At 38.3% G+C, this 72,089-nt stretch overlaps 3 protein-coding genes and 1 long non-coding RNA gene across 8 annotated transcripts; 3 read left to right on the top strand and 1 right to left on the bottom strand.

Moving 5' to 3' along the window:
* The first annotated feature begins 1,419 nt into the window (after nucleotides 1-1,419).
* LOC126972508 (uncharacterized protein C16orf52 homolog A) lies at nucleotides 1,420-2,718 on the top strand. The gene is made up of 3 exons (XM_050819328.1): nucleotides 1,420-1,686; nucleotides 1,770-1,982; nucleotides 2,331-2,718. The coding sequence occupies exons 1-3, from the start codon at nucleotides 1,584-1,586 to the stop codon at nucleotides 2,516-2,518; spliced, it is 504 nt and encodes a 167-aa protein (XP_050675285.1). The 5' UTR covers nucleotides 1,420-1,583; the 3' UTR covers nucleotides 2,519-2,718.
* Nucleotides 2,719-6,298: 3,580 nt separating this feature from the next.
* On the bottom strand, nucleotides 6,299-11,931 carry LOC126972439 (leukocyte receptor cluster member 8). The gene is made up of 5 exons (XM_050819208.1): nucleotides 10,589-11,931; nucleotides 9,997-10,507; nucleotides 9,025-9,229; nucleotides 8,440-8,647; nucleotides 6,299-6,905 (listed from the first exon to the last, which is right to left on the bottom strand). Exons 1-5 carry the CDS (start codon nucleotides 11,656-11,658, stop codon nucleotides 6,743-6,745), a joined length of 2,157 nt encoding a protein of 718 aa, XP_050675165.1. The 5' UTR covers nucleotides 11,659-11,931; the 3' UTR covers nucleotides 6,299-6,742.
* A 490-nt stretch (nucleotides 11,932-12,421) lies between these two features.
* LOC126972514 (uncharacterized) lies at nucleotides 12,422-16,516 on the top strand. Of its 2 annotated transcripts, none has more exons than XR_007731144.1 (3): nucleotides 12,422-12,845; nucleotides 14,482-14,667; nucleotides 15,566-16,516. It is a non-coding gene; the product is annotated as an uncharacterized LOC126972514 (long non-coding RNA). The 2 variants fall into 2 exon arrangements; XR_007731145.1 differs by lacking the exon at nucleotides 12,422-12,845 and adding an exon at nucleotides 13,082-14,297.
* Nucleotides 16,517-20,316: 3,800 nt separating this feature from the next.
* On the top strand, nucleotides 20,317-27,211 carry LOC126972421 (glycerol-3-phosphate phosphatase). Of its 4 annotated transcripts, none has more exons than XM_050819142.1 (6): nucleotides 20,317-20,453; nucleotides 20,796-20,928; nucleotides 21,377-21,537; nucleotides 22,940-23,077; nucleotides 25,391-25,734; nucleotides 26,411-27,211. In XM_050819142.1, the coding sequence occupies exons 2-6, from the start codon at nucleotides 20,832-20,834 to the stop codon at nucleotides 26,577-26,579; spliced, it is 909 nt and encodes a 302-aa protein (XP_050675099.1). In that variant the 5' UTR covers nucleotides 20,317-20,453; nucleotides 20,796-20,831; the 3' UTR covers nucleotides 26,580-27,211. The 4 variants fall into 4 exon arrangements, with proteins under 4 accessions (XP_050675099.1, XP_050675097.1, XP_050675098.1 ...); XM_050819140.1 differs by having other exon boundaries at nucleotides 20,331-20,666; XM_050819141.1 differs by having other exon boundaries at nucleotides 20,331-20,662.
* Nucleotides 27,212-72,089: the final 44,878 nt, after the last annotated feature.

A 72,089-nucleotide genomic window follows, 5' to 3' on the forward strand; every position in this document is an offset into this window, starting at 1 on the left:
AGTGTACATACCATTTTCCTGTATTAACTATTTGGCTCTGACTGATGATTATTTGATAGACGAAGGTGATTGGAGTATTTCTAGGTATATATATTCTGGTAGGACCTAGCCATCGAATAACATAACCAGAGATAGTTTTATACTTTACACGTCTAACCTTGATTATTGATGAAGCTGACATATTTTCAATTACGTCCTCAACCGACCAGTCAGAGCCTCAGTCTCTTCGTACTAATAATATTAATATATAGTTCAAAAATTTTCAAGCAAATCGTTTCCAGGTGGTTAAAGACTAACGGATATCAGCCAAAATATGGAATAATATCCCCCTCCAATAAGGAACCTCAAATAAAAACAAACTTTTCGTAGTAAACTTAAAGTGTTCCTTAATACTCATCAAAAAGTACAGGAAACTCTTTTGCATGACATGTCTATAATTGTCATGAGTTCTTTTTAGAGAGACTCTTATTAATATCAGAAGAATTATCACTCATTCAATCACGCGATTAGTACATACTCACATGTTATATTATTATTATTATTATTTTTTTTGCTATCTTAGTGATCTTAATTATATTACAAACTTGTTGAATTAGATCAGGTCACGAAATTTAATTTAATTTTTGTTTTGTAAAAAAGTAATAAAAAATATTTTTATATTGTGATATAATTATTTTAAATGGTAACCCTTCATATATATAATATAGTATAACAATCCGCTAGACCACCTGCGGTTCTTCGGAAGACCAGCGTTCATCACATCACCTTTGGGTATGATCAGTAGGTATTATGCTGAGGTTAACTCCAATTCTGCATGTTAATATAAGTTAATAAATAAGTCTACTTGTATACTACGTTTAAGTTGCAGAATAAATGCTTTTTCTTTCTTTCTATAAAGCTAAAGAAATACTGTTTCTACTTATCTTTGTCATAGGACTAAATTTTTTAATTATTTTGAAGAAATTTAACTTAACTGGGTGTGTTTAACGCATTATGATTTTGTTGAATTACTTTGGGGATCTGGACTGTTATAGAGTTTTGAGGAAATTGTTATTTTATTGTATTTTCAAGATATTTGGTAGGAGTTCGATAGTCGTGTCAACTGTTAGTAGTTTCATTGCCACCACAGGAACGTTCCGTCAGAGGCAAAATAGCTGTGAATGCATTGTATTAAAAATCCTCTTGTTGCATATCTTTTAACGCAAATCGTTTCCGTTACCTTTTGAGTAAATTAAAACACTTTGATGTAGAACATTCAAGAAAACTTCCAATATGAAAGAAAACTTGAAGCTGGCGGATGCACGGAATGCGCGAACCAAAATCTTCAGAAAGGAGTGGAAACAAAAAAAGATATTGTGTCAATGTCGTTGTCAGTCTAATAGAATCATTTTTAATTTGACATTTGTCAAAAGTTAAATGTCAAAGCAAATTGCAATAGGTATTGTTTACAAATTTTTACTCTTGTCTCTTTCTAAAAACAAATCTAAACAATAGTAAAGTAAAAGCAAATTCATTTCTTCATATACGCGAATATGGATTGATAAGAAGGTAAAAAAACTGAAATTGTAAAACCATTTGCAAACATGGACAAACTTACTGTTATATCCGGAACACTTTTCATGGCCGCAGATGTATTTGCCATCATAAGTCTCGCAATGCCAGATTGGATAGTTACCGATGTAGGAGGTAAAACCAGTTAACTTTATTCATTTTATATGATGGCTGCGTAATTAAGGTCACAATATTTTTACACTTTAACACTGTTTCAGGTGACACAAGGCTTGGTTTAATGTGGTCTTGTATCACACTTTATAATCGACCACAAGTATGCTTCACACCAGATCTTCAACCGGAATGGTTGCTGGCATTAATTTGCATTTTCATTGGCTGTATCTGTATAACAACAACAATCATATTACTGGCATCAAGTCACTTTGATAGAAATGTTATACCCTATGCTCGGTGGGTAGGATTTGCTGCAAGTAAGTCTGTGATAACATATTAAATTAGTGTTCAACTGAAATAAGACTTTCTACCAATCCTGTAATTTGAATCTTTCGATCTTTGCTAGTTTCTATATACAAACATGTTAAAACTTTTTTGAACACAAAACTCTAAATTCACAAATACAGGGTTTCAGTGCAAGTTGGGTAGATTTTCTACTTCATATTTAGTAATATTTTCCCCAAACATTAGATCCCATGATAATGGAATCTAATAGTTACTCCATATTATATAAAGTTGTTCAAAAGCAAGCTAAACTGACTGTTTTATCTGCAGTTAATTATTTTTAGTAAGTTGACTAAAAATGTTATTTTTCCATATTTCAGTGGTTGTTTTCTGTCTCGCCGCAGTTATATTTCCAATGGGATTTAATGTTGACGAGATTGGTGGACAGCCATACCAACTCCCTAACAGTCACCAAGTTGGTATATCTTACATATTGTTTGTACTGTCCTTGTGGATCACTGTGATATCTGAATTGTTTGCTGGCAAAGTATGTTTGCCACATTTTTAGGAATAGACTAGAATAGCATTTAAGTTGCAATGTTATTACTTATATTTACATAATGTATTATATTGTATAGAATCTCAAAATCATTCCATATTTTAATAAATTGTTAAACTATATTATGCATTTTGTCATCTATTCCACTTTGTTTGTTCTCGTAATGTTTTATCCATCTTTTACAATAATTAAAGTTTGTATTCCAGAAAGTGTTTCTATATTTAGTCTATGGTCAAGTATACTGATCTCTTTAATGCAAAGACAGAGATAGTTGAATGTGTTTACTTATTAAGCTTTCTTGTATTATGTTATGGCTGTTCCCAATATACTATCTACAGATATAGATAAATTACTACCTTCTACTGTCAGTAATTAGCTGTCAATAATCTGAAGCTGTCCCAATATACCCGATGAGTCATTCTTATCGCCTTATATTGGGACAGGTGAATTGCAATTACCATACAAACTTTATTTTGCTGGTAAGCTATACATTATCGCATTGACAAACAGTATGTATGGATAAGGTGAGTTACCATCAATAAGCTTATTGGGACAGAAAAGTCAACGATAGTTACGATTTTTAACTCAAGTAAGAGATAGACTGAATATTGGGAACAGCCGTAAGTGTACTTAGGACGGAATCTGAAAATTAAGAAGACTCAAATATGCTCTTTATAACACCTATGTGCAAGTATCTAAAGTATAAGTATAATGTGGGACTCGAACACACGACCTCTCGCGTTCCGTGCAAGTGCTCTCCCAACTAAGCTAACCGTTCAAGTGACGTATAGTCATATAATCTTGTTTGCTCCCAGGTTCTTGCTAATCTAAAAACAAATTGTTTAGATTAGCAAGAGCGACATCTCAAGTCAATTTCCTAATATGCAAATATTGGGGTTGAGCAGGTTATCAACTGTAAAGTGGATCCTGTAGATGAAGCCACAACCTGAGAGTTGAACAAAGTATACAAGATTTTATGACGATACGTTACTCGAACGGTTAGCTCAGTTGGAAGAGCATTGAACGGTACGCGAGGTCGTGGGTTCGTGGCCCGCAGTCCCGTGCCCATTACACTCTGTCAACTAAAGCTTCGGGAAGCTTCCTTCGAACTTAGAGCATAAATACTTTCTTTTTATTTGTTAAAATGTTGCTCATTTCCTAATATGCAAATATTTTACACATAAGGCTATTATACGACCTTCTATGATGTTTTTTGCAATGATTCTACACGCAATCTTTATTGCAAAGTTTAGGTGGGCTTAAACTACGGAGTGGTATGATAGACACACGATGGGCATGCTGCAAGCTGGCAGACCAGGCCCCATTTAACAACTTCGTCCGGATTACAAAGCTTATCTAAAATTCGTTGATTAAGTGCAGTAACCTGATCGTTGGTGCTAAAATGTATCATACAAACAGCCGCAAATCTTCTTTTGTACTGACATTGAAGACTGCATCATAAATACCTAGGTTTAACTTTGCAGTGTCCGCCAAAACCTGACAAAGACCGGTAGGTAGTTCTATAACATGATTATCATTAACCCTCTTCAACACCAAGGAGAATTTCCCTAAATTCTGAATCCGCTGAATGTGGTCTCGTGTTTTCTTTTAAATGTAATTGAATGTTTTTTTGCAATGCCTCCAAATATACTGAACGTTTTAAAGAGGCGTTAATTTCATCAGCCCGCGCAGAACCAACAATAACAACTTCTTAACCTTTACTTTTTACGAGAAATGATTTGCGAAGCGATTTTAAGCAATACAGCATTTAATCCTTATCCAATTAAGTTCGGCCAATATGGCCATTTACAGCATTTCATTTCATTTTCATAGTTTCGAAGATATTACAGATTTAAAATGCATGTTGATACATAAATCTTTCAGTAGATAGCGAAAATATTTACTCAAAATCCGAGTCCGAGCAGAGTCAAAGCATAGTAACGTTAGGTACATGTCCGTGTTTCAATAGCCAAGGCCAAAAACGAATTATGAGCTAGTACGGAGTTAGTTGAAATATGAAACGGGATTTGAGGCGTGCGCCCACCCCATATACCCCATTATACGCATTACGCACATTAACACCGGACTATTAACGCACACATACAGATAGAAGTGATTCAGGCGCAGCGCGATAGGTATTCGGAAAAAACGATTGCTATTTTTCAAATTACGCTTGACCCGGATCTTAAATTCAATTTTTACTGGCCTACTTGATTTAAACCGCTTTTGTTGAGTTTTTCTTGCTAACTGTACTTCCTAGAATGACAGCATTCGAGCCACCATATCAAAAGGCTCAGTTTCCACCAAAGCGGAGAGGAGATTAGCCGCGAAGCGGTCAGGTTATTTCCACCAAAGCGGAGAGGAGATGTGAGCTTTGCATTGCGGAGATGTGAGCTGTGAGAGCTCGAAATCAGTCAACTGATATCTACGAAAGGAAGACGTCATGACGTTTCAAAAGTTATATTTTAATTTGCTTGAGGAAGAGGTTGCAGAAATACTATTCTATAAGAATATCTTTGGAGCGTCCACCTTTTTTGAGTTAAAATACGTCGCTAAACTACAATCGAATAAATGATAAAATGACGCTTTTGAGTGTGCGAGACGCGGGGAGAAGGTGCTGGTAAAAGGTAGTAGGTACGCCCGACTACAGAAATCTCCTCTCCTCTCCGCTTGATCCATTTCCACCGAAGCTAAGCAGAAAGGAGATTTGGAAATAAAGAAATCTGAGGCCCGGTTTCCACCAAAGCGGAGAGGAGATGCGTTTTGATAACCAATCAGATTTCGTTATTTCCACATATCCTCTCCGAGGCAGAGCGGAGATGCGAGATGTCTGTAGACGGGCGTAGGTACTACCTTTTACCCGCACCTTCTCCCTGCGTCTCGCACACCCAAAAGCGAAATTTTATCATTTATTCGATTGATTGATACTGAATGTAAAAGCCATTCCTTGCATATTTTTAACTAACTTTAGTATTTTAGCGACGTATTTTCTCCAAAAAAGGAGGATCCAAATTTTTTTTTTCTATAATGTAATTCCTTACATTGACTCTTGTATACATTATATTATAGTCGGTCATAAATTAAATAATTTTTTCACTTTTAATATTTGTCGTTATTGGTATTGGTTTTTATTTAATATTTTCAGTAACACTAATCGTTAAACTCTTGAAATAATGTGGCATATTCGCCATGAGTGACATATGGTTTCTAAAATATATTGAACAATTAATTGTGTTTCTTCAACCTTCAAAAAGAGGAATTAGTTCTTTCTCAAGCAAATTAAAATATAACTTTTGTAACGACATGGCGTCTTCCTTTCATAGATATCAGTTGACTGCTTTCGAGCTCACATCTCCCCGCTACGGTGGAAATAACCTGACCGCTTCGCGGTTAATCTCCTTTCGTCTCCGCTGTGGTGGAAACCGGCCCTAACAGTGGGTCAGGACAGGACCTTTGAACAGGATGCCGGCTAGATTATGGATACCACAACGGTATCTATTTCTGCCGTAGCATTACTGTGATATTACTGGGCAAATGAGACTTAACATCTTGTCTCAAGGTAACGAGCGCAGTTGCAGTTCCGCTCAGTATTTTTGGGTTTTCAAGAATCTTGAGCGGCACTGCATTGTAATGGGCAGGGCGTATCAATTACCATCATCTGAACGTCTTGCTCGTCTCGTCCCTTATAGTTCCATATAAAAAAAAATACTCTTTTATAATACATTATTCACAGATTACTTTTTAAATATGTACATGTTTGCCGATTGTGGGGGATTAAAAATAAAGATAAAAACTTGTACGACATTTATTATCTACAATCAAATCATAAATTATTTAAGTTTGGAAGTTCATTCAGGCTAAAACATTTACACAAACATTAATATTGGCATTAACAACAATTATTATAATTAATATGAATATGATTAACGAAACAACTTGCTATATATTGTCCACTTAACCTAATTTTTCAAAAGTCTTCACACAATAAGTCCATTTCACTTAACTTCCCAATTCCATTCAGTTGTGTATGCCATACCTTGATTTACTTGAATCTTCCATCTTCATTAGTGCCAATGTGCAGTATACTGTAAACTTGCCAACTCATCCTAGCAAAATATTCTCGGGCCACCTGGTGGTAGGGAATGCTTCAGAAAGCCAAACCGTGGTTATGCTGCTTTACATAACCACACAACAACACACTACCCACGGAGGAGGCCTGACAAACAGAAAATGTTACATAGAATTGGCAAATGGAAGGCTGCCTTTGCAATCAATATGAGTTTGCTCACTACCGGTGAACGACAGTGATAAGGTACTCAGAAATTCAAGTGTTTTAGACTCCGACTCAAACGCCAACTCCCGAGTGATGAAGTCCACGGGCACATTTGGTCTGTAGCTGCACATAGAAAAATACATTAGGTACACACATCCAACCACATTTTCATTGGTAGGACATATAAAAAGCAATCAAATTTATAGATAACTTTTATAGCAGAATAAAATTGTAATAAATTCTAAGGCATAGGATACACTTTAGAATTTATTACAATTTTATTTTAATATGTTAATTTGATATACATACATATAATAACTCAAAATTAAAGTAATTTAGTGCCAATATACTGGTATACTATAAAACTTTTTGCCCTTTGGTTTTATTTAAACAAATGTTGCCATATGTGGTCCCAAAAACCCCTTAAAAAAAGAATTTATCAGTATTTAAGATAATTAATAAAAAATCAGCTATATTAAATTAATTTCTTATGGATTCTGAAACTTTATGATCCTTTCTTTTGGTCATTCATGAGAATAGCTTCAGTATACTTTCTACTACTTAGCCTGAAGCCTTCAAGCTAAGGTAAAGTGGAAAGAGGACTTACTGTGAGGGTCTCTCAAAACTTTTATTTTTTTTGTTGCATAGGTATATTGCAATAATCAGTTAAGATGTCTTCTAATATTAATAATGAAATTGATATAGTAAAATATATAAACGTAAATTTAAGATAGCCAGAAACAAAATGTGATGGAATAAAAATATAGAAGAAAATTTCCACCCACAGGATGTAATTTAATTATCTGGCAAAATATCCCTTAAAAGTCATAGAAATTGATTAGTGTTTATAAACCGCTATCAACTGAGTCCCATGCTGTCCAATAATGGAGAATATTTTAAAGTTTCTTTTTTGAGGGTGAATATTTTAAATAGCCTGGTGGAGAGATAACAGCAATTCCTTCATATTTTTTTTTTTGTTAAATATGTTGTAGGGGTACACTAAATTAATTCCACAAGATAACTAAGGGTTCGGCCATTTTGGGAAAATATGAGAGCTAAATTGTTAAGAAAATTAATTATGCATGCTAATTTGAGGGCAGCTGTTGTACGCACAATAGGAATTACAACATATTTTAATTTTGCGAGGTCTACTATCAACCTGGAAGTAGCAGAAAAACATTATCAAATTTGTAGTATAATTTGGAGTTGTTAAGAAAATTATGTATCAATCAGGCAGTCCTTACAACTGTTAACTACTAAATAAAGAATTCGCACAGGCACATAAAATCAGCAGTTATAAAAATTATTGAGTTTGGGGAATACACTCATTATTATTTCTTCTATATTAATTCCAATTTATTTCATAAAACTTATATTTATATTATTAATAGAAGCTAATATTTAAAACAGTAAACAATAAAAATCTTTTGTCATCATACAATTTGAGATAACAAAATGTGCTAATTATTATTCTTGTATACAAATTCTATTGTATTTGTTTTGACTTTAGTGTTAAAGGCTAATATTTAAAACTACAAAACATGCTATGAAAAACAAAATTTTAGTCCATGTAAATACTTACCTTGGGGAAAATAATAATAAAAAAAAAGGAAAAAAAATCTTGAACATGTTAGATAAAGACAAAAAGCAAACATACGACTTAATGATGTACTTCAAGTATAGCTTCCTTTCCCTCTCCGCAAACCAATCCATGAGGTATCCAGCCATCAGTGGTGCAGTCTTGTACAAAATGAACAACCTGTGCAAATTGCCTGTCGCCCAGGCATACCTTGTATTCAATGCATGCTTTATGCATTCATTCTCTTTCTCTTTTTTTGTAAGGAATTTAAATATTGTGCTGAGATCTGAGGGTAAACAAAAATATCAAATTAAAAATGAAATGCAGAGTAAGTTGTTCAATATTGATAATTTATAGTCTTGACAATTCTTCAACTATTCAAGAGCTGACAGATATTATCATCATCATTTCAGCCGGAAGAAATCCACTGCTGGACAAAGGCCTCCATCAAAGATCGTGATGACAATAGGTCCTGAGCTGCCCTCATCCAACCTATTCCGGCAATCTTGACCAGATCGTCAATCCATCGTGAGTTATTGTAAAACTGAAGTGGCAGTGGGCAGGGCACATAGCTCGACAGACAAAAAGTCGACCAAGTACCGGGTGTAGTGTTGGTAGGCCCCACAAGATGACAGATATATTATTAATCATTTTGTTACTGACCTAGAGTATTTCTGGTGTATATAAAATACAGTATTCTGTAGGCTGTGAACTCTGCCTCATTCTCTTTACAATCGGGTAATTCAGAATAAAGCATTTTTAGCTGAGTCTGACACTGGTTGAATTCTTCATGGTCACCTCTCTCTAAAGCTATTCGAGCATGAGTTTCATACACTTCTACAGTAAACCTGTCTCTTATTCCTTGTACCTGCGGCAATAATTCCATTTAAAACATTGGGTCTAAGTCAAGCATTATCACTAACATGATACCTAAACCAAAAGCATACCAATTTTTTTCCATACCAATGCTGTGAAGCTATTAATGTACATTAATAGCTTCACGGCATTGCATTATTGTATTTTGACTTGCAATATCATATGTATGTCATAAATCCTATGTCTCCAAAGTGATGGCCTCATTTGTGATGCCACTAAGAATTTGGGTTTTTATTTTAGTTTTATTATTTTCAGAAAACTTACAGCTAGGTTATTAACAAGCAGGTAGTATATAATTAAGTACAGAAGAAAAATTACAAATTTTCACTAATAGTTATACTAATAAGATTAAAAATTAAATTATAGAAGTGAAACCGTTATTCAATTCAGAGTAATGAATCAAACAAAACAGATATTATAAACCTTCAATGAAAAATAAGAAAGAAAACCTTCAAAGTCATAAGGACATGGAAACTTTTAGGCTTCACATATTTGAAATTTGTTAACATTTTTAGGTTTAAGTGTTTAAACAGAAAATATTATATCATTGTGGTTATATAAATTAATCAAGTTTTTCTATGATTAACCTTGGCTCACATTCTTCAGACCAAAACATACCACTTCATGGCAAAATAAGAGTGGTACTCAAAAATATTGAAAAACACTAATTGTATGTACCTATTGCTTCTCTGCTTATTCCAGATTCACCTCCTACTGTCATTGGTAAAATAGAAAACATTTTTTTTTTCTTTTACTTACTGTTAAATCCTGTCTTATTGATTTCAGTTGATCACATGCATATCTATAATCTTGCTTGTCAATCCATTTATCTTTCACATTTCTTAATGAAGTTCTCAGAACCGAAACAGGCCGAACCTCACAAGCTTCTGGTGCCCTTGTTAACCTCAAAAAAGATTTCTCAATATCAAAGCATGTGCCTACTATGTGCATGTTATGTAGGCCATAGTCACCTTCCACATCTTGTATGATTGGTCTCCGTGGGCTGAGGTCACTATGTCTACTAACTTGTATTGAACTAGCAATAGTTGGCACATGAGAACTATTAAATCTTTCAGCTCGCTTTTGCAGTTTTTCTGCATTACCTGGCACATCATCAACATTAAATTGATTATAAGCTACTTTTTTACTCTTTTTTTGATATTTCTCAGGTTTTTTATGATCTAAAGACAATCTATCCTTAACTTTTTGTCTACTTTTACTTTTTAATGACTTTTTCTCTTCGTTTTCATCCCCAGAAGCAGATGAGGTGCTGAAACAATAAATCAATCAATTTAAATAATACATTAGATTAATAGATTAGAAAATTAAATACACAGTTTAAAACACTCACCTATGCCTTTTCTTTGTAGGACTTCGAGATCTAGATTTACTTCGTGAGTGTTGCCGTCTTCTTCTTTGGCTACTTGTCCTATGTGCACTGAATGCTTTAGCAGCTAATAGTTGCTTTAATTTATTATTCTGTGGGCTTTCATCCTTTTGATATAATGATAAAGACCCCTGGACAGGTTTAACCTGTAAATTATTTCTTTCACTATGTACACTTGGTATTGGTTCCTCATCCCAATTTCTGGTCCAAATCTCATCTTTGTTAGCAGCAGCTATAATGCGCCCCTTTAAGCATATGTCAATTTGATCACGATCAAAAGTTGTTTTACATTTTTCATAACACCGTTTTATATATCTCTCTAGACTATCAGGCCAAGTACCAGCTGATGTTTGAATGGATGATTGAATTAAGAAATTTGTAGTGTCTTCATTTAATTTCAATTCAGACTGTTGTTCCTCAACATTTCTGTTTGGTTCATCTGAGGGTTCTGGAATGTCTTCTGTGGCAATTGGAGGAGGTAGTGGGACATCCAATGGCAGAGGAGGTGGTGGAGGTGGTTTTGGCAAATCATCAGGAGGAGGACATGGTGGTAGTGGAGGAGGAAGACTCGGCAGTGGAGGCAATGTTGAATAATCGTCCACATTAGAATTATCACCCTTTTTACGTTTTTTCTTGTTACTCGTAGCATTAGATAATAGGGGATTCTCGTTGGCAGGTAAAGGCGCAGATTTACGATTATTGTTGAGATTGAAGCGTATTGGCGATTGATTGACAAACGGCCTATTACTGGAATCAAGTGTAGGCATGGTACCTAACAAAGGAGGAGGTTTGGAGAATTGAGGTTGACCAAACTCATTTGTAGCTTCGTCCTTTTGGAACTGATGCATCGCATTCGGGAATCCGGAATTGTTCCCCAAATGTGGAAAATACTGTTGTTGATTGTAAAATTGAGGATACATTCCACCTTGATATCCATGATAATTGTTATAAAATCCATACAACCATGGATTGTTGTTACAGGGCAAACCGCTCATACTTTGAATTGGCGGTTCCTTAGATCTATTTTCAGACATTATAGAAAACCTAAAAACTAGAATATTATAACTGGTACATTTACCAAAAACAAAATGGCGTCGACCGTCGACACAAATACAAATCCCTGTCGCGACGTCCGCTTTCTTGAACACTCCAATAAAAATTTAAGATATATTCCAATGATTGTTTTAAAAATACTTTAATGGTAGTTATATATTAGATGATTGCTCAACACAAACTTAAATTACTATGCGCGAAAACAGCTATCGATTGGTATTGGTATGAACTGAATCATGAGAACGCCATTTTATTTTCAATAATGAGGTCACCAAAGAGATTTTTTTTTTTTGGTTCTGTTCGTCCATCTGGACAGGCAAAGGGGTCAAAAGCCCATACAGCCAAGTCTTCATTTTTATTTTTCTATTCTTCACGTTACACAGCTTGTTCAAAGTCAAGCTAAGTCCTTAAATCATCTTCATCTTCAAAAAATATGTAGTACAATTTCACATAAAAGTAGTATTTCGTGTTCTTCATGTTTCATTTTCTTCATATACATATAGGTTCGCATGAAAGGCCGAAGCCAAGTATTTTATTGATAATATTCTTGTTCCAATGAAGATCAAGCAAGAAGCAAGAAAATAAGGGGCTAACCCTTATTTTTAATAATAAACTTTTATGATATAATACTAAAATATAAATCTCATATACGTTATAAGAAATATATTATACATGAATTATAAGTAATAATGATGAATATTAGTTGAATATAATTATAAGATAATATGAAACTAATTTATGGTATAACTACAAATATAATATTTACATTTATACATTATAAACACAAGTCCAATAATAATTTATGGACGAATATGTTTTAAGTCTGTGTAAGGGATTGTGTCAAAAGCCAAGCCGTATTTTCAAATTTCGCCTACCGTTGAAACTATAAATTTGTAAAGCGGCACGAAGCAGTCATAAGTTTTCAATAACTGCTGAAGTGAGCGCGGGATGTCTTCAGCATTCTTATAAATATCCAAGAGGCAGTCTATCAATGTAAATCTTTGAAGATTATATTGGGGACAGTCAAAGAAAATGTGATCAAGAGTTTGGATGGATAAATTACAGAATTGACAAGTTGGAGAATCTAAAACACCGATCCTAAATAAATGAGCACCACTACGAGAATGTCCCAGACGTAACCGACAAATTGTGGTGTAAAATTTTCTGTGTAAGTATTTTTTCTTTTTAACAAACCCGGGAGGAGAGATTTCGTTTTTAATGTCGGATAATCATTTGCTCTTTGTTTGAACACCTTGTTGCCAATAATTCTGAAAGTCTTGCAAGAATGTACCTTTAAAATGAGACAGTGCATCTGTGTGTGGTATGGGAATGTTCAAAGCAGTATGTATCTGATTACTATTCACAATAGATTTAGCAAGATAATCAGCTTGTTCATTACCTTCCACGCCTATGTGTGAAGGAGTCCAGAATAAAACAATATCTTTTGTTAGGGATAAGCATTGATATTTGTCTCTAATATTGTAAACGATGAAATTAGTTGTAACATTACATTTAGGATATTGTAAAGCTTTTAAAACACTCATGCTATCTGTTATAACAATCCAATTATTATATGACTGTTCTCCAATATATTCTAGAGCAGCATATATGGCAGCACATTCTGCTGTGTATATACTAGCCAAGGTATTTAACCTATGACCAAACCCACTCCGCAGTTGTATGTCATAAACTGCCATAGAGACAGCAGTATTACTTTTAGATCCATCAGTATAAAGTTGGTTATAATTTTGCCACTCTGACAGCATACTATATACCTCTTCCTTATATTTTAATGATTCATTAATAATTATTTTAATAGGTGTATATTTTGAATTATAAGAATTTAAATAACATGACCAAAGAATACTAGAAAATAGATTATGATCACAAGAAAAATGTAACAAATCAGAGATGCCTTCTACTTGATAGTAGGAATTATTGTCAGTTCGGTTAACCAAACTGACAATAATTTAATAACTATATTAATATAGTCCTTTATCTTTAATAGGAGTGGATGATTATTAATAGAAGTTAATTTGAGAAAGAATTTTGTTTGTAGATATTTGATCTAAGAGCTAGTGGGGGAATATTACATTCTACTTGTAATGATATAATAGGAGTAGACCTAAAAGCGCCTGTTATGATCCTTAAGCATTTATTTTGTATTTTTTCTAATTTATTCACTAATGTAATTACTCCGCCATAACAAAAGAAGGCATACTCAAAATGGCTACGGACTAATGACTTATATAGTGTTAGCAAGATGCGTGGGTCTGCACCCCAATATGTACCAGCTAATGATTTCAGAATATTGCAGGCCTTTAATGCTCGATTTTCTAATATTTCAACATATTTGTGCCATCTAAAATTACTTAAAAACGTAACTCCTAAAAACTTTATTGAATTATCTATTGAAATTTCCTGAGTACCATACTATATTTTTGCATCTCTTATTCTTATAGAATGCTTTGAAAATATTACTACTTTGCTTTTGTCAATACTTACCTCAAGACTATTGAAAATAAAGCTCCAATTTTTTGAGTGCTACATTAAGATCTAACACAACATTTGATAAATTTAGTCCTGAACTATACACTACTAGATCATCAGCAAATTGGAGGTTAGAAACTCTATTACCCAAGACAATATTTATTTGATTTATGTAGATTATAAAGAGCAATGGACTCAAAATTCCGCCCTGCGATACGCCTCTATATGAATATCGAGGACCTATTAATTGGTTATTGACTCTAACATAAAGTTTACGACCATGCAAGAAATTGAATATCCAACTATTTTTTCAGGGGCATTTAACGATAGAAGAATGGATGATAATTGTTCTAAACCAACATTATTAAATGCTCCTACAACATCCAAAAAAACACCAGCCAATATCTTATTGTCAATCTGGGCACTATGGATGTCAAGACATAAATGCCGTAGACTCTCACAAGCAGAACGACCACATCGAAATCCAAATTGATTATTAGGTAAGAGGTTGTTACTTTCAATATAAAATATTAATCTCTGTTTTATTAATTGTTCAAAAATTTTACCAACACACGAGCTTAGTGTGATAGGATGATATGAATCAGCTGAACTAGAATCTTTCCCATGCTTTAAAATTGGAATTAGACAGTCTGTTTTCCATTCTTCTGGAATAGTGGAGTTGTTCCATAGGAGATTTAATATTTTTAGAAACTTATTTAAGTTAGAAGAGTTTAGGAGTTTAAACATTTTATAGGAGAGCCAATCCAAACCGCATGCAGAGTCCTTTCTTGATGATAGACCAGCTTTTAATTCTTCAATAGTAAAAGGGGCAATCATAAAAGAGTTGGTGCTATTTAAAGGATGATTATTGTGAATATTTGTCAAATTTGGTACTGTATCTGGAGTATATTTGTGTAAAAAGTTGGATATCCAATTATTGCTAGAGAAACAATTATTATTAGAATATAAGTTCTTAAATTTCCTCATTTTTGTCCAAATCTGTTTCATTGGCGTTAACCTATTTATGGTGGAGCAAAAATCTGTCCAGGATTTACGATGTTCAAGTCTTAATATACATTTTTTCTTTGCTTGAGCTTGCTTAAAATGAATGTAGTTTTGGATATTGCAATTTGATTTGAATAACAGATAAGCCTGTTTGCAATCTTCTGCCACTTTAGTACATTGCCCATTCAACCAGGGAAGTTGTCACTTTCTTTTAGGTAGATTAGTAATATTGTTACAGTGGTAGTTGGTTTTAGGTACTGAATTTTCTACCGCTCTAAGAATTATGGAACAGAAGTTATTGTAAGACTTCTGTAGATTACAATTATTTATTTCAAATTGTTTTAACAAGTCATTTACTAAGTTCTCATATTGGTCCCAATTTACTATTTTCAGATTACTGTGTGGAGGAATGTTGGATGGAATTGAAGAAGATTCAGTTTCCGACACTACCATGGAAAATTTGCAAGTGATAGCTGCCCAAAGAGTCCCGATGAACTTGCCATTCACAGCACAGGAATAATGAAGATGATACTATTGTTAGATCTAGTCCATTTTTGTCTCCAAGAATTAGTACCCACTGTAGTTGGTTGATCATTATTTAAGAGCATTAAGTGATTATCGTCCATTACATCCATGATGTCTCTACCTCTAGAATTGGTTCTATTACAACCCCAAATGGTATGGTGAGCATTAAAATCACCAGCAATTATTAGTGGTTTTGGAAAACTATGCAACAGTCTATTAAATTTAGATTTGTCAAAGTTAGGTACACTGTTGCTAGGACTATAAAAGCTAACAATTGAGATGTCTTTTTGTTTGTATTTAATTTTGATTGCTACATTTTGCAAGGAGTTATCAGAAAATGTTTCTAACTTTTGAAAATAAATGCCATTTCTAACAAAAATTGCTACACCATTGTGATCATTACCACAATCATTTCTTAGTATTGTATAACCTCTGATAGAAAACTGTATATTTGGTTTAAGCCAAGTTTCTGATATAAGTGCTATGTGTATGTCCTGCTCATAAAGTAGGTTTTGAAGCTCAAGTCTGTTACTCAACAGACTGAGCATTCCACTGTACTATGTTAAGTTTGTGACAGTTGAATGTGACATTTTATTTTTAATTTGTATGGTATCTTTAATAGCTGAACTAATTGCGTGTGAGCTAATGCTTTGATTCTGTGTTTTATTTAGAGTAATGACTTTTATTATTGATTCTGTGATTAGGTTCATTGCTGCTGGATTGGATAAAATTAAATTAATGATGTCTTGTGTGTTCTCTGTCTTATTGAGTGATGGAAAGTTTGTTGGATGTTTAAATAAATCTGATAATGGTGTTTTACTTTTATTTTTACTATCCAATATCTTTTTTTGTTTTATAGGGCATTGGCCTGATACTGCAAGATGGTTACCTTTACAGTGCACACATACTGCTTTGTCAATAGGTATAGTACATTCTTTATATGAATGATTTTCAGTGCAGATTGAGCAACGCTGAGCATTCTTACAGAATTTAGCCAAGTGGTCAAACCTAAGGCATCGGAAACACTGCTTAACTGGCGGCACATAAGGTCGCACTGGTAGACGCCACATCTTTAAGTGAACGTAATCTGGAAGTGAAGTAGATGACGCAAAAGTAATAATGACTGCCTGTGTAGGTTGTAATATAAAACCACTATCGGATTTGTTTTTTTTCATTATACGCCGAACAGAAATATTTTTTTTGTACTTGACAAAGATTTGAAAATTTTTTTGTTGGACATATCAATGGGTACGGAGGAAATCACTCCAGACAATGCAGTGGCACCAGCTGGGATGGACGCCTTAATATTTTGTTCCCATAAAATGTCGTGTTGTCTAGGAATGTATTAGCAAAATTGGGTGGTTCAAACACTACTCCTATCTTATATTTGTTGAGTTTCTTAAGATATTTAATGCCTTTATGAAGTCCTCGTGGTCTTCCAAAACTGTACGCGAATCGGAGTATTCGCTACTTTCAGAGGTGGAATCTAAAATAGACACACCTTTATGTCGTTCCGGCTTGGTTTTTTCCGCCTTTTCGACATCTCTCAGCACAAACCTAAATCACTAAATATATAGACTATTACTTATACTAAACAAATTAAATGATAAACATATACAAATACTTATATACTTTTCAAAAATATGAGGATTATATACAATATAATAGAAATATTTAATTTTATAGTTAAAAAGACCGCCCTAAGCAACCAAGAGTTCCCGCGCTTTTTCTCACCAAAGAGAATTTAAACACTACTTACTTCATCTTCACCGTTCACCTTAATAGCCTAAGCACATTACCGGGTTTGGTACGGCCGAACCATCGGACGCGGTTCATTATCGATTGTATGACGACCTATATAGCCTAGTGGTTTGTGGCCCTACCTGCAAAGATAGGGGTCCCGGGTCTGAATCCCGGTAGGTGCACACATTTATATGATGAATATGGATGTTTGTCTCCGAGTCATGGGTGTTTATATGTATATAAGTGTGTTTAAGTTAATGTACTTAACATTATTGTATTACATAATATATTGTTGTCTTGTACCCATAGTACAGGCTATGCCTAGTTTGGGGCAAGATAATTTGTGTAAAAGTGTGTCATTATTATGTCGCGTTATCCATCGCACAAAATTATTATTATTACCGTCTGGACCGTACTGAATACGACAGCGGGCCACTTGATGCGAGACCCACCGGACCGTCCAATTTCCAAATGTCCGGCGTACCAAATTCGACCATGTGCTTAGGCTATAAGATGTCCACCTGCCGTCATGTTGGCACTATTCATGTTGCTTGTCAACTTGTTGTTGGCTGGTCAAATTGTCGTAGTTTGAACACCAGTTCAAAAAGAAGCACCTTTTCTCCTTTTTCTATATAGTATTATCTTATCTCGGGAGCTGCGTGTCAGAGAGTGAAGAAGATGTCACTTCACCTATCGCTAAGGCGCGAGCAACCTTTACACGGCTTCGACCCATATGGCAATCACGGAAATTGACACGGAGAGTTAAGTTCAAGATATTCTGCTCCAATGAGAAATCTCTATTGCTGTATGGGTGTGAGACGTCGAAGGTCACCAAGTCCAGCTCTCATCAACTTCAGGCTTAGTTTAACCGATGCCTTCGCAATATCCTGGGTATTCACTGGCCCGAGAAAATTTCCAACGATCATCTTTGGCAATGCTGTCATGAAGTCCCAATCAACCAATAGATAAAACGCCGCAAATGGAGCTGGATAGACCACACACTCAGGAGGGAAAAATATATACAATCAAACAGCAAAAAGGATCAAACATATTATACCGAGGCAAGCCCTAGACTGGAACCATGAAACATTGGAACGACCAGGCGTGAAATTAAATGAGATGCTCAGGACCTATCACGATACACTGTGGATTTACTCTGCTCCAGCTGGCGATACAGGAACTTAATCGAATGCATGTTATATGATACTATATTTATCAAATGATCTAGTATCCCACTGTGCTGTACGTCGTTTTATTGTCTTGCGCAGTATTTAGGCTACTCAAATTATCAGTAGACAGCTTACTGTCGGCGAATAAGGCTCTATCTTGGCCCTATATTTTTTAAATTGTTTGTTTTTCGAGGGAACAATTCTGGGGAAAAATGAACTCCCGTAGATTCCAACAAAATATTTTTTTGTTGTACGAAATACAATAAAAAAAAAATATAAAAAAGATCATTACTATTGAAGGTAAGGAAATGAACTATTAATTTTTAAGTACATAAACAATGGATACATATTTTTTGATTTGTTTGTTTTTTTGTACTATTATATTATATTCTGTGCAAACCTTAAAATATAAGCTTAAAATTTTCGACTTTACGTCCGGTAGACAACATTAAACATCATTTAACATAAAAAGTATGGACATTGTAGTAAAAATTTTTTTTTGCAAAAGTTGTAGAAAATATCATCTAAAAATAAGGATAGTAAGTACTCAATTTTTGATTAATCCAACATTTTAAGAGTTATCGGCCAAGATAGAAAAACCAGTTCATTACACACACGTACACGCTGTCTGTCAATGGGACGATGTATAGCTTACTAGCGATAGAAGTTTGTATGGAAATTGCAATTCACGCGTCAAATACAAGGCGATAAGAATGACTTATCGGGTATATTGGGACAGCTTTAGATTATTGACAGCTAATTACTGACAGTAGAAGGTAGTTATTTATCTCTATTTGTAGATAGTATATTGAGAACGGCTGTAAATGTAAACGGTATGTTTTGCGAAAAGGTTTATAGTCTAAGATCCCGGTATAGAACGACTGTCAACGAGCTGGTTACTGTATGACACATATTTTTTATGAAATTTAATATGTCAAATACATTGAATATGGGTTCCCTAGCAAATTTCAGTCCAGGATACGATTAATTATTAATTAATTTTTTTTTAAATATTTTACCAGTTTGATTATTGGACAAATTATATACCAATGGAAAGTATGCAGTAATAGTAATAAGTAGTTACCTATTTTTTTCCTGTCACAAGTCATGGGTTGCCAGGTATGAACAGGTTAATCGATGCCAGTAACTTGCAGCGGTCTGGTTATTGAACTTAAATAAAAATAATCTTTATTTCATTACAAACACGGTACCATGCTACATACAAGAAACGACATTAAAAAGAATTCTAAAGGAAGCAACTTTGAGAAAATAAATGCCTTTTTATGCCTTTTATCATTTGAGCCAAGTACTCGTCTGCTCCGGTAAGGAGTATTATTGTTCTGTGCTCGTCTGTAACGTGCAGTACCAAGTACGACGCTGGACCAATTGTTGCGAGGTGGCCACTGGATCATCCCATGATCTGGCCGTATCAAATCCAACCATGTGCTATAAAATATGATAATAACGTTAGTTATTACATATAAACTCCATTATATTATATTGTTACATTTCAGGCAAAGTTTCATGCCAATGACAATGCGGTTCGGAAAAAAACAGTAACAGTATAATAATATGTTCAGGTTCCTTAACACCGCTAAGAACATATTTAGGCAAAAATTACAGCAATTACAATTAGTATCCATTTGGGGTGGAACTATACCCAAACTGGGGAGAATTGATGCTCACAACTGGAAGCCCTCTGGCCTCTGCCTGAGCTTTAAAAATTTATATCAATTTTCAAAGTCAAAAGGACAAAGGTTATGACTTATGACTTGAATTAGAATAACAGATGGCTCATGGCAGGCAGATACTCGTACAGAAGTTAAAGTTTTTAGTTGTAACTTGTAAGTTAAGTTGACAAAAGATTTTGTAAAATGACAAATAAGGCAACTTATGAAAGATATTACATAAATCACAACTGATTTTAAAATGATAATTTGAACATTATATCACTTAATACCTATTATTAATTATTGTAGAAATAAGATTCAAATTGTTCAATTCTATAAATCTGGTGTTCCTAGCTTTTGCAAGTAAAGATTAAAAAGTTTCGGTGTGTATGTATCATGTAATTATTATTAATGCTACTACTATACTACTAAAATATGATGCGATATTCTTATCGTTTAATAAGAATAGCTAATACAAATTTATGTCTCAATAGTAGGCTGTATTATTCTGATAAGTTTAAGGGAAAGTCGTTACAAGGAAAAGATATCAAAATGTTTAAATCATCGGTATTTAATCTTGAAGAAGCCTCTAAAGAACAAGTCCAGGAATTTTTAAATTCATTTGATACAGTCCTATCAGATTGTGATGGTAAGAATTTGTTCTTTTCACATAAATGTCAAATTTAATCCAATATTACAAAAATATAAATATAATCTAATTTGGGCTTTTTTGTAAACAAAATATATATTGTAGATAATTTATATGCCTAGATAGAGTCTCTTGCTGTTAAATAATAAGACAACCAATATAAACAGGCCAGGAATATTAGTTAAGTGTGTGTGTGTGTGTGTCAAGCTATGTCTTACACTCGCGATTTGTATGACACTTGTGTGTTAGTGTGCACGAAGTGCTCAAAATAGAGGTTAGTTCTAAACTCAATTCTTTTGGACATTTTCACAGCTGTCATAGTCTATCTAGACATATAAATGATCTAAGTGTAGAACAATTTAAATATTCTTTTATTGTATTTTGGTTTCAAAGAATGATCTGATTACCAGTGCTCTAGACAAATAAAATAATTTTTAACAATTTTCAGGTGTACTATGGATTAACAACAATGCCATACCTGGGTCAGCAGATGTTATGAACTATTTTCGGAAATTAGGCAAGAGAGTTTTCTATGTAACAAATAATTCTACTAAAGTTCGTGCTGATTTTGCACTTAAGGCTCAAGACCTAGGTTTCATAGCTGAGCCGGTGAGGTGATACACTGTTATTTTGCATATTTAATCAGATCTTTTAGGTCTAAAAATGGGAACTGTAAGCCTAACATAATGATAACATGACTATAGTTATATTGTGCCAGATAGGTGGCGCTTATGGCAGTTATTTTTATCTTTCAACTCAATTTCAACTTAATTTCAACTCAATTTCAACTCAATTTCAATTCAATTTTCTTTATTTGCGAATTTGGGTGATACACAGGTGTTTAATATATATACGAAAATATATGAGCAGCCAAACTGCTTAATTACAGCATGCAACATTAAAAAAAAACACATTAATATACTATTACATAATGTTCTTAACATTATCATCTAAAATGTCTAATTTATATGATAATATTAAGAACATTTTATCTCCTGAACCATATTGATATGGAATTTTGTATACATGTATATGTCAGCTTTGGCACATCAACTAATATGCTCACACTGGTAAGCTTTTTAGGTGAAGCAGACCAGTGGGAGGCTCCTCTGCAACAGATTATTATGGGTACCACAACAGCACCTATTTCTGCTGTGAAGCAATAATGTGTAACCATTATTGTGCTTCTGTCTGAAGAGTGCCATAGCTAGTAAAATTACTGGGCAAATGAGGTGGCGTCACCTTGAGACAAAAGATGATTAACATCTTTTGTTTCAAGGTGACAAATGCAATTGTAGTGCCACTCAGAGTTTTTGGGTTGTTCGAGAAGAATCCTGAGGGGGACTGCATTGTAACTGGCAGGGAATACCAATTGCTCAATTTGTCTCTTATCATAAAAAAAGCATAGCATACCAGGCACTAGCTGGTATTGGTTAAATACTGAATTAATTAAATAGTAGCCCATAATCACTTGTAATTTTGAGTATTAAGTTAAGAAATTAATTTTTATTGAAGAATATGAAGATGGGGTAAAATCATTTTAGCTGTATTCATTATATTACCTGTAATAATGTGAGCTGTGTGTAGTTAATCTCATGTGCCTTATGTTAACAAAGTTAGGTATAATTTGCATTATCTTGATTTATAAGGATTCTTAATATTAAGTTGGTTCACCAGATTAGGTGGTTTACGGTTCATTTTGACCAAAACCACTCAGGTCTACCCTGGTCAAACTGACGAGAAAAAATGAGCCAGGTTGCTATGTGGTTTGAAAAAAAATACTGTGAACTGAGAAATTTGTCACTATTGTTTAGTATAATCGGAATATGACTTGTAAACAATCTATCAAACCAACATACTGCTTATGAGCCATTAATATATGTTTATTATGTTGATCCAGACACATATGATGTCTTACTTTGATTGTCTTGTATCTTGAGTTATATTATTATTCCAATTATAAGTTGGTTTTAAAATTTCTTCATACATTCATTCATAATTTTTCTTTCAGGAAGAGATATTATCAACTGCATACTTAGTGGCCCACTACCTAAAAGGTATTGGATTTAAGAAAAAAGTTTATCTCATTGGATCAAATGGAATTGGCGATGAGTTAAAGGCAGTTGGAATAAGACATATAGGGATAGGAGTAAGATATATATATATTTTCAATAAAATTTTTGTTATATGGCATATGGTCGCACCAAATTATTTCGCATATGACATGTGGAATTGAAGAGACACATAATGAATCGTTTGGGGGCTGGGGATTTTTAATTCGTCTCAATCTACTAAATCTTTTAAATTGGATAATTTATAATTGGCAGGTTTTTTCAGAGTATTGCATTAATTTATAGGGTTAGTTTCTAGCCTGGAAGAACACAATATTATTTTTATAAATCATTACAGGATTTTATTTTATTTTTTATGGCTAAAAGGACAAACCAGTGTACGAGTCACCTGGTGTTAAGTGATCACCGCCACCCACATTCTCTTACAACACCAGAGGAATAACAGGAGTGTTGGAGGCCTTTAAGGAAGGTGTACACACTTTTAGGTCATTCACAAGAATATGACGTCATATTTGATCAAGTGCGTTTTGTCACTATATAATTGCATTAGTTATTAATTTAGAGAACATTTGTTTAAGTTCTAGCTAAATTTATCTTGGAGCTTGCATTAATAGGATTAACGTCATTGATTGAACGTCAAAAACTATCACCCATTCGAAATAGTATGTCTTAGACCTGAGAAGAATGGGCGCAAGAAACTCGGCGGTTATTTCAATAACAATATTCATTAACAAATTTTAGAACATTAATTCCAACTATCTTTATCATTCAATTAATCTTTCACATTATAATAAGCTTTAGATGTTAATTTAATTTATACGATACATTTAAATTTTTTAATAGGAAATATTTTAATATAATTTGGGAGTTTATTATAAAATATAACACAATCCACTTTAAAAGATTTAGCAATTTTACGGAGCCTAGTAGGTAGATGGAATTGTGAGTTTATGTTTGTTTCGAGTATTGACACTATGTACATCACTATTCTTTTTAAATTGGTTAATGTTTATGAGCGTATAGGAGGTTCTCGTATATGTACTGGCAGTATACTGTCATAATATTAATTTCACTAAACTTTTCTCTCAATGAATCCCTTGAACACATTTTATAGACTGCTCGAATTGCTCTTTTCTGCAGCACAAATATGTTGTCAATATCTGCAGCCCTACCCCACAATATAATTCCGTGAGACATGACACTATGAAAGTAGCTGAAATATTCAAGTCTAGCCGTTTCAACATCTGTCAGCTGCCTAATGTATTTTATCGCAAATACTGCAATGCTAAGTCGATTACACAAGTATTTTATATGAGCTCCCCATTGTTGCTTAAAGTCTAATGTAATGCCTAGGAATGTTGTCGTTTCTACTACATCAAGTTTGTCATTATTAATTTTTATAGGTGTTGGTTGGTGCTTTATATTTGGAAGTGTAAACCTTATACATTTTGTTTTCCTTTCGTTTAAAAGTAAGTTAGTAACATTAAACCAATTTACTACTTCAGCAATGTCGTCGTCAACCTGACAGAATTTTATTTGCTGGCGTTTTATTTTAAATAACAAAGATGTATCGTCAGCAAACAGTATAATATCATGTTTATTTTGAATAAGATATGGTAAATCATTGACGTAAACCAGGAACAAAAAAGGACCCAACATGGGGCCCTGTGGTACACCCATTGATATGATAGAGCCAGTTGATCTTTTTCCATTAATGTCTACTCTTTGAATCCTATTACACAAGTGCGATTTTATTAAATCTAGAGAAACATTTCTAATCCCATAGTGGTGTAATTTTTTTAAGTAAGGTTTCATGATGGACGCAGTCGAATGCCTTGGATAAATCACAAAACACTCCTAACGCATCACATGAATCCTCCCAAGCATCCAAAATATTTCTTATTAACTTGATACTAGCATCTGTGGTTGAAAGACCTTGAGTAAAACCATATTGTTTATTATGTATGAGGTTATTATTGTAAAAATGGTTAATTAATTGAATAAGCATATTTTTTTCGAAAATCTTGCTAAAGGTTGGTAGTACTGATATGGGTCTAAAATTGGTGGGGTTAGCTTTATCTCCCGACTTAAATAGAGAAGTTATCTTGCTCTGTTTCATTAGGTTTGGAAATATACTGCAATCTAAACACTTATTGAAAATTAAAGCTAAGTCTGTGGCTATAATTTTTATTGCAGATTTCACTACGTTAACAGAGGTTCCTCAGAGATCTTTAGTTTTCTTAACACTAATTAGTCTAAGCGTTTTAATAATCTCTATGCGATCCACATGCTTAAATTTAAAGTTTGTATTACATAAAGATACGTTTTTCTGTATCTGCGTTCCTGTTAACACAATATTTAAGCATTTTTTAATGTACAAAATTTTTCAGCCAGATCCCGTAAAACCAGACTTTAAATCAATGACTCAAGCAGACCTGGATTCTGAGGTGGGTGCAGTTGTGGTTGGTTTTGATGAGCACGTGAGCTACCCCAAATTTATGAAGGCCGCTTCGTACTTATCTAATGATGAATGTCTTTTCGTTGCTACCAACACTGACGAGAGGTTTCCAAAGTCTAGCACAATCATAGTGCCTGGTACCGGGACTTTGGTGAGAGCCGTTGAAACGTGTTCGGAAAGGAAAGCCCTGGTCCTCGGCAAGCCAAACGATTATGTGCGGAAGTTCCTCCAGTCATTTGGCCTTGATCCTGCTAGGACTCTAATGATTGGCGACAGGTTAGTTATAATTACTACAGCATGACTGGTAAGAAAACAACGGTACTCGAGAAATAAAATTAAAAATAAACAATTTGTTATGTTTTTTTAAGTGATAACCCTCACTTCTAGGATTAACACACAAATAAACAGATTACGGCAGTCTTACGCGTTGCCACACCTAGCAACACCACCCGCTACCCGGTGACATCTTAGCACCCCCTCCCCGCCACCGTCTGTCACCCCGTGGGACGGTCGCGCACGTTGTCGGATTATAAAATTTATTTTTAATACACAAATAAAATTTTAAAACAAAATTTTATGAACGATGCGGGGCTCGCTTCCCATTAGAGACTCTAATGCTCACAAGGGGGCGTTATCACTCACTTTGAGAAAGACTGGTCTATACGCTATACTCTTATATACGCTATATTCTTACATAATTTATACGTCTAAATAGAGCCTCTTGCTGCTAGACAATCGATGAAAACAGGCCGGGTTTAATACTTTAGTGTGCGTGGCAAGCTACGTCTTACACTCGCGATTTGTATGACACTTTGTGTTAGTGTGCATATATTGCTCAAAATGGAGGCTAACTCTAATCTCAATTTTTTTCGACGTTTTCACAGCTGCCATAGTCTGTCTAAACGTATAAATGATCTAAGCCTATGTTGTAAGTCATTGCCTTTCCTTTCAGATGTAACACGGACATAGAGTTCGGTGTGCGATGCGGCTTCCAAACACTTCTAGTAATGACGGGTGTCACTTCAGTGAAGGAACTCGAGAAGATCCGCAGCGAGAGGAAGGAACCACTCCCTGACGTAGTTCTACCCAAGCTGGGAGCCTTGCTGGATCTAGTATCGTAGAACATTCTATAAGATACAGAAGTCAACCGATCTGGTGCACGCTTCTTCACGCTTTAGGTCAATTTAATAAATGTTGTGATACATATACGTATTATTTATGTGTAAAGCCGAGTCTGCTGCGCCAATTTTTTAACTTAACACTTTAACAAAACATGTTAGCAAAACAGACCGTCCGCTGCAACTGTTTTTGTTTCAATTCGAAAATGAGTTCCTTCGAAGGACTAGCTTTTTGTATTTTTTTTTATCATCCACTATCATCCACCAAAGCAGAACTGGTCTTTCTGTTATCAGTTGTGTAAAGGATAAAGTATTTTCTCTATTCCATTCCATCACAATCAAACCAAATATAATTATCGCTAGCTACTAATGATAGGTACTTCTTCAATCGGTGAACGTACACGAACTATGCGTTAATTTCCCTCCCCGCTGAAGAACGCGGGTAATGTTATCCATTTCTCGCGGTAAACATGTTAAGATGTTTTGTTTAACAAAACTGCTAAGCCACGCCCCTAATCTGTGTATAAAACATGTTTTGTGTTGCCAAACGCAGTGGACGCGGCTTTATAAGCAAAAATGCTGAGCATTGTAGGTCAATCTTTAACTGGTGTAGATAAAAAATTACATAAAATGCCGTTGTTTTGTTTTATTTATTAATTTTTTATTAAGGATACTTACAGTTGCACAATGAGAACTAATAACATAAGTACACATTAATTATTGTGAAATCCACACTAATTATTTAACAATTAACGTATTAGTTCTAGAAATATTTTTATTTATATCTGTTACAGCATTATAATTTATTGTACTCATAAGAAGCTTGTGAAAATATAATGATTGTTAGATAAAAAAGATTGATTGATATTCATATAATTTTATTTATTGAACGTCAAAATTCAAGTACCATTCGAAAATATATATCTAATACCCGAGAAAGGGTTGGAGAACTCAGGAGGCCTCTATAGGTTCGAAGACATTCGTACTCTGCGCGGATACCTCGAGGTAGGTATTAGCGACGGGTCGTCGACGTATTTAGCTGTAACGAAACTAGACCGTTTATTTTCTTTCGTCAACTAGTTCATATCATGGACTGTAGTTCTTAGACGGTCTATTAGGAGTGTACGTTGCGCATGCGAGACGGCACGACCAAATCGAGCGATTGTTCTCATCGCGACGAATAGACTTTATTAATTCGTACTATTGACTGAGTTTTGAGCTAAGATTATTAATTTATACAGAATAAATTAATAATCCTAGTTTACAATTTACATAAACCACGACAAAGACAAACGAACTCCGTGTTTACGTCTGTCATTGTCTATGAATTGAACTAGTTCATCAGAAATAGGTAAATTTTCATTAAATTCAACGCCCATCACTAGTCGTTAAGCAGTCGGTCAAAGAGAATTTAAACACTACGTTGCAGTCGGTTGTCAACCGCTCACTGTGACGCGCGTGCCGCCTATTATCATAGATAGATACATATCTTCTTTTCTTTGTTGAATTGATTGGAGTGAAAGTCTTCTCCGACATGGATAATCATAAAAAACTTTTAAATAATTTGTTGTGTTTCAAAGTTATAACCCTCACTTCTGGGATTAAATTATTACACAAATAAAATTTGAAAACAAAATTATATGTTCCGTGCGAGCGCACTTCCAACTGTGTCAACCGTTCGAGTGATGTATCGTCGATAAAATTCTGTGTTTAAATTTTATTTGTGTAATAAAAAAAGTTTTAATCAAAACATAAGCAAACTTGAACATCACCAACTATTTGTTCTTTGATCGTGTGAGTTTTTGGCTTTAAAATTTTTTCGTAGCCAAAAGTAAATAGCTAACACCCACAACCAAACTATGGCTTCATTGTACGTTTCCAGTACGATGCGACATGCTTCAAAATAAGTGCGTCAACCATTATAAAAGGTGGGAAACGCTGCTTCTACAGTACTTCCTCTGGTGTTGCAGAAGAATGTGTGGTGATCACTTAACATTAGGAGACCCGTACGCTTCTTTGACTGTTCCATAAAAAAAAAGTTGCTTGAAAATTGCGGCTAATATATTATTCACTGCATCCCTGAGTAGGTATGTAAGTACGAGTACATTGTACTATATTGTAATACCGTAGCTGATAACTGAGTACGAAAAAAATGCATATTACTAGCGGGCTGTCCCTTCAAAGTAAAACTTCTGTAAGTAAGCTGTTCTGTTCAGCAAGGCGTTCGATCGAGTTAACCATTCAATCTTAACCGAAAAACTTGCTGCGTCGGGAATCGGAAATAGCCTTCTTAGATGGTTCAGTTCATACCTTGCAAATAGATCTGGTATAGTGGCAGTAAATGGATTCAAATCATTCACATATTCAATGACAACTGGTGTACCACAAGGCTCCCATCTCGGTCCTATTTTATTTAATTTGTTTATTAATGACCTATGTTCAAATATCCATCATTCAGAATGTTATTTATTTGCGGACGATTTAAAAATTGCCAGATGTGTGAATTCTATAAGCGACTCTGAAAAGCTTCAGGAGGATTTAAATAGATTAGCTTACTGGTGTAAATGTAACCTTATGGTATTAAATGCTGAGAAATGTTTTCATGTGAGATTTTCCAGAAAAAGGCTAAATAGCTGTAAAGATATAGTATACAAAATAAATGATACACCTCTTAAGCAAGTTGAGCAGATTCGGGATCTTGGAGTGATTTTGGATAGCAACCCAAGATTTGACCAACACATTAATAACATTACTTCCAAGGCTTTTAAAATGCTCGGGTTTGTTCTGCGGAATACCAAGGCATTTAAAAATTCTGAAACAATGATTGTACTATATAATGCTCTGGTGAGAAGTTGTCTTGAGTATTGTTCTGTTGTTTGGAACCCTTATTATAACAAATATATACAACGCGTTGAGAGTATCCAAAAAAAAAAATTCTAAAAATTATTAGCTTTCGCCTAAAAAGGAGACATCTCGACAGCTATAGTAGCAGGCTAGCAAATTATAAAATGATATCCTTGGAGGATCGTAGGCAAATCCATGAACAGATATTTTTATATAAAATCATTAATGGGATGTTGGATTGCCCGCAGCTATTGAGCAAGATAAATATTCACATGCCAACTAGAGCACCTCAACTGGCAAAATATAAACCGTTTATACCTGATCGAGCAAACTCTAATCTCGGATTTAACTCCCCACTGAATAGGCTGTTGCGTCAATACAATACTATAATTTCAAACAAGCGATCTATAGATGTTTTTGGAGATACAGTAGCACAATTTAAGAGAAACCTGACACTGATTAGTAAAATGTAATGACCTAATTTATAATAAAAAATGCATAGACAAGATATATTGTACCTATACTATAGTATTTTTGTGATTATATTGAAGTGACTGTATTTTAGCTTGTAATGATTTATAGAATTAATTTATCTTTTTATATTGTTTTAACATGTTAGCGTTATAGGACTTCAATTTACTTTTATATAATTAACAACTAAATTGTTTGTATGTTAATGTGCATGATGTGTTCACCTGTAATTGCAGGAACACATTTTTTAAATTTATGTTACAATCTTATGAATTGTTTTGTGTATTCTGTGTTGGTGGACCTTGTAGAAATAAATAAATATATAAGTACTCTGTATTCTGTGGCCTGGGGGCGGTCATCTCATTCCCATGGTTTAGTACTTATCATTAGAAACAGTAGGTATATTATGAGACAAGTGAGCTAAGTTGCTCATGAGTTTCATACGCATTTTTTTAACACACAGCACATAGCAACAAATGCTATATAAGTAAACAAATTAAGAAAATTATGGCGCGTATTTTTTTTTTGCATGACCTAAATGTAAGGTTAAGATTACATAAAGCCATACAGCCTACTTCAAAATTATAGGTAATTTTAGTGTTAATATGCATATATTTTATAAAAAAAAAATATTGTGAATTATAAACAATTTGATAATTTATTTCAAAAGTGTAAATGGATTTTCAGCGGCATAAAACCTCTTTGTTGTTAGAAAAAACTATATTACCCGATTAAATTGAAAATGCTCTGTTTACTCTCATATAATTTGCAGTTAGGAACTAACATAACTTTGTAGGGATAATTCTATTACGCACGCGTGTCTTAAATATAGCCCTAAGAACGATGTTAAAAGGCTCACTTTTAGTGCAAGTGTGTTGAAAAATTATTTATGTTATAGTAACCTAAGCATGTGCGTTTCAAAGATTTAAAAAAAATATATAATTTGTATTGTACATTTTTTTGGATCATGTTGTAATAGTGTCCAATAACGGCCGTTTGCAATTACTTATCTATCCTTAGTTTAATTTGCGGATACATTGCTGCCACCGTTTAATGACAAGATCTTATCTATCCATAGTTATGTCCAATATAGTTATAGTCCAATGCTATGTGTCAATAGGTTATTGAAATGTAAGTAAGCGTAGAAGGATAGATTTGTCAACGTCTAGTAAGTTAAACTAAGGATAAATAGGTTATTGAAAAAGGCCGTAAGTTGAGTTACCGTCGATAAGTTTATTGGGACAGTTACGATAGTTACGATTTTTATCTCAATTAGGCCACAATGGGAGATAGATTGAATATTGGGAATGGCCGTAAATGTCTTTGTTTGTAACCATCGCAGTTCTACAACTCCTGTTCAGAGCTCTCAATACTATTTTACGTTAACTTCGGTATTTACCGTGACAGGGTAAGGTAAGGGTAATTTGGACACATAGTTATTTATCACTATCGTGGTAAGTTAAACTAAGGACAGATAGGTTATTGAAAACGGCCGTAAAAGACGTACCAACTTAACCAGACGTCACTCTTTTGGTACGAAAACATACATACAGCCGCACAGATACCTCGAGGTAGTCACTATGAAACGCGTGCCGATTTTATTTATCATAGATAGTTAGGTACATATTTTCTTTTCTTTGTTTATTTGATCGAAGTAATAGTCTTCTCAAGCATAAAGAAGCATAAAAAAGTTTTAGATAAACCAAACATAGGTAAACATCTCACCCAAGTATAAAATCAGGCAAGTGAGTAGAAAATTCGTCGAAGCCATCGTGAAAGCTGAAAGTTATCTTTGGCTTTCTCATCTAGATCTTATAGCCATAAGTAAAGGGCTATCAATGATATTATAGTATTATACTTTTAAATATCATTGATAGCTATACGTGAAAATGGCGCCTGTTGTGTTATTCCCAAGCTTCAGCCCTGAGTAGATAACTAACCCAACATTTATGTGCGAGTAGATCGGTAGTGTGGGTAAACTAATTTTGATGTATGTTATGAACCCAACGCAGCCACGAATTAATAACGATTTAAAATTATTAATCTTAATGGCGGGCATCTAAAAACAAACACACTTCTATTTTGTGACTTAACCGAGTATTAGGCATATCGGTTTGTTTGTTCGTTCCTGCTATTAACAATCTTAATATATATATATTTCTTGTGTGCGTGTGTATGTCACTGAACTCCTCCTAAACGACTGGACCGATTTTGATGATTATTTTGTGTGTTCCAGTGAATTTGAGATTGGTGTGTGTCTTCAGGTGCATTCGAGAATGGTTTAGATTCACAATTAAACTACCTCCTAAACGGCTGGACCAATTTTGATGATTTTTTTGTCTGTTTCAGTGAATTTGAGATTTGTTTAGATTCTCAATTCCGTCCATATTATATAATTCTCCTGCTCATGTGTATGTTAGTGAACTCCTCCTAACGGCTGGACCGATTTTTCATATTTAAGACGTGTGTACAGGACAACGTCTGTCGGGTCCACTAGTATGGTTATAAACTTCTCCGTATTGGTTATTTCTTACATTATTAAATCTAATTAGAGAGGGCTATTTCAGTTATTTCAATTATCATGTTACAACACACCTACTGCGTCTTAAACTTATTTCATACAGCCACACATCTTTTTTTCTTAACAGTATAAATAAGTAACGACACGTCGTTTTGAGCAGGCTATGAGTTCTGAAACTGACCATAATTTGTGATCCAGGGAAGGCCTATTTTCAAGAACGGCAACGCTCCTGCACTTCCTCTGGTGTTGCAGAAGAATGTGTGGTGATCACTTAACATCAGAAGACCCGTACGCTCGTTTCAATACCGCATCCATAAAAAAGTTGCGTCAAAATGGCGGCTGTTATATTAGTCGCGCGCCTCATTAGCAGACCGAGAACGCCGCTCAAAATTATGATAACTACATTATGGGTATCGTATCCGAGGTTCTCGAGGGTGTAAAGAACGATTTTGTGATCATTTTTCAAATCCAAGATGGCCGCCGCCCAAAAGTATGATAACTAGATTATGGATATCGTATCCTAGGTTCTCGAGTGTGTAGAGAACGATTTTGTGATCAGTTTTGAAATCCAAGATGGCCGCCGCTCAAAATTATGATTTTAGCGATATGGATATCGTGTCCGAGATTCTCGAGGGTGCAGAAAACAATTTTGGGATCATTTTTAAATCCGAGATGGCCGCCGCTCAAAAGTATGATAATTACATTATGGGTATCGTATCCGAGGTTTTCGAGGGTGCTGAGAACGATTTTGTGATCATTTTTCAAATCCAAGAGGGCCGCCATGCAAGATAATGATCACAAAAATATGGGTATCGTATCCGAGGTTCTTAAGAGTGCAGAGAACGATTTTGTGATCATTTTTCAAATCCAAGATCGCCGCCGCTCAAAAGTATGATAACTACATTATGGGTATCGTATCCGAGGTTCTCGAGGGTGCTGAGAACGATTTTATGATCATTTTTCTAATCCAAGATGGCCGCCGCACAAAATTATGTTTTCAGCAATATGGATATCGTGTCCGAGGTTCTCGAGGGTGCAGAAAACAATTTTGGGATCATTTTTAAATCCGAGATGGCCGCCGCTCAAAATGATAACTAGATTATGGGTATCGTGTCCTAGGTTCTCGAAGGTGCAGAGAACGATTTTGTGATCAGTATTCAAATCCAAGATGGCCGCTGCTCAAAAGTATGATCACTACATTATAGGTGTCGTATCCGAGGTTCTCGAGGGTGCTGAGAACGATTTTGTAATAATTTTTCTAATCCAAGATGGCCGCCGCACAAAATTATGATTTCAGCAATATAGAAATCGTACCCGAGGTTCTCGAGGGTGCAGAGAATGATTTGGTGATTATTTTTCAAATTCAGTATGACCGCCGTACAAAATTATGATTTTAGCAATATGGAAATCGTGTCCGAGGTTCTCGAGTGTGCAGAGAACAATTCTGCGATCATTTTAGAAATCCAAGAGGGCTGCCGTGCAAGATTATGATCACAAAAATATGGGTATCGTATTCGAGGTTCTTGAGAGTGCAGAGAACGATTTTGTGATCATTTTTCAAATCCAAGATGGCCGCCGCTCAAAATTATGATAACTACATTATGGGTACCGTATCCGAGGTTCTCGAGGGTGCTGAGAACGATTTTGTGATCATTTTTCTAATCCAAGATGGCTGCCGCTCAAAATTATGTTTTCAGCAATATGGATATCGAGTCCGAGGTTCTCGAGGGTGCAGAAAACAATTTTGGGATCATTTTTAAATCCAATATGGCCGCCGCTCAAAAGTATGATAACTAGATTATGGATATCGTATCCTAGGTTCTCGAGGGTGCAGAGAACGATTTTGTGATCAGTTTTCAAATCCAAGATAGCCGCTGCTCAAAAGTATGATAACTACATTATGGGTATCGTATCCGAGAATCTCGAGTGTGCTGAGAACGATTTTGTGATCATTTTTCTAATCCAAGATGGCCGCCACACAAAATTATGATTTCAGCAATATGGATATCGTATCCGAGGTTCTCGAGGGTGCAGAGAACGATTTGGTGATTATTTTTCAAATCCAAGATGGCCGCCGCTCAAAAGTATAATAACTAAATAATGGGTATCGTATCCGAGAATCTCGAGGGTGCTGAGAACGATTTTGTGATCATTTTTCTAATCCAAGATGGCCGCCGCACAAAATTATGTTTTCAGCAATATGGATATCGAGTCCGAGGTTCTCGAGGGTGCAGAAAACAATTTTGGGATCATTTTTAAATCCGATATGGCCGCCGCTCAAAAGTATGATAACTAGATTATGGATATCGTATCCTAGGTTCTCGAGGGTGCAGAAAACGATTTTGTGATCAGTTTTCAAATCCAAGATGGCCGCCGCTCAAAAGTATGATAACTACATTATGGGTATCGTATCCGAGAATCTCGAGGGTGCTGAGAACGATTTTGTGATCATTTTTCTAATCCAAGATGGCCGCCGAACAAAACTATGTTTTCAGCAATATGGATATCGTGTCCGAGGTTCTCGAGGGTGCAGAAAACAATTTTGGTATCATTTTTAAATCCGAGATGGCCGCCGCTGAAAAGTATGATAACTAGATTTTGGGTATCGTATCCTAGGTTCTCGAGGGTGCAGAGAACGATTTTGTGATCAGTTTTCAAATCCAAGATGGCCGAAACTCAAAAGTATGATAATTACATTATGGGTATCGTATCCGAGGTTCTCGAGGGTGCTGAGAACGATTTTGTAATCATTTTTCAAATCCAAGATGGCCGCTGCTCAAAAGTATGATAACTACATTATGGGTGTCGTTTCCGAGGTTCTCGAGGGTGCTGAGAACGATTTTGTAATCATTTTTCTAATCCAAGATGGCCGCCGCACAAAATTTTGATTTCAGCAATATGGATATCGTACCCGAGGTTCTCGAGGGTGCAGAGAACGATTTTGTGATTATTTTTCAAATTCAGTATGACCGCCGCACAAAATTATGATTTTAGCAATATGGAAATCGTGTCCGAGGTTCTCGAGTGTGCAGAGAACAATTCTGCGATGATTTTAGAAATCCAAGAGGGCTGCCGCAAACGATTATGTTTTCAGCAATATGGATATCGTGTCCGAGGTTCTCGAGGGTGCAGAAAACAATTTTGGGACCATTTTTAAATCCGAGATGGCCGCCGCTCAAAAGTATGATAACTAGATTATGGGTATCGTATCCTAGGTTCTCGAGGGTGCAGAGAACGATTTTGTGATCAGTTTTCAAATCCAAAATGGCCGCCGCTCAAAAGTATGATAACTACATTATGGGTATCGTATCCGAGGTTCTCGAGGGTGCTGAGAACGATTTTGTGATCATTTTTCAAATTCAAGAGGGCCGCCGTGCAAGATTATGATCACAAAAATATGGGTATCGTATTCGAGGTTCTTGAGAGTGCAGAGAACGATTTTGTGATCATTTTTCAAATCCAAGATGGCCGCCGCTCAAAATTATGATAACTACATTATGGGTACCGTATCCGAGGTTCTCGAGGGTGCTAAGAACGATTTTGTGATCATTTTTCTAATCCAAGATGGCCGCCGCCCAAAATTATGTTTTCAGCAATATGGATATCGAGTCCGAGGTTCTCGAGGGTGCAGAAAACAATTTTGGGATCATTTTTAAATCCAATATGGCCGCCGCTCAAAAGTATGATAACTAGATTATGGATATCGTATCCTTGGTTCTCGAGGGTGCAGAGAACGATTTTGTGATCAGTTTTCAAATCCAAGATAGCCGCTGCTCAAAAGTATGATAACTACATTATGGGTATCGTATCCGAGAATCTCGAGTGTGCTAAGAACGATTTTGTGATCATTTTTCTAATCCAAGATGGCCGCCGCACAAAATTATGATTTCAGCAATATGGATATCGTATCCGAGGTTCTCGAGGGTGCGGAGAACGATTTGGTGATTATTTTTCAAATCCAAGATAGCCGCCGCACAAAATTATGATTTTAGCAATATGGATATCGTGTCCGAGGTTCTCGAGGGTGCAGAAAACAATTTTGGGATCATTTTTAAATCCGAGATGGCCGCCGCTCAAAATTATGATAACTACATTATGGGTATCGTATCAGAGGTTCTCGAGGTTGCAGAGAACGATTTTGTGATCATTTTTCAAATCTAAGATGACCTACGCTCAAAAGTATGATAACTACATTATGGGTATCGTATCCGAGGTTCTCGAGGCTGCTGAGAACGATTTTGTGATCAGTTTTCAAATCCAAGATGGCCGCCGCTCAAAAGTATGATAACTACATTATGGGTATCGTATCCGAGGTTCTCGAGGGTGCTGAGAACGATTTTGTAATCATTTTTTTAATCCAAGATGGCCGCCGCACAAAATTATGATTTCAGCAATATGGATATCGTACCCGAGGTTCTCGAGGGTGCAGAGAACGATTTGGTGATTATTTTTCAAATCCAAGATAGCCGCCGCACAAAATTATGATTTTAGCAATATGGATATCGTGTCCGAGGTTCTCGAGGGTGCAGAAAACAATTTTGGGATCATTTTTAAATCCGAGATGGCCGCCGCTCAAAATTATGATAACTACATTATGGGTATCGTATAAGAGGTTCTCGAGATTGCAGAGAACGATTTTGTGATCATTTTTCAAATCCAAGATGGCCGCCGCTCAAAAGTATGATAACTACATTATGGGTATCGTATCCGAGGTTCTCGAGGGTGCTGAGAACGATTTTGTGATCATTTTTCAAATCCAAGAGGGCCGCCATGCAAGATAATGATCACAAAAATATGGGTATCGTATTCGAGGTTCTTAAGAGTGCAGAGAACGATTTTGTGATCATTTTTCAAATCCAAGATGGCCGCCGCTCAAAAGTATGATAACTACATTATGGGTATCGTATCCGAGGTTCTCGAGGGTGCTGAGAACGATTTTATGATCATTTTTCTAATCCAAGATGGCCGCCGCACAAAATTATGTTTTCAGCAATATGGATATCGTGTCCGAGGTTCTCGAGGGTGCAGAAAACAATTTTGGGATCATTTTTAAATCCGAGATGGCCGCCGTTCAAAAGTATGGTAACTAGATTATGGGTATCGTGTCCTAGGTTCTCGAGGGTGCAGAGAATGATTTTGTGATCAGTTTTCAAATCCAAGATAGCCGCTGCTCAAAAGTATGATAACTACATTATGGGTGTCGTATCCGAGGTTCTCGAGGGTGCTGAGAACGATTTTGTAATCATTTTTCTAATCCAAGATGGCCGCCGCTCAAAAGTATGATAACTCCATTGTGGGTATCGTATCCGAGGTTCTCGAGATTGCAGAGAACGATTTTGTGATCATTTTTCAAATCCAAGATGGCCGCCGCTCAAAAGTATGATAACTACATTATGGGTATCGTATCCGAGGTTCTCGAGGGTGCTGAGAACGATTTTGTGATCATTTTTCAAATCCAAGAGGGCCGCCATGCAAGATAATGATCACAAAAATATGGGTATCGTATTCGAGGTTCTTAAGAGTGCAGAGAACGATTTTGTGAACATTTTTCAAATCCAAGATGGCCGCCGCTCAAAAGTATGATAACTACATTATGGGTATCGTATCCGAGGTTCTCGAGGGTGCTGAGAACGATTTTATGATCATTTTTCTAATCCAAGATGGCCGCCGCACAAAATTATGTTTTCAGCAATATGGATATCGTGTCCGAGGTTCTCGAGGGTGCAGAAAACAATTTTGGGATCATTTTTAAATCCGAGATGGCCGCCGTTCAAAAGTATGGTAACTAGATTATGGGTATCGTGTCCTAGGTTCTCGAGGGTGCAGAGAATGATTTTGTGATCAGTTTTCAAATCCAAGATAGCCGCTGCTCAAAAGTATGATAACTACATTATGGGTGTCGTACCCGAGGTTCTCGAGGGTGCAGAGAACGATTTGGTGATTATTTTTCAATTCCAATATGGCCGCAGCACAAAATTATGATTTTAGCAATATGGAAATCGTGTCCGAGGTTCTCTAGTGTGCAGAGAACAATTCTGCGATCATTTTAGAAATCCAAGAGGGCTGCCGCAAACGATAATGTTTTCAGCAATATGGATATCGTGTCCGAGGTTTTCGAGGGTGCAGAAAACAATTTTGGGATCATTTTTAAATCCGAGATGGCCGCCGCTCAAAAGTATGATAACTAGATTATGGGTATCGTATCCTAGGTTCTCGAGGGTACAGAGAACGATTTTGTGATCAGTTTTCAAATCCAAAATGGCCGCCGCTCAAAAGTATGATAACTCCATTGTGGGTATCGTATCCGAGGTTCTCGAGGGTGCTGAGAACGATTTTGTAATCATTTTTCAAATCCAAGTGGGCCGCCGTGCAAGATTATGATCACAAAAATATGGGTATCGTATCAGAGGTTCTCGAGGGCGCTGAGAACGATTTTGTGATCATTTTTCTAATCCAAGAGGGCTGCCGCAAACGATAATGTTTTCAGCAATATGGATATCGTGTCCGAGGTTTTCGAGGGTGCAGAAAACAATTTTGGGATCATTTTTAAATCCGAGATGGCCGCCGCTCAAAAGTATGATAACTAGATTATGGGTATCGTATCCTAGGTTCTCGAGGGTACAGAGAACGATTTTGTGATCAGTTTTCAAATCCAAAATGGCCGCCGCTCAAAAGTATGATAACTCCATTGTGGGTATCGTATCCGAGGTTCTCGAGGGTGCTGAGAACGATTTTGTAATCATTTTTCAAATCCAAGTGGGCCGCCGTGCAAGATTATGATCACAAAAATATGGGTATCGTATCAGAGGTTCTCGAGGGCGCTGAGAACGATTTTGTGATCATTTTTCTAATCCAAGATGGCCGCCGCCCAAAATTATGTTTTCAGCAATATGGATATCGAGTCCGAGTTTCTCGAGGGTGCAGAAAACAATTTTGGGATCATTTTTAAATCCGATATGGCCGCCGCTCAAAAGTATGATAACTAGGTTCTCTAGGGTGCAGAGAACGATTTTGTGATCAGTTTTCAAATCCAAGATGGCCGCCGCTCAAAATTATGATTTTAGCGATATGGATATCGTGTCCGAGATTCTCGAGGGTGTAAAGAACGATTTGGAGATAATTTTTCAAATCCAAGATGACCGCCGCTCAAAATTATGATAACTACATTATGGATATCGGATCCTAGGTCCTCGAGTGTGTAGAGAACGATTTTATGATCAGTTTTGAAATCCATGATGGCCGCCGCTCAAAATTATGATTTTAGCGATATGGATATCGTGTCCGAGATTCTCGAGGGTGTAGAGAACGATTTGGAGATAATTTTTCAAATCCAAGATGACCGCCGCTCAAAATTATGATAACTACATTATGGGTATCGTATCCGAGGTTCTGGAGGGTGCAAAGAACGATTTTGTGATCATTTTTCAAATCCAAAATGGCCGCCGTGCAAGATTATGATCACAAAAATATGGGTATCGTATCCGAGGTTCTCGAGGGTGCAGAGAACGATTTTGTGATCATTTTTCAAATCGAAGATAGCCGCCGCTTAAAAGTATGATAACTTTATTATGGGTATCGTATCCGAGGTTCTCGAGGGTGCTGAGAACGATTTTGTGATCATTTTTCTAATCCAAAGTTGGCCGCCGCACTAAATTATGTTTTCAGCAATATGGATATCGTGTCCAAGGTTCTCGAGGGTGCAGAAAATAATTTTGGGTTCATTTTTAAATCCGATATGGCCGCCGCTCAAAAGTATGATAACTAGATTATGAATATCGTATCCTAGGTTCTCGAGGGTGCAGAGAACGATTTTGTGATCAGTTTTCAAAACCAAGATGGCCGCCGCTCAAAAGTATGATAACTAAATAATGGGTATCGTATCCGAGAATCTCGAGGTCGCTGAGAACGATTTTGTGATCATTTTTCTAATCCAAGATGGCCGCCGCACAAAATTATGTTTTCAGCAATATGGATATCGAGTCCGAGGTTCTCGAGGGTGCAGAAAACAATTTTGGGATCATTTTTAAATCCGATATGGCCGCCGCTCAAAAGTATGATAACTAGATTATGGATATCGTATGCTAGGTTCTCGAGGGTGCAGAAAACGATTTTGTGATCAGTTTTCAAATCCAAGATGGCCGCCGCTCAAAAGTATGATAACTACATTATGGGTATCGTATCCGAGAATCTCGAGGGTGCTGAGAATGATTTTGTGATCATTTTTCTAATCCAAGATGGCCGCCGCACAAAACTATGTTTTCAGCAATATGGATATCGTGTCCGAGGTTCTCGAGGGTGCAGAAAACAATTTTGGGATCATTTTTAAATCCGAGATGGCCGCCGCTGAAAAGTATGATAACTAGATTTTGGGTATCGTATCTTAGGTTCTCGAGGGTGCAGAGAACGATTTTGTGATCAGTTTTCAAATCCAAGATGGCCGCAACTCAAAAGTATGATAATTACATTATGGGTATCGTATCCGAGGTTCTCGAGGGTGCTGAGAACGATTTTGTAATCATTTTTCAAATCCAAGATGGCCGCTGCTCAAAAGTATGATAACTACATTATGGGTGTCGTTTCCGAAGTTCTCGAGGGTGCTGAGAACGATTTTGTAATCATTTTTCTAATCCAAGATGGCCGCCGCACAAAATTTTGATTTCAGCAATATGGATATCGTACCCGAGGTTCTCGAGGGTGCAGAGAACGATTTGGTGATTATTTTTCAAATCCAAGATAGCCGCCGCACAAAATTATGATTTTAGCAATATGGATATCGTGTCCGAGGTTCTCGAGGGTGCAGAAAACAATTTTGGGATCATTTTTAAATCCGAGATGGCCGCCGCTCAAAATTATGATAACTACATTATGGGTATCGTATCAGAGGTTCTCGAGGTTGCAGAGAACGATTTATTGATCATTTTTCAAATCCAAGATGGCCGACGCTCAAAATTATGATAACTACATTATGGGTATCGTATCCGAGGTTCTCGAGGGTGCTGAGAACGATTTTGAGATCAGTTTTCAAATCCAAGATGGCCGCCGCTCAAAAGTATGATAACTGCATTATGGGTATCGTATCCTAGGTTCTCGAGGGTGCTGAGAACGATTTTGTAATCATTTTTTTAATCCAAGATGGCCGCCGCACAAAATTATGATTTCAGCAATATTGATATCGTACCCGAGGTTCTCGAGGGTGCAGAGAACGATATGGTGATTATTTTTCTAATCCAAGATGGCCGCCGCACAAAACTATGTTTTCAGCAATATGGATATCGTGTCCGAGGTTCTCGAGGGTGCAGAAAACAATTTTGGTATCATTTTTAAATCCGAGATGGCCGCTGCTGAAAAGTATGATAACTAGATTATGGGTATCGTATCCTAGGTTCTCGAGGGTGCAGAGAACGATTTTGTGATCAGTTTTCAAATCCAAGATGGCCGCAACTCAAAAGTATGATAATTACATTATGGGTATCGTATCCGAGGTTCTCGAGGGTGCTGAGAACGATTTTGGGATCATTTTTCAGATCCAAGAGGGCCGCCATGCAAGATAATGATCACAAAAATATGGGTATCGTATTCGAGGTTCTTAAGAGTGCAGAGAACGATTTTGTGATCATTTTTCAAATCCAAGATGGCCGCCGCTCAAAAGTATGATAACTACATTATGGGTATCGTATCCGAGGTTCTCGAGGGTGCTGAGAACGATTTTATGATCATTTTTCTAATCCAAGATGGCCGCCGCACAAAATTATGTTTTCAGCAATATGGATATCGTGTCCGAGGTTCTCGAGGGTGCAGAAAACAATTTTGGTATCATTTTTAAATTCGAGATGGCCGCCGCTGATAAGTATGATCACTTGATTATGGATATCGTTCCCGAGGTTCTCGAGGGTGCAGAGAAAGATTTTTTGGACAGTTTTCAAATCCAAGATGGCCGCCGCTCAAAAGTATGATAACTACATTATGGGTATCGTATCCCAGGTTCTCGAGGGTGCTGAGAACGATTTTGTGATCATTTTTCCAATCCAAGATGGCCACCGCTCAAAAGTATGATAACTACATTATGGGTATCGTAACCCAGGTTCTCGAGGGTGCTGAGAACAATTTTGTGATAATTTTTCAAATCCAAGATGGCCGCCGCACAAAATTATGATTTCAGCAATATGGATATCGTACCCGAGGTTCTCCAGGGTGCAGAGAACGATTTGGTGTTCATTTTTCAAATCCAAGGTGGCCGCCGCACAAAACTATAATTTCAGCAATATGAATATCGTATCCCAGGTTCACGAGGAAGCTGAGAACAATTTTGTGATCATTTTTCAAATCCAAGATGGCCGCCGCACTAAACTATGATTTCAGCAATATGGATATCGTACCCGAGGTTCTCCAGGGTGCAGAGAACGATTTGGTGATCATTTTTCAAATCCAAGGTGGCCGCCGCACAAAACTATAATTTCAGCAATATGAATATCGTATCCCAGGTTCTCGAGGAAGCTGAGAACAATTTTGTGATCATTTTTCAAATCCAAGATGGCCGCCGCACAAAACTATGATTTCAGCAATATGGATATCGTACCCGAGGTTCTCGAGGGTGCAGAGAACGATTTTGTGATCATTTTTCAAATCCAAGATGGCCGCTCAAAAGTATGATAACTACATTATGGGTATAGTATCCGAGGTTATCGAGAGTGCAGAAAACAATTTTGGGATCATTTTTAAATCCGAGATGGCCGCCGCTCAAAAGTATGATAACTTGATTATGGGTATCGTATCCTAGGTTCTCGAGGGTGCAGAGAAAGATTTTGTGATCAGTTTGCTAATACAAGATGGCCGCCGCTCAAAAGTATGATAACTACATCATGGGTATCGTATCCGAGGTTCCCGAGGGTGCTGAGAACGATTTTGTGATCATTTTTCAAATCCAAGATGGCCGCCGCACAAAATTATATTTTCACCAATGTTGATATCGTGTCCGAGGTTCTCGAAGGTGCAGAAAACAATTTTGGGATCATTTTTAAATTGGAGATGGCCGCCGCTCAAAAGAATGATAAATAGATTATGGGAATCGTATCCTAGGTTCTCCAGGGTGCAGAGAACGATTTGGTGATCATTTTTCAAATCCAAGGTGGCCGCCGCACAAAACTATAATTTCAGCAATATGAATATCGTATCCCAGGTGCTCGAGGAAGCTGAGAACAATTTTGTGATCATTTTTCAAATCCAAGATGGCCGCCGCACAAAATTATGATTTCAGCAATATGGATATCGTACCCGAGGTTCTCGAGGGTGCAGAGAAAGATTTTGTGGACAGTTTTCAAATCCATGATGGCCGCCGCACAAAAGTATGATAACTACATTATGGGTATCTTATCCCAGGTTCTCGAGGGTGCTGATAACGATTTTGTGATCATTTTTCTAATCCAAGATGGTCGCCGCACAAAATTATGATAACTACATTATGGGTATCGCATCCGAGGTTCTCGAGAGTGCAGAAAACAATTTTGGGATCATTTTTAAATCCAAGATGGCCGCCGCTCAAAAGTATGATAACTACATTATGGATATCGTATCAGAGGTTCTCGAGGGTGCTGAGAACGATTCTGTGATCAGTTTACAAATCCAAGATGGCCGCCGCACAAAATAATGATTTCAGCAATATGGATATCGTACCCGAGGTTCTCCAGGGTGCAGAGAACGATTTGGTGATCATTTTTCAAATCCAGGGTGGCCGCCGCACAAAACTATAATTTCAGCAATATGGATATCGTATCCCAGGTTCTCGAGGAAGCTGAGAACAATTTTGTGATCATTTTTCAAATCCAAGATGGCCGCCGCACAAAACTATAATTTCAGCAATATGGATATCGTACCCGAGGTTCTCGAGGGTGCAGAGAACGATTTTGTGATCATTTTTCAAATCCAAGATGGCCGCTCAAAAGTATGATAACTACATTATGGGTATAGTATCCGAGGTTCTCGAGAGTGCAGAAAACAATTTTGGGATCATTTTTAAATCCGAGATGGCCGCCGCTCAAAAGTATGATAACTAGATTATGGGTATCGTATCCTAGGTTCTCGAGGGTGCAGAGAAAGATTTTGTGATCAATTTGCTAATACAAGATGGCCGCCGCTCAAAAGTATGATAACTACATCATGGTTATCGTATCTGAGGTTCCCTAGGGTGCTGAGAACGATTTTGTGATCATTTTTCTAATCCAAGATGGCCGCCGCACAAAATTATATTTTCACCAATGTGGATATCGTGTCCGAGGTTCTCGAAGGTGCAGAAAACAATTTTGGGATCATTTTTAAATCGGAGATGGCCGCCGCTTAAAAGTATGATAACTAGATTATGGGAATCGTATCCTAGGTTCTCGAGGGTGCAGAGAAAGATTTGGTGATCATTTTTCAAATCCAAGATGGCTGCCGCACAAAATTATGATTTCAGCAATATGGATATCGTATCCTAGGTTCTCGAGAGTGCAGAAAACAATTTTGGGATCATTTTCAAATCCAAGATGGCCGCCGCTCAAAAGTATGATAACTACATTATGGGAATCGTATCCCAGGTTCTCGAGGGTGCTGAGCACAATTTTGGGATCATTTTCTAATCCAAGATGGCCGCCGCTCAAAAGTATGATAATTACATTATGGGTATCGTATCCCAGGTTCTCGAGGGTGCTGAGAACGATTTTGTGATCATTTTTCTAATCCAAGATGGCCGCCGCTCAAAAGTATGATAACTACATTATGGGTATCGTATCCCAGGTTCTCGAGGGTGCTGAGAACGATTTTGTGATCATTTTTCTAATCCAAGATGGCCGCCGCTCAAAAGTATGATAACTACATTATGGGTATCGTATCCCAGGTCCTCGAGGGTGCTGAGAACAATTTTGTGATAATTTTTCAAATCCAAGATGGCCGCCGCACATAAATATGTATTCAGCAATATGGATATCGTGTCCGAGGTTCTCGAGGGTGAAGAAATCAATTTTGGGATCATTTTTAAATCCGAGATGGCCGCCGCTCAAAAGTATGATCACTAGATTATGGATATCGTTCCCGAGGTTCTCGAGGGTGCAGAGAAAGATTTTTTGGACAGTTTTCAAATCCAAGATGGCCGCCGCTCAAAAGTATGATAACTACATTATGGGTATCGTATCCCAGGTTCTCGAGGGTGCTGAGAACGATTTTGTGATCATTTTTCCAATCCAAGATGGCCACCGCTCAAAAGTATGATAACTACATTATGGGTATCGTAACCCAGGTTCTCGAGGGTGCTGAGAACAATTTTGTGATAATTTTTCAAATCCAAGATGGCCGCCGCACAAAATTATGATTTCAGCAATATGGATATCGTACCCGAGGTTCTCCAGGGTGCAGAGAACGATTTGGTGATCATTTTTCAAATCCAAGGTAGCCGCCGCACAATACTATAATTTCAGCAATATGAATATCGTATCCCAGGTTCTCGAGGAAGCTGAGAACAATTTTGTGATCATTTTTCAAATCCAAGATGGCCGCCGCACAAAACTATGATTTCAGCAATATGGATATCGTACCCGAGGTTCTCCAGGGTGCAGAGAACGATTTGGTGATCATTTTTCAAATCCAAGGTGGCCGCCGCACAAAACTATAATTTCAGCAATATGAATATCGTATCCAAAGTTCTCGAGGAAGCTGAGAACAATTTTGTGATCATTTTTCAAATCCAAGATGGCCGCCGCACAAAACTATGATTTCAGCAATATGGATATCGAACCCGAGGTTCTCGAGGGTGCAGAGAACGATTTTGTGATCATTTTTCAAATCCAAGATGGCCGCTCAAAAGTATGATAACTACATTATGGGTATAGTATCCGAGGTTATCGAGAGTGCAGAAAACAATTTTGGGATCATTTTTAAATCCGAGATGGCCGCCGCTCAAAAGTATGATAACTAGATTATGGGTATCGTATCCTAGGTTCTCGAGGGTGCAGAGAAAGATTTTGTGATCAGTTTGCTAATACAAGATGGCCGCCGCTCAAAAGTATGATAACTACATCATGGGTATCGTATCCGAGGTTCCCGAGGGTGCTGAGAACGATTTTGTGATCATTTTTCAAATCCAAGATGGCCGCCGCACAAAATTATATTTTCACCAATGTTGATATCGTGTCCGAGGTTCTCGAAGGTGCAGAAAACAATTTTGGGATCATTTTTAAATTGGAGATGGCCGCCGCTCAAAAGAATGATAAATAGATTATGGGAATCGTATCCTAGGTTCTCGAGGGTGCAGAGAAATATTTGGTGATCATTTTTCAAATCCAAGATGGCTGCCGCACATAATTATGATTTCAGCAATATGGATATCGTATCCTAGGTTCTCGAGAGTGCAGAAAACAATTTTGGGATCATTTTCAAATCCAAGATGGCCGCCGCTCAAAAGTATGATAACTACATTATGGGTATCGTATCCCAGGTTCTCGAGGGTGCTGAGAACGATTTTGTGATCATTTTTCCAATCCAAGATGGCCGCCGCACAAAAGTATGATAACTACATTATGGGTATCGTGTCCCTGGTTCTCGAGGGTTCTGAGAACAATTTTGTGATAATTTTTCAAAAACCAAGATGGCCGCCGCACAAAAATATGTATTCAGCAATATGGATATCGTGTCCGAGGTTCTCGAGGGTGAAGATATCAATTTTGGCATCATTTTTAAATCCGAGATGGCCGCCGCTCAAAAGTATGATCACTAGATTATGGATATCGTACCCGAGGTTCTCGAGGGTGCAGAGAAAGATTTTTTGGACAGTTTTCAAATCCAAGATGGCCGCCGCTCAAAAGTATGATAACTACATTATGGTTATCGTATCCCAGGTTCTCGAGGGTGCTGAGAACAATTTTGTGATAATTTTTCAAATCCAAGATGGCCGCCGCACAAAATTATGATTTCAGCAATATGGATATCGTACCCGAGGTTCTCCAGGGTGCAGAGAACGATTTTGTGATCATTTTTCAAATCCAAGATGGCCGCTCAAAAGTATGATAACTACATTATGGGTATAGTATCCGAGGTTATCGAGAGTGCAGAAAACAATTTTGGGATCATTTTTAAATCCGAGATGGCCGCCGCTCAAAAGTATGATAACTAGATTATGGGTATCGTATCCTAGGTTCTCGAGGGTGCAGAGAAAGATTTTGTGATCAGTTTGCTAATACAAGATGGCCGCCGCTCAAAAGTATGATAACTACATCATGGGTATCGTATCCGAGGTTCCCGAGGGTGCTGAGAACGATTTTGTGATCATTTTTCAAATCCAAGATGGCCGCCGCACAAAATTATATTTTCACCATTGTTGATATCGTGTCCGAGGTTCTCGAAGGTGCAGAAAACAATTTTGGGATCATTTTTAAATTGGAGATGGCCGCCGCTCAAAAGAATGATAAATAGATTATGGGAATCGTATCCTAGGTTCTCCAGGGTGCAGAGAACGATTTGGTGATCATTTTTCAAATCCAAGGTGGCCGCCGCACAAAACTATAATTTCAGCAATATGAATATCGTATCCCAGGTTCTCGAGGAAGCTGAGAACAATTTTGTGATCATTTTTCAAATCCAAGATGGCCGCCGCACAAAACTATGATTTCAGCAAAATGGATATCGTACGCGAGGTTCTCGAGGGTGCAGAGAACGATTTTGTGATCATTTTTCAAATCCAAGATGGCTGCCGCACATAATTATGATTTCAGCAATATGGATATCGTATCCTAGGTTCTCGAGAGTGCAGAAAACAATTTTGGGATCATTTTCAAATCCAAGATGGCCGCCGCTCAAAAGTATGATAACTACATTATGGGTATCGTATCCCAGGTTCTCGAGGGTGCTGAGAACGATTTTGTGATCATTTTTCCAATCCAAGATGGCCGCCGCACAAAAGTATGATAACTACATTATGGGTATCGTGTCCCTGGTTCTCGAGGGTTCTGAGAACTATTTTGTGATAATTTTTCAAAAACCAAGATGGCCGCCGCACAAAAATATGTATTCAGCAATATGGGTATCGTATCAGAGGTTCTCGAGGGTGCTGAGAACGATTTTGTGATCATTATTCAAATCCTAGATTGCCGCCGCACAAAATTATGATTTCAGCAATATGGATATCGTACCCGAGGTTCTCGAGGGTGAAGATATCAATTTTGGGATCATTTTTAAATCCGAGATGGCCGCCGCTCAAAAGTATGATCACTAGATTATGGATATCGTACCCGAGGTTCTCGAGGGTGCAGAGAAAGATTTTTTGGACAGTTTTCAAATCCAAGATGGCCGCCGCTCAAAAGTATGATAACTACATTATGGTTATCGTATCCCAGGTTCTCGAGGGTGCTGAGAACAATTTTGTGATAATTTTTCAAATCCAAGATGGCCGCCGCACAAAATTATGATTTCAGCAATATGGATATCGTATCCGAGGTTCTCGAGGGTGCAGAGAAATATTTTGTGGACAGTTTTCAAATCCAAGATGGCCGCCGCTCAAAAGTATGATAACTACATTATGGGTATCGTAACCCAGGTTCTCGAGGGTGCTGAGAACAATTTTGTGATAATTTTTCAAATCCAAGATGGCCGCCGCACAAAAATATGTATTCAGCAATATGAATATCGTGTCCGAGGTTCTCGAGGGTGAAGAAAACAATTTTGGGATCATTTTTAAATCCGAGATGGCCGCCGCTCAAAAGTATGATGACTAGATTATGGATATCGTGTCCGAGGTTCTCGAGGGTGAAGAAAACAATTTTGGGATCATTTTTAAATCCGAGATGGCCGCCGCTCAAAAGTATGATGACTAGATTATGGGTATCGTATCAGAGGTTCTCGAGGGTGCTGAGAACGATTTTGTGATCATTTTTCAAATCCAAGATGGCCGCCGCACAAAATTGTGATTTCTGCAATATGGATATCGTACCCGAGGTTCTCGAGGGTGCAGAGAAAGATTTTCTTGACAGTTTTCAAATCCAAGATGGCCGCCGCTCAAAAGTATGATAACTACATTATGGGTATCGTAACCCAGGTTCTCGAGGGTGCTGAGAACAACTTTGTGATAATTTTTCAAATCCAAGATGGCCGCCGCACAAAAATATGTATTCAGCAATATGGGTATCGTATCAGAGGTTCTCGAGGGTGCTGAGAACGATTTTGTGATCATTATTCAAATCCTAGATTGCCGCCGCACAAAATTATGATTTCAGCAATATGGATATCGTACCCGAGGTTCTCGAGGGTGCAGAGAAAGATTTTGTGGACAGTTTTCAAATCCAAGATGGCCGCCGCTCAAAAGTATGATAACTACATTATGGGTATCTTATCCCAGGTTCTCGAGGGTGCTGATAACGATTTTGTGATCATTTTTCTAATCCAAGATGGCCGCCGCACAAAATTATGATAACTACATTATGGGTAGCGCATCCGAAGTTCTCGAGAGTGCAGAAAACAACTTTGGGATCATTTTTAAATCCAAGATGGCCGCCGCTCAAAAGTATGATAACTACATTATGGATATCGTATCAGAGGTTCTCCAGGGTGCTGAGAACGATTCTGTGATCAGTTTTCAAATCCAAGATGGCCGCCGCACAAAATTATGATTTTAACAATATGGATATCGTACCCGAGGTTCTCTAGGGTGCAGAGAACGATTTGGCGATAATTTTTCAAATCCAAGATGGCCGCCGCACAAAATTATGATGTCAGCAATATGGATATCGTACCCGAGATTCTCGAAGGTGCAGAGAAAGATTTTGTGGTCAGTTTTCAAATCCAAGATGGCCGCCGCTCAAAAGTATGATAACTATATTATGGGTATCGTAACCCAGGTTCTCGAGGGTGCTGAGAACAATTTTGTGATCATTTTTCAAATCCAAGATGGCCGCCGCATAAAATTATGATTTCAGCAATATGGATATCGTACCCGAGGTTCTCGAGGGTGCAGAGAACGATTTTGTGATCATTTTTCAAATCCAAGATGGCCGCCGCTCAAAAGTATGATAACTACATTATGGGTATCGTATCAGAGGTTCTCGAGGGTGCTGAGAACGATTTTGTGGTCATTTTTCAAATCCAAGATGGCCGCCGCACAAAATTATGATTTCTGCAATATGGATATCGTACCCGAGGTTCTCGAGGGTGCAGAGAAAGATTTTCTGGACAGTTTTCAAATTCAAGATGGCCGCCGCTCAAAATTATGATAACTACATTATGGGTATCGTAACCCAGATTCTCGAGGGTGCTGAGAACAATTTTGTGATAATTTTATAAATCCAAGATGGCCGCCGCACAAAAATATGTATTCAGCAATATGGATATCGTGTCCGAGGTTCTCGAGGGTGAAGAAAACAATTTTGGGATCATTTTTTAATCCGAGATGGCCCTCGCTCAAAAGTATGATGACTTGATTATGGGTATCGTATCAGAGGTTCTCGAGGGTGCTGAGAACGATTTTGTGATCATTATTCAAATCCTAGATTGCCGCCGCACAAAATTATGATTTCAGCAATATGGATATCGTACCCGAGGTTCTCGAGGGTGCAGAGAAAGATTTTGTGGACAGTTTTCAAATCCAAGATGGCCGCCGCTCAAAAGTATGATAACTACATTATGGGTATCTTATCCCAGGTTCTCGAGGGTGCTGATAACGATTTTGTGATCATTTTTCTAATCCGAGATGGCCGCCGCACAAAATAATGATAACTACATTATGGGTATCGCATCCGAGGTTCTCGATAGTGCAGAAAACAATTATGGGATCATTCTTAAATCCAAGATGGCCGCCGCTCAAAAGTATGATAACTACATTATGGATATCGTATCAGAGGTTCTCGAGGGTGCTGAGAATGATTCTGTGATCAGTTTACAAATCCAAGATGGCCGCCGCTCAAAAGTATGATCACTAGATTATGGATATCGTTCCCGAGGTTCTCGAGGGTGCAGAGAAAGATTTTTTGGACAGTTTTCAAATCCAAGATGGCCGCCGCTCAAAAGTATGATAACTACATTATGGGTATCGTATCCCAGGTTCTCGAGGGTGCTGAGAACGATTTTGTGATCATTTTTCCAATCCAAGATGGCCACCGCTCACAAGTTTGATAACTACATTATGGGTATCGTAACCCAGGTTCTCGAGGGTGCTGAGAACAATTTTTCAAATCCAAGATGGCCGCCGCACAAAATTATGATTTCAGCAATATGGATATCGTACCCGAGGTTCTCCAGGGTGCAGAGAACGATTTGGTGATCATTTTTCAAATCCAAGGTGGCCGCCGCACAAAACTATAATTTCAGCAATATGAATATCGTATCCCAGGTTCTCGAGGGTGCTGAGAACAATTTTGTGATAATTTTTCAAATCCAAGATGGCCGCCGCACAAAAATATGTATTCAGCAATATGGATATCGTGTCCGAGGTTCTCGAGGGTGAAGAAAACAATTTTGGGATCATTTTTAAATCCGAGATGGCCCGCGCTCAAAAGTATGATGACTTGATTATGGGTATCGTATCAGAGGTTCTCGAGGGTGCTGAGAACGATTTTGTGATCATTATTCAAATCCTAGATTGCCGCCGCACAAAATTATGATTTCAGCAATATGGATATCGTACCCGAGGTTCTCGAGGGTGCAGAGAAAGATTTTGTGGACAGTTTTCAAATCCAAGATGGCCGCCGCTCAAAAGTATGATAACTACATAATGGGTATCTTATCCCAGGTTCTCGAGGTTGCTGATAACGATTTTGTGATCATTTTTCTAATCCAAGATGGCCGCCGCACAAAATTATGATAACTGCATTATGGGTATCGCATCCGAGGTTCTCGATAGTGCAGAAAACAATTATGGGATCATTCTTAAATCCAAGATGGCCGCCGCTCAAAAGTATGATAACTACATTATGGATATCGTATCAGAGGTTCTCGAGGGTGCTGAGAACGATTTTGTGATCATTTTTCCAATCCAAGATGGCCGCCGCTCAAAAGTATGATCACTAGATTATGGATATCGTACCCGAGGTTCTCGAGGGTGCAGAGAAAGATTTTTTGGACAGTTTTCAAATCCAAGATGGCCGCCGCTCAAAAGTATGATAACTACATTATGGGTATCGTATCCCAGGTTCTCGAGGGTGCTGAGAACGATTTTGTGATCATTTTTCCAATCCAAGATGGCCACCGCTCACAAGTTTGATAACTACATTATGGGTATCGTAACCCAGGTTCTCGAGGGTGCTGAGAACAATTTTTCAAATCCAAGATGGCCGCCGCACAAAATTATGATTTCAGCAATATGGATATCGTACCCGAGGTTCTCCAGGGTGCAGAGAACGATTTGGTGATCATTTTTCAAATCCAAGGTGGCCGCCGCACAAAACTATAATTTCAGCAATATGAATATCGTATCCCAGGTTCTCGAGGGTGCTGAGAACAATTTTGTGATAATTTTTCAAATCCAAGATGGCCGCCGCACAAAAATATGTATTCAGCAATATGGATATCGTGTCCGAGGTTCTCGAGGGTGAAGAAAACAATTTTGGGATCATTTTTAAATCCGAGATGGCCCGCGCTCAAAAGTATGATGACTTGATTATGGGTATCGTATCAGAGGTTCTCGAGGGTGCTGAGAACGATTTTGTGATCATTATTCAAATCCTAGATTGCCGCCGCACAAAATTATGATTTCAGCAATATGGATATCGTACCCGAGGTTCTCGAGGGTGCAGAGAAAGATTTTGTGGACAGTTTTCAAATCCAAGATGGCCGCCGCTCAAAAGTATGATAACTACATAATGGGTATCTTATCCCAGGTTCTCGAGGTTGCTGATAACGATTTTGTGATCATTTTTCTAATCCAAGATGGCCGCCGCACAAAATTATGATAACTGCATTATGGGTATCGCATCCGAGGTTCTCGATAGTGCAGAAAACAATTATGGGATCATTCTTAAATCCAAGATGGCCGCCGCTCAAAAGTATGATAACTACATTATGGATATCGTATCAGAGGTTCTCGAGGGTGCTGAGAATGATTCTGTGATCAGTTTACAAATCCAAGATGGCCGCCGCTCAAAAGTATGATCACTAGATTATGGATATCGTTCCCGAGGTTCTCGAGGGTGCAGAGAAAGATTTTTTGGACTGTTTTCAAATCCAAGATGGCCGCCGCTCAAAAGTATGATAACTACATTATGGGTATCGTATCCCAGGTTCTCGAGGGTGCTGAGAACGATTTTGTGATCATTTTTCCAATCCAAGATGGCCACCGCTCACAAGTATGATAACTACATTATGGGTATCGTAACCCAGGTTCTCGAGGGTGCTGAGAACAATTTTGTGATAATTTTTCAAATCCAAGATGGCCGCCGCACAAAATTATGATTTCAGCAATATGGATATCGTACCCGAGGTTCTCCAGGGTGCAGAGAACGATTTGGTGATCATTTTTCAAATCCAAGGTGGCCGCCGCACAAAACTATAATTTCAGCAATATGAATATCGTATCCCAGGTTCTCGAGGAAGCTGAGAACAATTTTGTGATCATTTTTCAAATCCAAGATGGCCGCCGCTCAAAAGTATGATAACTACATTATGGATATCGTATCAGAGGTTCTCGAGGGTGCTGAGAATGATTCTGTGATCAGTTTACAAATCCAAGATGGCCGCCGCTCAAAAGTATGATAACTACATTATGGATATCGTATCAGAGGTTCTCGAGGGTGCTGAGAATGATTCTGTGATCAGTTTACAAATCCAAGATGGCCGCCGCTCAAAAGTATGATCACTAGATTATGGATATCGTTCCCGAGGTTCTCGAGGGTGCAGAGAAAGATTTTTTGGACAGTTTTCAAATCCAAGATGGCCGCCGCTCAAAAGTATGATAACTACATTATGGGTATCGTAACCCAGGTTCTCGAGGGTGCTGAGAACAATTTTTCAAATCCAAGATGGCCGCCGCACAAAATTATGATTTCAGCAATATGGATATCGTACCCGAGGTTCTCCAGGGTGCAGAGAACGATTTGGTGATCATTTTTCAAATCCAAGGTGGCCGCCGCACAAAACTATAATTTCAGCAATATGAATATCGTATCCCAGGTTCTCGAGGGTGCTGAGAACAATTTTGTGATAATTTTTCAAATCCAAGATGGCCGCCGCACAAAAATATGTATTCAGCAATATGGATATCGTGTCCGAGGTTCTCGAGGGTGAAGAAAACAATTTTGGGATCATTTTTAAATCCGAGATGGCCCGCGCTCAAAAGTATGATGACTTGATTATGGGTATCGTATCAGAGGTTCTCGAGGGTGCTGAGAACGATTTTGTGATCATTATTCAAATCCTAGATTGCCGCCGCACAAAATTATGATTTCAGCAATATGGATATCGTACCCGAGGTTCTCGAGGGTGCAGAGAAAGATTTTGTGGACAGTTTTCAAATCCAAGATGGCCGCCGCTCAAAAGTATGATAACTACATTATGGGTATCTTATCCCAGGTTCTCGAGGGTGCTGATAACGATTTTGTGATCATTTTTCTAATCCAAGATGGCCGCCGCACAAAATTATGATAACTGCATTATGGGTATCGCATCCGAGGTTCTCGATAGTGCAGAAAACAATTATGGGATCATTCTTAAATCCAAGATGGCCGCCGCTCAAAAGTATGATAACTACATTATGGATATCGTATCAGAGGTTCTCGAGGGTGCTGAGAATGATTCTGTGATCAGTTTACAAATCCAAGATGGCCGCCGCTCAAAAGTATGATCACTAGATTATGGATATCGTTCCCGAGGTTCTCGAGGGTGCAGAGAAAGATTTTTTGGACAGTTTTCAAATCCAAGATGGCCGCCGCTCAAAAGTATGATAACTACATTATGGGTATCGTATCCCAGGTTCTCGAGGGCGCTGAGAACGATTTTGTGATCATTTTTCCAATCCAAGATGGCCACCGCTCACAAGTATGATAACTACATTATGGGTATCGTAACCCAGGTTCTCGAGGGTGCTGAGAACAATTTTGTGATAATTTTTCAAATCCAAGATGGCCGCCGCACAAAATTATGATTTCAGCAATATGGATATCGTACCCGAGGTTCTCCAGGGTGCAGAGAACGATTTGGTGATCATTTTTCAAATCCAAGGTGGCCGCCGCACAAAACTATAATTTCAGCAATATGAATATCGTATCCCAGGTTCTCGAGGAAGCTGAGAACAATTTTGTGATCATTTTTCAAATCCAAGATGGCCGCCGCACAAAACTATGATTTCAGCAATATGGATATCGTACCCGAGGTTCTCCAGGGTGCAGAGAACGATTTGGTGATCATTTTTCAAATCCAAGGTGGCCGCCGCACAAAACTATAATTTCAGCAATTTGAATATCGTATCCCAGGTTCTCGAGGAAGCTGAGAACAATTTTGTGATAATTATTCAAATCCAAGATGGCCGCCGCACAAAAATATGTATTCAGCAATGTGGATATCGTACCCAAGGTTCTCGAGGGTGCAGAGAACGATTTTGTGATCATTTTTCAAATCCAAGATGGCCGCTCAAAAGTATGATAACTACATTATGGGTATAGTATCCGAGGTTCTCGAGAGTGCAGAAAACAATTTTGGGATCATTTTTAAATCCGAGATGGCCGCCGCTCAAAAGTATGATAACTAGATTATGGGTATCGTATCCTAGGTTCTCGAGGGTGCAGAGAAAGATTTTGTGATCAGTTTGCTAATACAAGATGGCCGCCGCTCAAAAGTATGATAACTACATCATGGTTATCGTATCCGAGGTTCCCTAGGGTGCTGAGAACGATTTTGTGATCATTTTTCTAATCCAAGATGGCCGCCGCACAAAATTATATTTTCACCAATGTGGATATCGTGTCCGAGGTTCTCGAAGGTGCAGAAAACAATTTTGGGATCATTTTTAAATCGGAGATGGCCGCCGCTTAACAGTATGATAACTAGATTATGGGAATCGTATCCTAGGTTCTCGAGGGTGCAGAGAAAGATTTGGTGATCATTTTTCAAATCCAAGATGGCTGCCGCACAAAATTATGATTTCAGCAATATGGATATCGTATCCTAGGTTCACGAGAGTGCAGAAAACAATTTTGGGATCATTTTCAAATCCAAGATGGCCGCCGCTCAAAAGTATGATAACTACATTATGGGAATCGTATCCCAGGTTCTCGAGGGTGCTGAGCACAATTTTGGGATCATTTTCAAATCCAAGATGGCCGCCGCTCAAAAGTATGATAACTACATTATGGGTATCGTATCCCAGGTTCTCGAGGGTGCTGAGAACGATTTTGTGATCATTTTTCTAATCCAAGATGGCCGCCGCTCAAAAGTATGATAAATACATTATGGGTATCGTATCCCAGGTCCTCGAGGGTGCTGAGAACAATTTTGTGATAATTTTTCAAATCCAAGATGGCCGCCACACAAAAATATGTATTCAGCAATATGGATATCGTGTCCGAGGTTCTCGAGGGTGAAGAAATCAATTTTGGGATCATTTTTAAATCCGAGATGGCCGCCGCTCAAAAGTATGATCACTAGATTATGGATATCGTTCCCGAGGTTCTCGAGGGTGCAGAGAAAGATTTTTTGGACAGTTTTCAAATCCAAGATGGCCGCCGCTCAAAAGTATGATAACTACATTATGGGTATCGTATCCCAGGTTCTCGAGGGTGCTGAGAACGATTTTGTGATCATTTTTCCAATCCAAGATGGCCACCGCTCAAAAGTATGATAACTACATTATGGGTATCGTAACCCAGGTTCTCGAGGGTGCTGAGAACGATTTTGTGATAATTTTTCAAATCCAAGATGGCCGCCGCACAAAATTATGATTTCAGCAATATGGATATCGTACCCGAGGTTCTCCAGGGTGCAGAGAACGATTTGGTGATCATTTTTCAAATCCAAGGTGGCCGCCGCACAATACTATAATTTCAGCAATATGAATATCGTATCCCAGGTTCTCGAGGAAGCTGAGAACAATTTTGTGATCATTTTTCAAATCCAAGATGGCCGCCGCACAAAATTATGATTTCAGCAATATGGATATCGTACCCGAGGTTCTCCAGGGTGCAGAGAACGATTTGGTGATCATTTTTCAAATCCAAGGTGGCCGCCGCACAAAACTATGATTTCAGCAATATGGATATCGTACCCGAGGTTCTCGAGGGTGCAGAGAACGATTTTGTGATCATTTTTCAAATCCAAGATGGCCGCTCAAAAGTATGATAACTACATTATGGGTATAGTATCCGAGGTTATCGAGAGTGCAGAAATCAATTTTGGGATCATTTTTAAATCCGAGATGGCCGCCGCTCAAAAGTATGATAACTAGATTATGGGTATCGTATCCTAGGTTCTCGAGGGTGCAGAGAAAGATTTTGTGATCAGTTTGCTAATACAAGATGGCCGCCGCTCAAAAGTATGATAACTATATCATGGTTATCGTATCCGAGGTTCCCTAGGGTGCTGAGAACGATTTTGTGATCATTTTTCTAATCCAAGATGGCCGCCGCACAAAATTATATTTTCACCAATGTGGATATCGTGTCCGAGGTTCTCGAAGGTGCAGAAAACAATTTTGGGATCATTTTTAAATCGGAGATGGCCGCCGCTTAACAGTATGAAAACTAGATTATGGGAATCGTATCCTAGGTTCTCGAGGGTGCAGAGAAAGATTTGGTGATCATTTTTCAAATCCAAGATGGCTGCCGCACAAAATTATGATTTCAGCAATATGGATATCGTATCCTAGGTTCTCGAGAGTGCAGAAAACAATTTTGGGATCATTTTCAAATCCAAGATGGCCGCCGCTCAAAAGTATGATAACTACATTATGGGAATCGTATCCCAGGTTCTCGAGGGTGCTGAGCACAATTTTGGGATCATTTTCAAATCCAAGATGGCCGCCGCTCAAAAGTATGATAACTACATTATGGGTATCGTATCCCAGGTTCTCGAGGGTGCTGAGAACGATTTTGTGATCATTTTTCTAATCCAAGATGGCCGCCGCTCAAAAGTATGATAACTACATTATGGGTATCGTATCCCAGGTCCTCGAGGGTGCTGAGAACAATTTTGTGATAATTTTTCAAATCCAAGATGGCCGCCACACAAAAATATGTATTCAGCAATATGGATATCGTGTCCGAGGTTCTCGAGGGTGAAGAAATCAATTTTGGGATCATTTTTAAATCCGAGATGGCCGCCGCTCAAAAGTATGATCACTAGATTATGGATATCGTTCCCGAGGTTCTCGAGGGTGCAGAGAAAGATTTTTTGGACAGTTTTCAAATCCAAGATGGCCGCCGCTCAAAAGTATGATAACTACATTATGGGTATCGTAACCCAGGTTCTCGAGGGTGCTGAGAACAATTTTGTGATCATTTTTCAAATCCAAGATGGCCGCCGCACAAAATTATGATTTCAGCAATATGGATATTTACCCGAGGTTCTCGAGGGTGCAGAGAACGATTTTGTGATCATTTTTCAAATCCAAGATGGCCGCTCAAAAGTATGATAACTACATTATGGGTATAGTATCCGAGGTTCTCGAGAGTGCAGAAAACAATTTTGGGATCATTTTTAAATCCGAGATGGCCGCCGCTCAAAAGTATGATAACTAGATTATGGGTATCGTATCCTAGGTTCTCGAGGGTGCTGAGAACGATTTTGTGATAATTTTTCTAATCCAAGATGGCCGCCGCACAAAATTATATTTTCACCAATGTGGATATCGTGTCCGAGGTTCTCGAAGGTGCAGAAAACAATTTTGGGATCATTTTTAAATCGGAGATGGCCGCCGCTTAACAGTATGATAACTAGATTATGGGAATCGTATCCTAGGTTCTCGAGGGTGCAGAGAAAGATTTGGTGATCATTTTTCAAATCCAAGATGGCTGCCGCACAAAATTATGATTTCAGCAGTATGGATATCGTATCCTAGGTTCTCGAGAGTGCAGAAAACAATTTTGGGATCATTTTCAAATCCAAGATGGCCGCCGCTCAAAAGTATGATAACTACATTATGGGAAACGTATCCCAGGTTCTCGAGGGTGCTGAGCACAATTTTGGGATCATTTTCAAATCCAAGATGGCCGCCGCTCAAAAGTATGATAACTACATTATGGGTATCGTATCCCAGGTTCTCGAGGGTGCTGAGAACGATTTTGTGATCATTTTTCTAATCCAAGATGGCCGCCGCTCAAAAGTATGATAACTACATTATGGGTATCGTATCCCAGGTCCTCGAGGGTGCTGAGAACAATTTTGTGATAATTTTTCAAATCCAAGATGGCCGCCACACAAAAATATGTATTCAGCAATATGGATATCGTGTCCGAGGTTCTCGAGGGTGAAGAAATCAATTTTGGGATCATTTTTAAATCCGAGATGGCCGCCGCTCAAAAGTATGATCACTAGATTATGGATATCGTTCCCGAGGTTCTCGAGGGTGCAGAGAAAGATTTTTTGGACAGTTTTCAAATCCAAGATGGCCGCCGCTCAAAAGTATGATAACTACATTATGGGTATCGTATCCCAGGTTCTCGAGGGTGCTGAGAACGATTTTGTGATCATTTTTCCAATCCAAGATGGCCACCGCTCAAAAGTATGATAACTACATTATGGATATCGTACCCGAGGTTCTCCAGGGTGCAGAGAACGATTTGGTGATCATTTTTAAATCCGAGATGGCCGCCGCTCAAAAGTATGATAACTAGATTATGGGTATCGTATCCTAGGTTCTCGAGGGTGCAGAGAAAGATTTTGTGATCAGTTTGCTAATACAAGATGGCCGCCGCTCAAAAGTATGATAACTACATCATGGGTATCGTATCCGAGGTTCCCGAGGGTGCTGAGAACGATTTTGTGATCATTTTTCAAATCCAAGATGGCCGCCGCACAAAATTATATTTTCACCAATGTTGATATCGTGTCCGAGGTTCTCGAAGGTGCAGAAAACAATTTTGGGATCATTTTTAAATTGGAGATGGCCGCCGCTCAAAAGAATGATAAATAGATTATGGGAATCGTATCCTAGGTTCTCCAGGGTGCAGAGAACGATTTGGTGATCATTTTTCAAATCCAAGGTGGCCGCCGCACAAAACTATAATTTCAGCAATATGAATATCGTATCCCAGGTTCTCGAGGAAGCTGAGAACAATTTTGTGATCATTTTTCAAATCCAAGATGGCCGCCGCACAAAACTATGATTTCAGCAATATGGATATCGTACCCTAGGTTCTCGAGGATGCAGAGAACGATTTTGTGATCATTTTTCAAATCCAAGATGGCTGCTCAAAAGTATGATAACTACATTATGGGTATCTTATCCCAGGTTCTCGAGGGTGCTGATAACGATTTTGTGATCATTTTTCTAATCCAAGATGGTCGCCGCACAAAATTATGATAACTACATTATGGGTATCGCATCCGAGGTTCTCGAGAGTGCAGAAAACATTTTTGGGATCATTTTTAAATCCATGATGGCCGCCGCTCAAAAGTATGATAACTACATTATGGATATCGTATCAGAGGTTCTCGAGGGTGCTGAGAACGATTCTGTGATCAGTTTACAAATCCAAGATGGCTGCCGCACAAAATAATGATTTCAGCAATATGGATATCGTACCCGAGGTTCTCCAGGGTGCAGAGAACGATTTGGTGATCATTTTTCAAATCCAAGGTGGCCGCCGCACAAAACTATAATTTCAGCAATATGGATATCGTATCCCAGGTTCTCGAGGAAGCTGAGAACAATTTTGTGATCATTTTTCAAATCCAAGATGGCCGCCGCACAAAACTATGATTTCAGCAATATGGATATCGTACCCGAGGTTCTCGAGGGTGCAGAGAACGATTTTGTGATCATTTTTCAAATCCAAGATGGCCGCTCAAAAGTATGATAACTACATTATGGGTATAGTATCCGAGGTTCTCGAGAGTGCAGAAAACAATTTTGGGATCATTTTTAAATCCGAGATGGCCGCCGCTCAAAAGTATGATAACTAGATTATGGGTATCGTATCCTAGGTTCTCGAGGGTGCAGAGAAAGATTTTGTGATCAGTTTGCTAATACAAGATGGCCGCCGCTCAAAAGTATGATAACTACATCATGGTTATCGTATCCGAGGTTCCCTAGGGTGCTGAGAACGATTTTGTGATCATTTTTCTAATCCAAGATGGCCGCCGCACAAAATTATATTTTCACCAATGTGGATATCGTGTCCGAGGTTCTCGAAGGTGCAGAAAACAATTTTGGGATCATTTTTAAATCGGAGATGGCCGCCGCTTAACAGTATGATAACTAGATTATGGGAATCGTATCCTAGGTTCTCGAGGGTGCAGAGAAAGATTTGGTGATCATTTTTCAAATCCAAGATGGCTGCCGCACAAAATTATGATTTCAGCAATATGGATATCGTATCCTAGGTTCTCGAGAGTGCAGAAAACAATTTTGGGATCATTTTCAAATCCAAGATGGCCGCCGCTCAAAAGTATGATAACTACATTATGGGAATCGTATCCCAGGTTCTCGAGGGTGCTGAGCACAATTTTGGGATCATTTTCAAATCCAAGATGGCCGCCGCTCAAAAGTATGATAACTACATTATGGGTATCGTATCCCAGGTTCTCGAGGGTGCTGAGAACGATTTTGTGATCATTTTTCTAATCCAAGATGGCCGCCGCTCAAAAGTATGATAACTACATTATGGGTATCGTATCCCAGGTCCTCGAGGGTGCTGAGAACAATTTTGTGATAATTTTTCAAATCCAAGATGGCCGCCACACAAAAATATGTATTCAGCAATATGGATATCGTATCCCAGGTTCTCGAGGAAGCTGAGAACAATTTTGTGATCATTTTTCAAATCCAAGATGGCCGCCGCACAAAACTATGATTTCAGCAATATGGATATCGTACCCGAGGTTCTCCAGGGTGCAGAGAACGATTTGGTGATCATTTTTCAAATCCAAGGTGGCCGCCGCACAAAACTATGATTTCAGCAATATGGATATCGTACCCGAGGTTCTCGAGGGTGCAGAGAACGATTTTGTGATCATTTTTCAAATCCAAGATGGCCGCTCAAAAGTATGATAACTACATTATGGGTATAGTATCCGAGGTTATCGAGAGTGCAGAAATCAATTTTGGGATCATTTTTAAATCCGAGATGGCCGCCGCTCAAAAGTATGATAACTAGATTATGGGTATCGTATCCTAGGTTCTCGAGGGTGCAGAAATCAATTTTGGGATCATTTTTAAATCCGAGATGGCCGCCGCTCAAAAGTATGATAACTAGATTATGGGTATCGTATCCTAGGTTCTCGAGGGTGCAGAGAAAGATTTTGTGATCAGTTTGCTAATACAAGATGGCCGCCGCTCAAAAGTATGATAACTATATCATGGTTATCGTATCCGAGGTTCCCTAGGGTGCTGAGAACGATTTTGTGATCATTTTTCTAATCCAAGATGGCCGCCGCACAAAATTATATTTTCACCAATGTGGATATCGTGTCCGAGGTTCTCGAAGGTGCAGAAAACAATTTTGGGATCATTTTTAAATCGGAGATGGCCGCCGCTTAACAGTATGATAACTAGATTATGGGAATCGTATCCTAGGTTCTCGAGGGTGCAGAGAAAGATTTGGTGATCATTTTTCAAATCCAAGATGGCTGCCGCACAAAATTATGATTTCAGCAATATGGATATCGTATCCTAGGTTCTCGAGAGTGCAGAAAACAATTTTGGGATCATTTTCAAATCCAAGATGGCCGCCGCTCAAAAGTATGATAACTACATTATGGGAATCGTATCCCAGGTTCTCGAGGGTGCTGAGCACAATTTTGGGATCATTTTCAAATCCAAGATGGCCGCCGCTCAAAAGTATGATAACTAGATAATGGGTATCGTATCCCAGGTTCTCGAGGGTGCTGAGAACGATTTTGTGATCATTTTTCTAATCCAAGATGGCCGCCGCTCAAAAGTATGATAACTAGATTATGGGTATCGTATCCCAGGTCCTCGAGGGTGCTGAGAACAATTTTGTGATAATTTTTCAAATCCAAGATGGCCGCCGCACAAAAATATGTATTCAGCAATATGGATATCGTGTCCGAGGTTCTCGAGGGTGAAGAAATCAATTTTGGGATCATTTTTAAATCCGAGATGGCCGCCGCTCAAAAGTATGATCACTAGATTATGGATATCGTACCCGAGGTTCTCGAGGGTGCAGAGAAAGATTTTTTGGACAGTTTTCAAATCCAAGATGGCCGCCGCTCAAAAGTATGATAACTACATTATGGGTATCGTAACCCAGGTTCTCGAGGGTGCTGAGAACAATTTTGTGATAATTTTTCAAATCCAAGATGGCCGCCGCACAAAATTATGATTTCAGCAATATGGATATTTACCCGAGGTTCTCGAGGGTGCAGAGAACGATTTTGTGATCATTTTTCAAATCCAAGATGGCCGCTCAAAAGTATGATAACTACATTATGGGTATAGTATCCGAGGTTATCGAGGGTGCAGAAAACAATTTTGGGATCATTTTTAAATCCGAGATGGCCGCCGCTCAAAAGTATGATAACTAGATTATGGGTATCGTATCCTAGGTTCTCGAGGGTGCAGAGAAAGATTTTGTGATCAGTTTGCTAATACAAGATGGCCGCCGCTCAAAAGTATGATAACTACATCATGGGTATCGTATCCGAGGTTCCCGAGGGTGCTGAGAACGATTTTGTGATCATTTTTCAAATCCAAGATGGCCGCCGCACAAAATTATATTTTCACCAATGTTGATATCGTGTCCGAGGTTCTCGAAGGTGCAGAAAACAATTTTGGGATCATTTTTAAATTGGAGATGGCCGCCGCTCAAAAGAATGATAAATAGATTATGGGAATCGTATCCTAGGTTCTCCAGGGTGCAGAGAACGATTTGGTGATCATTTTTCAAATCCAAGGTGGCTGCCGCACAAAACTATAATTTCAGCAATATGAATATCGTATCCCAGGTTCTCGAGGAAGCTGAGAACAATTTTGTGATCATTTTTCAAATCCAAGATGGCCGCCGCACAAAACTATGATTTCAGCAATATGGATATCGTACCCGAGGTTCTCGAGGATGCAGAGAACGATTTTGTGATCATTTTTCAAATCCAAGATGGCTGCTCAAAAGTATGATAACTACATTATGGGTATCTTATCCCAGGTTCTCGAGGGTGCTGATAACGATTTTGTGATCATTTTTCTAATCCAAGATGGTCGCCGCACAAAATTATGATAACTACATTATGGGTATCGCATCCGAGGTTCTCGAGAGTGCAGAAAACATTTTTGGGATCATTTTTAAATCCATGATGGCCGCCGCTCAAAAGTATGATAACTACATTATGGATATCGTATCAGAGGTTCTCGAGGGTGCTGAGAACGATTCTGTGATCAGTTTACAAATCCAAGATGGCTGCCGCACAAAATAATGATTTCAGCAATATGGATATCGTACCCGAGGTTCTCCAGGGTGCAGAGAACGATTTGGTGATCATTTTTCAAATCCAAGGTGGCCGCCGCACAAAACTATAATTTCAGCAATATGGATATCGTATCCCAGGTTCTCGAGGAAGCTGAGAACAATTTTGTGATCATTTTTCAAATCCAAGATGGCCGCCGCACAAAACTATGATTTCAGCAATATGGATATCGTACCCGAGGTTCTCGAGGGTGCAGAGAACGATTTTGTGATCATTTTTCAAATCCAAGATGGCCGCTCAAAAGTATGATAACTACATTATGGGTATAGTATCCGAGGTTCTCGAGAGTGCAGAAAACAATTTTGGGATCATTTTTAAATCCGAGATGGCCGCCGCTCAAAAGTATGATAACTAGATTATGGGTATCGTATCCTAGGTTCTCGAGGGTGCAGAGAAAGATTTTGTGATCAGTTTGCTAATACAAGATGGCCGCCGCTCAAAAGTATGATAACTACATCATGGGTATCGTATCCGAGGTTCCCTAGGGTGCTGAGAACGATTTTGTGATCATTTTTCTAATCCAAGATGGCCGCCGCACAAAATTATATTTTCACCAATGTGGATATCGTGTCCGAGGTTCTCGAAGGTGCAGAAAACAATTTTGGGATCATTTTTAAATCGGAGATGGCCGCCGCTTAACAGTATGATAACTAGATTATGGGAATCGTATCCTAGGTTCTCGAGGGTGCAGAGAAAGATTTGGTGATCATTTTTCAAATCCAAGATGGCTGCCGCACAAAATTATGATTTCAGCAATATGGATATCGTATCCTAGGTTCACGAGAGTGCAGAAAACAATTTTGGGATCATTTTCAAATCCAAGATGGCCGCCGCTCAAAAGTATGATAACTACATTATGGGAATCGTATCCCAGGTTCTCGAGGGTGCTGAGCACAATTTTGGGATCATTTTTAAATCCAAGATGGCCGCCGCTCAAAAGTATGATAACTACATTATGGGTATCGTATCCCAGGTTCTCGAGGGTGCTGAGAACGATTTTGTGATCATTTTTCTAATCCAAGATGGCCGCCGCTCAAAAGTATGATAACTACATTATGGGTATCGTATCCCAGGTCCTCGAGGGTGCTGAGAACAATTTTGTGATAATTTTTCAAATCCAAGATGGCCGCCACACAAAAATATGTATTCAGCAATATGGATATCGTGTCCGAGGTTCTCGAGGGTGAAGAAATCAATTTTGGGATCATTTTTAAATCCGAGATGGCCGCCGCTCAAAAGTATGATCACTAGATTATGGATATCGTACCCGAGGTTCTCGAGGGTGCAGAGAAAGATTTTTTGGACAGTTTTCAAATCCAAGATGGCCGCCGCTCAAAAGTATGATAACTACATTATGGGTATCGTATCCCAGGTTCTCGAGGGTGCTGAGAACGATTTTGTGATCATTTTTCCAATCCAAGATGGCCACCGCTCAAAAGTATGATAACTACATTATGGGTATCGTAACCCAGGTTCTCGAGGGTGCTGAGAACAATTTTGTGATAATTTTTCAAATCCAAGATGGCCGCCGCACAAAATTATGATTTCAGCAATATGGATATCGTACCCGAGGTTCTCCAGGGTGCAGAGAACGATTTGGTGATCATTTTTCAAATCCAAGGTGGCCGCCGCACAATACTATAATTTCAGCAATATGAATATCGTATCCCAGGTTCTCGAGGAAGCTGAGAACAATTTTGTGATCATTTTTCAAATCCAAGATGGCCGCCGCACAAAACTATGATTTCAGCAATATGGATATCGTACCCGAGGTTCTCCAGGGTGCAGAGAACGATTTGGTGATCATTTTTCAAATCCAAGGTGGCCGCCGCACAAAACTATGATTTCAGCAATATGGATATCGTACCCGAGGTTCTCGAGGGTGCAGAGAACGATTTTGTGATCATTTTTCAAATCCAAGATGGCCGCTCAAAAGTATGATAACTACATTATGGGTATAGTATCCGAGGTTATCGAGAGTGCAGAAATCAATTTTGGGATCATTTTTAAATCCGAGATGGCCGCCGCTCAAAAGTATGATAACTAGATTATGGGTATCGTATCCTAGGTTCTCGAGGGTGCAGAGAAAGATTTTGTGATCAGTTTGCTAATACAAGATGGCCGCCGCTCAAAAGTATGATAACTACATCATGGTTATCGTATCCGAGGTTCCCTAGGGTGCTGAGAACGATTTTGTGATCATTTTTCTAATCCAAGATGGCCGCCGCACAAAATTATATTTTCACCAATGTGGATATCGTGTCCGAGGTTCTCGAAGGTGCAGAAAACAATTTTGGGATCATTTTTAAATCGGAGATGGCCGCCGCTTAACAGTATGATAACTAGATTATGGGAATCGTATCCTAGGTTCTCGAGGGTGCAGAGAAAGATTTGGTGATCATTTTTCAAATCCAAGATGGCTGCCGCACAAAATTATGATTTCAGCAATATGGATATCGTATCCTAGGTTCTCGAGAGTGCAGAAAACAATTTTGGGATCATTTTCAAATCCAAGATGGCCGCCGCTCAAAAGTATGATAACTACATTATGGGAATCGTATCCCAGGTTCTCGAGGGTGCTGAGCACAATTTTGGGATCATTTTCAAATCCAAGATGGCCGCCGCTCAAAAGTATGATAACTACATTATGGGTATCGTATCCCAGGTTCTCGAGGGTGCTGAGAACGATTTTGTGATCATTTTTCTAATCCAAGATGGCCGCCGCTCAAAAGTATGATAACTACATTATGGGTATCGTATCCCAGGTCCTCGAGGGTGCTGAGAACAATTTTGTGATAATTTTTCAAATCCAAGATGGCCGCCACACAAAAATATGTATTCAGCAATATGGATATCGTGTCCGAGGTTCTCGAGGGTGAAGAAATCAATTTTGGGATCATTTTTAAATCCGAGATGGCCGCCGCTCAAAAGTATGATCACTAGATTATGGATATCGTTCCCGAGGTTCTCGAGGGTGCAGAGAAAGATTTTTTGGACAGTTTTCAAATCCAAGATGGCCGCCGCTCAAAAGTATGAAAACTACATTATGGGTATCGTAACCCAGGTTCTCGAGGGTGCTGAGAACAATTTTGTGATAATTTTTCAAATCCAAGATGGCCGCCGCACAAAATTATGATTTCAGCAATATGGATATTTACCCGAGGTTCTCGAGGGTGCAGAGAACGATTTTGTGATCATTTTTCAAATCCAAGATGGCCGCTCAAAAGTATGATAACTACATTATGGGTATAGTATCCGAGGTTATCGAGGGTGCAGAAAACAATTTTGGGATCATTTTTAAATCCGAGATGGCCGCCGCTCAAAAGTATGATAACTAGATTATGGGTATCGTATCCTAGGTTCTCGAGGGTGCAGAGAAAGATTTTGTGATCAGTTTGCTAATACAAGATGGCCGCCGCTCAAAAGTATGATAACTACATCATGGTTATCGTATCCGAGGTTCCCTAGGGTGCTGAGAACGATTTTGTGATCATTTTTCTAATCCAAGATGGCCGCCGCACAAAATTATATTTTCACCAATGTGGATATCGTGTCCGAGGTTCTCGAAGGTGCAGAAAACAATTTTGGGATCATTTTTAAATCGGAGATGGCCGCCGCTTAACAGTATGATAACTAGATTATGGGAATCGTATCCTAGGTTCTCGAGGGTGCAGAGAAAGATTTGGTGATCATTTTTCAAATCCAAGATGGCTGCCGCACAAAATTATGATTTCAGCAATATGGATATCGTATCCTAGGTTCTCGAGAGTGCAGAAAACAATTTTGGGATCATTTTCAAATCCAAGATGGCCGCCGCTCAAAAGTATGATAACTACATTATGGGAATCGTATCCCAGGTTCTCGAGGGTGCTGAGCACAATTTTGGGATCATTTTCAAATCCAAGATGGCCGCCGCTCAAAAGTATGATAACTACATTATGGGTATCGTATCCCAGGTTCTCGAGGGTGCTGAGAACGATTTTGTGATCATTTTTCTAATCCAAGATGGCCGCCGCTCAAAAGTATGATAACTACATTATGTGTATCGTATCCCAGGTCCTCGAGGGTGCTGAGAACAATTTTGTGATAATTTTTCAAATCCAAGATGGCCGCCACACAAAAATATGTATTCAGCAATATGGATATCGTGTCCGAGGTTCTCGAGGGTGAAGAAATCAATTTTGGGATCATTTTTAAATCCGAGATGGCCGCCGCTCAAAAGTATGATAACTAGATTATGGGTATCGTATCCTAGGTTCTCGAGGGTGCAGAGAAAGATTTTGTGATCAGTTTGCTAATACAAGATGGCCGCCGCTCAAAAGTATGATAACTACATCATGGTTATCGTATCCGAGGTTCCCTAGGGTGCTGAGAACGATTTTGTGATCATTTTTCTAATCCAAGATGGCCGCCGCACAAAATTATATTTTCACCAATGTGGATATCGTGTCCGAGGTTCTCGAAGGTGCAGAAAACAATTTTGGGATCATTTTTAAATCGGAGATGGCCGCCGCTTAACAGTATGATAACTAGATTATGGGAATCGTATCCTAGGTTCTCGAGGGTGCAGAGAAAGATTTGGTGATCATTTTTCAAATCAAAGACGGCTGCCGCACAAAATTATGATTTCAGCAATATGGATATCGTATCCTAGGTTCTCGAGAGTGCAGAAAACAATTTTGGGATCATTTTCAAATCCAAGATGGCCGCCGCTCAAAAGTATGATAACTACATTATGGGAATCGTATCCCAGGTTCTCGAGGGTGCTGAGCACAATTTTGGGATCATTTTCAAATCCAAGATGGCCGCCGCTCAAAAGTATGATAACTACATTATGGGTATCGTATCCCAGGTTCTCGAGGGTGCTGAGAACGATTTTGTGATCATTTTTCTAATCCAAGATGGCCGCCGCTCAAAAGTATGATAACTACATTATGTGTATCGTATCCCAGGTCCTCGAGGGTGCTGAGAACAATTTTGTGATAATTTTTCAAATCCAAGATGGCCGCCACACAAAAATATGTATTCAGCAATATGGATATCGTGTCCGAGGTTCTCGAGGGTGAAGAAATCAATTTTGGGATCATTTTTAAATCCGAGATGGCCGCCGCTCAAAAGTATGATCACAAGATTATGGATATCGTTCCCGAGGTTCTCGAGGGTGCAGAGAAAGATTTTTTGGACAGTTTTCAAATCCAAGATGGCCGCCGCTCAAAAGTATGATAACTACATTATGGGTATCGTAACCCAGGTTCTCGAGGGTGCTGAGAACAATTTTGTGATAATTTTTCAAATCCAAGATGGCCGCCGCACAAAATTATGATTTCAGCAATATGGATATTTACCCGAGGTTCTCGAGGGTGCAGAGAACGATTTTGTGATCATTTTTCAAATCCAAGATGGCCGCTCAAAAGTATGATAACTACATTATGGGTATAGTATCCGAGGTTCTCGAGAGTGCAGAAAACAATTTTGGGATCATTTTTAAATCCGAGATGGCCGCCGCTCAAAAGTATGATAACTAGATTATGGGTATCGTATCCTAGGTTCTCGAGGGTGCTGAGAACGATTTTGTGATCATTTTTCTAATCCAAGATGGCCGCCGCACAAAATTATATTTTCACCAATGTGGATATCGTGTCCGAGGTTCTCGAAGGTGCAGAAAACAATTTTGGGATCATTTTTAAATCGGAGATGGCCGCCGCTTAACAGTATGATAACTAGATTATGGGAATCGTATCCTAGGTTCTCGAGGGTGCAGAGAAAGATTTGGTGATCATTTTTCAAATCCAAGATGGCTGCCGCACAAAATTATGATTTCAGCAGTATGGATATCGTATCCTAGGTTCTCGAGAGTGCAGAAAACAATTTTGGGATCATTTTCAAATCCAAGATGGCCGCCGCTCAAAAGTATGATAACTACATTATGGGAAACGTATCCCAGGTTCTCGAGGGTGCTGAGCACAATTTTGGGATCATTTTCAAATCCAAGATGGCCGCCGCTCAAAAGTATGATAACTACATTATGGGTATCGTATCCCAGGTTCTCGAGGGTGCTGAGAACGATTTTGTGATCATTTTTCTAATCCAAGATGGCCGCCGCTCAAAAGTATGATAACTACATTATGGGTATCGTATCCCAGGTCCTCGAGGGTGCTGAGAACAATTTTGTGATCATTTTTCAAATCCAAGATGGCCGCCACACAAAAATATGTATTCAGCAATATGGATATCGTGTCCGAGGTTCTCGAGGGTGAAGAAATCAATTTTGGGATCATTTTTAAATCCGAGATGGCCGCCGCTCAAAAGTATGATCACTAGATTATGGATATCGTTCCCGAGGTTCTCGAGGGTGCAGAGAAAGATTTTTTGGACAGTTTTCAAATCCAAGATGGCCGCCGCTCAAAAGTATGATAACTACATTATGGGTATCGTATCCCAGGTTCTCGAGGGTGCTGAGAACGATTTTGTGATCATTTTTCCAATCCAAGATGGCCACCGCTCAAAAGTATGATAACTACATTATGGATATCGTACCCGAGGTTCTCCAGGGTGCAGAGAACGATTTGGTGATCATTTTTCAAATCCAAGATGGCCGCCGCACAAAACTATGATTTCAGCAATATGGATATCGTACCCGAGGTTCTCCAGGGTGCAGAGAACGATTTGGTGATCATTTTTCAAATCCAAGGTGGCCGCCGCACAAAACTATGATTTCAGCAATATGGATATCGTACCCGAGGTTCTCGAGGGTGCAGAGAACGATTTTGTGATCATTTTTCAAATCCAAGATGGCCGCTCAAAAGTATGATAACTACATTATGGGTATAGTATCCGAGGTTATCGAGAGTGCAGAAATCAATTTTGGGATCATTTTTAAATCCGAGATGGCCGCCGCTCAAAAGTATGATAACTAGATTATGGGTATCGTATCCTAGGTTCTCGAGGGTGCAGAGAAAGATTTTGTGATCAGTTTGCTAATACAAGATGGCCGCCGCTCAAAAGTATGATAACTACATCATGGTTATCGTATCCGAGGTTCCCTAGGGTGCTGAGAACGATTTTGTGATCATTTTTCTAATCCAACATGGCCGCCGCACAAA

The sequence above is a fragment of the Leptidea sinapis genome, chromosome 26 (genome assembly GCF_905404315.1).
Source record: "Leptidea sinapis chromosome 26, ilLepSina1.1, whole genome shotgun sequence".
NCBI classification, from domain to species: Eukaryota; Metazoa; Arthropoda; class Insecta; order Lepidoptera; family Pieridae; genus Leptidea; species Leptidea sinapis.

Excerpts from the sequence above, each read along its gene's own strand:
- LOC126972421 (XM_050819139.1), top strand. The coding sequence starts at position 20,715 with ATGATGCGATATTCTTATCGTTTAATAAGAATAGCTAATACAAATTTA. Across the intron at positions 21,538-22,939 it reads TAGGTTTCATAGCTGAGCCG|GAAGAGATATTATCAACTGC; the intron begins GTGAGGTGATAC and ends TTTTTCTTTCAG. Across the intron at positions 25,735-26,410 it reads ACTCTAATGATTGGCGACAG|ATGTAACACGGACATAGAGT; the intron begins GTTAGTTATAAT and ends CTTTCCTTTCAG.
- LOC126972439 (XM_050819208.1), bottom strand. The coding sequence starts at position 11,658 with ATGTCTGAAAATAGATCTAAGGAACCGCCAATTCAAAGTATGAGCGGT. Across the intron at positions 9,230-9,996 it reads CAATAAGACAGGATTTAACA|GTACAAGGAATAAGAGACAG; the intron begins GTAAGTAAAAGA and ends TTATTGCCGCAG. Across the intron at positions 8,648-9,024 it reads ATACACCAGAAATACTCTAG|ATCTCAGCACAATATTTAAA; the intron begins GTCAGTAACAAA and ends GTTTACCCTCAG.
- LOC126972508 (XM_050819328.1), top strand. The coding sequence starts at position 1,584 with ATGGACAAACTTACTGTTATATCCGGAACACTTTTCATGGCCGCAGAT. Across the intron at positions 1,687-1,769 it reads GATAGTTACCGATGTAGGAG|GTGACACAAGGCTTGGTTTA; the intron begins GTAAAACCAGTT and ends ACACTGTTTCAG. Across the intron at positions 1,983-2,330 it reads GTGGGTAGGATTTGCTGCAA|TGGTTGTTTTCTGTCTCGCC; the intron begins GTAAGTCTGTGA and ends TCCATATTTCAG.